The sequence below is a fragment of the Salmo salar genome, chromosome 27 (genome assembly GCF_965601325.2).
Source record: "Salmo salar chromosome 27, fSalSal1, whole genome shotgun sequence".
Classification (NCBI taxonomy): domain Eukaryota; kingdom Metazoa; phylum Chordata; class Actinopteri; order Salmoniformes; family Salmonidae; genus Salmo; species Salmo salar.
This window is the reverse complement of record NC_138317.1, coordinates 33548204-33620292: the sequence shown is the minus strand read 5'-3', so window position 1 is coordinate 33620292 and position 72089 is coordinate 33548204. Positions and strand designations below refer to the sequence as shown.

The following is a 72089-nucleotide window of genomic DNA, read 5'->3' as shown; positions in this document are numbered from 1 at the left end:
TGGTGCGGCTGGCTTCCAGGTTGGATGTGTGTTGTGTCAAGAAGCAGTGCGGCTAGGTTGGGTTGTGTTTCGGAGGACGCATGGCTCTCGACTTTTGCCTCTCCCGAGTCCGTACTGGAGTTGCAGCGATGAGATAAGACTGTAACTACTACAAATTGGATACCACGAAATTGGGGAGAAAAAGGGGTAAAGAATTTACAAAAATAAAAGACATCAGTCAGAAAGTTGAAGCTTGGTCACAAATGGGTCTTCCAAATGGACAATGCATACTTCCAAAAGTTTAGCAAAATGGCTTAAGGACAACAAAGTCAAGGTATTGGAGTGGCCATCTCAATGTCCTGACCTCAATCCTATAGAACATTTGTGGGCAGAACTGAAAAAGCTTGTGCGAGCAAGGAGGTCTACCCACCTGACTCAGTTACACCAGCTCTGTCAGGAGGAATGGGCCAAAATTCACCCAACTTATTGTGAGAAGCTTGTGGAAGGCTACCCGAAACGTTTGACCCAAGATAAACAATTTAAAGGCAGTGCTACCAAATACTAATTGAGTGTATGTAAACTTCTGACCCACTGGGAATGTGATGAAAGAAGTAAAAGCTGAAATAAATCATTCTCTCTACTATTATTCTGACATTTCACATTCTTAAAATGAAGTGGTGATCCCAACTGACCTAAGACAGGGAATTTTTACTAGGATTAAATGTCAGGAATTGTGAAAAACTGAGTTTAACTTGGCTAAGGTGTATGTAAACTTCTGACTTCAACTGTACATATGAGATGAGTAATGGAGGGTATGTAAATATTATATAAAGTGGCATTGTTTAAAGTGACTAGTGATACATTTATTACATCCAATTTTTAATTATTAAAGTGACTAGAGATTTGAGTCAGTGTGTTGGCAGCAGCCACTCAATGTTAGTGATGGCTGTTTAACAGTCTGATGGCCTTGAGATAGAAGCTGTTTTTCAGTCACTCGGTCCCAGCTTTGATGACCTCGCCTTCTGGATGATAGCGGGGTGAACAGGCAGTGGCTTGGGTGGTTGTTGTCCTTGATGATCTTTTTGGCCTTCCTGTGACATCGGGTGGTGTAGGTGTCCTGGAGGGCAGGTAGTTTGCCCCTGGTGAGCCTTACGGTTGTGAGCGGAGCAGTTGCCGTACCAGGCGGTGATACAGCCTGACAGGATGCTCTCGATTGTGCATCTGTAGAAGTTTGTGAGTGTTTTTGGTGACAAGCCAAATTTCTTCAGCCTCCTGAGTGATGTGTACGCCGAGGAACTTAAAACTTTCCACCTTCTCCGCTACTGTCCCATCGATGTGGATAGGGGACTGCTCCCTCTGCTGTTTCCTGAAGTCCACGATCATCTCCTTTGTTTTGTTGATGTTGAGTGTGAGGTTATTTTCCTGACACCACACTCTGAGGGCCCTCACCTCCTCCCTGTAGGCCGTCTCGTCGCTGTTGGTAATCAAGCCTACCACTGTGGTGTCGTCTGCAAACTTGATGATTGAGTTGGAGGCGTGGTTGATGTAGATGAGTCAGGCGCAGGACAGCAGATATGAGTAATGTAAGCAATTTTACTCAACAATAAATAACAAAACATGTCAATAAATCCCAGGCCACAATTACGGACCGCACTACAATAAACAATCACTCACAAACAGACATGGGGGAACAGAGGGTTAAATAATGAACAAGTGATTGGGGAATTGAAACCAGGTGTGTAAGACAAAGACAAAACAAATGGCAAATGAAAAGTGGATCGGCGATGGCTAGAAGGCCGGTGACGTTGATCGCCGAACGCCGCCCGAACAAGGAGAGGGACCAACTTGTATACCTTGTTGTCAAACAAGGAGAAGGACCGAACACTGTTTGTATTCGGTCATGTTTCCGGTCGCCTTGCCATGATTAAAAGCAGTGGTTGGCGCTTTCAGTTTTGCGCGAATGCTACCATCAATCCACGGTTTCTGGTTGGGGAAGGTTTTAATAGTCATCGTGGGTACAACATCACCGATGCATTTGCTAATAAACTCGATCACCGAATCAGCATACAGTATACATCAATGTTGTTGTCTGAGGCTATCCGGAACATATCCCAGTCCACGTGATCGAAGCAATCTTGAAGCGTGGAATCAGATTGGTCGGGCCAGCGTTGAACAGACCTGAGCACGGGCGTTTCCTGCTTTAGTTAGAGTCTCTAGGCTGGGAGCAACAAAAGGGAGTTGTGGTCAGATTTGCCGAAAGGAGGGCGAGGGAGTGCTTTGTATGCATCGCGGATGTTAGAGTAGCATGGGTCCAGAATTTTTCCAGCCCAGGTCGCGCATTCGATATGCTGCTAAAATGTAAGGAGCCTTGTTTTCAGATTAGCTTTATTAAAACCCCCAGCTACAATAAATGCAGCCTCAGGATATGTGGTTTCCAGTTTACATAGAGTCCAATGAAGTTCTTTCAGGGCCATCGAGGTGTCTGCTTGGCGGGGATGTACACGGCTGTGACTATATTTCAAGAGAATTCTCTTGCTAGATAATGCGGTCGGCATTTGATTGTAAGCAATTCTAGGTCAGGTGAACAAAAGGACTTGAGTTCCTGTATGTTGTTATGATCACACCACGACTCGTTAATCATAAGGCAAACAGCCCCGCCCTTCTTCTTACCAGAGAGATGTTTGTTTCTGTCGGCGTGATGCGTGAAGAAACCGGGTGGCTGCACTTACTCTGATAACATATCCCGAGTGAGCCATGTTTCCAAGAAACAGAGAATGTTACAATCACTGATGTCTCTCTGGAAGGCAACCCTTGCTCGAATTTCGTATACCTTGTTGACATGAGACTGGACATTGGCGAGTAGTATACTCGGGAGCGGTGAGCGATGTGCCCATCTACGGAGCCTGACCAGAAGACCGCTCTGTCTGCCCCTTCTGCGGCACCGTTGTTTTGGGTCGCCTACTGGGATCCAATCCTTTGTCCTGGGTGGTGGTTCCAAACAGAGGATCCACTTCGGGAAAGTCGTATTCCTGGTCGTAATGTTGGTAAGTTGACGTTGCTCTTATATCCAATAGTTCTTCCCAGCTGTATGTAATAAGACTTAAGATTTCCAGTGTAAGAAATAATACATAAAAAATACTGCATAGTCTCCTAAGAACGCGAAGCGAGGCGACCATCTCTGTCAGCGCCATCATTGTCCCACACAATGAAATAGGGGACCCCTTCACCTTGACAGGCCTGCTCGGTCGTTGTTTCTCTCAAAAGGCACCAGGTAAATGTATTTCATAGATACCTAGTGTCTCGGGTGACTGTTGGTAGGCTGATGGATGCCACTTTGGTAAAGGTATCATCGTTCTTCTCAATGGCCTGCTTTATTACGGTCAGCACACAGCCACGGCCACCACCATGGGGTCTTCTGTCAATTCTGAGGGTAGAACAGAGTCTACTGTCTATAGATCATACTGGAAGAATACTGGAACATGATTTGTGAATGGACATGCATTACAATATATCATTTACTGTAAATGTAATGGTAAAGCATAGTGCATATCCTGCAAACTTACCAGTTTTCTTGGTGAAATGTTCTCATGATCAAATTGATAGTTGATCTTTTCAGATTGGGGTGAACTAACCTAACTAATCAGCCTCTGCCATGGTAAGGCCTCTGTTTACCACATGGTCAACGAAGATGGCCCTGGCTTCATTAGACACAACAGTTCCCTGCCGTTAAAGGAAAAAAAATGTCAAAATAAAACATAATAAAAGTATATTTGAATGACACTAAGTGGCAGTGTTTTTACAACTAATGCCGGTTTGCCTGAGGCTGATGCCGTGCAGGTGTTTGTACACATGCATATACACACACTCTCATTCAAATAAACACATACAAGAACACACACATACATGTAATAGTGCCAGACATGCGCACAAACATATGAAGTAGGTATTGCTGTTATGATTTCAGTTGTCCTTGATGTCCTTTGTTTTAAATTTCAATGTTTATTTTTTATTTTTTTGGCATTGTTGTTTGCGGTTTTCTTCTGTCTTTTTCTTTTTTCTTCTTTAGTTCGTTCTCTTGGTTGTTGGTGCATTGGGGGGTTCTTGGGGGTGGGGAATGGAATTAATTGTATTTTTTTGATTTTCATGCACACGCACCCTCACATATAAGGGTGCGATGGCTCTGTTGCGGAAAGACTGATACATGTTTGATAGTGTCTTGATGCTGTATTGTTTGTCCTTCATGTTCTAATACTTTAATGTTACCCTTTCCTTGTGTTTTTTGTAATAAATAATTATTGTAAAATTTTTTAAAGTTCCCTGCCGTCTGCCTCCCTATCTCTGATGTCCACCTCTTTGATGGGGCCTATGCCCAACTCTTTGATAGGGCCCTTGCCCACCTCTTTAACCTCTTTGATGGGGCCCATACCTTCCTCTTTGATGGGGCCCATGCTCACCTCTTTGATAGGGCCCATGCCCACCTCTTTGACAGGGCCCTTGCCCACCTCTTTAACCTCTTTGATGGGGCCCATACCTTCATCTTTGATGGGGCCCATGCTCACCTCTTTGATGGGGCCCAAGCCCACCTCTTTGATAGGGCCCATGCCCACCTCTTTGAGGGGGCCCATGCCCAAGTCTTTGATGGGGCCCATGCCCACCTCTTTGATGGGGCCCATGCCCACCTTTTTGATGGGGCCCATGCCCACCTATTTGACATCTTTGATGGGGCCCATGCCCACCTTTTTGACCACTTTGATGGGGCCCATGCCCTCTTCTTTGATGGGGCCCATGCCCACCTTTTTGACCTCTTTGATGGGGCCCATGCCCAACTCTTTGATGGGGCCCATGCCCACCTCTTTGATGGGGCCCATGCCCACCTCTTTGATGGGGCCCATGCCCACCTTTTTGATGGGGCCCATGCCCACCTATTTGACATCTTTGATGGGGCCCATGCCCACCTTTTTGACCTTTTTGATGGGGCCCATGCCCACCTCTTTGACCTCTTTGATGGGGCCCATGCCCACCTCTTTGATTGGGCCCTTTCCCACCTCTTTGACCTCTTTGATGGGGCCCATGCCCACCTCTTTGACCTATTTTATGGGGCCCATGTCCATATCTTTGATGGGGCCCATGCCCACCTCTTTGACCTCTTTGATGGGGCCCATGCTCACCTCTTTGACCTCTTTGATGGGGCCCATGCACACCTCTTTGATGGGGCCCATGTACATCTCTTTGATGGGTTTCTTCTCCACCTCTTTGATGGTGCCCATGACCACCTCTCTGATGGGCCCCTTGTCCAGCTGCTCCATGTTGAAAGAAATTGCAAGTGTTCACACTCCCCCTTTATATATATTTTTTATTTATTTATTTATGTAACCTTTATTTAACCAGGAAAGGCTCATTGAGATTTAAAATCTCTTTTTCAAGAGCGCCCTCGCCAAGATAGGCAGCACCAAGTCATTACAAAAATGACAGACAAACAACATGAAAAACTACAAGTAATCTAGTAAAAACCATAGAATTCCCAAGAGTATAACAAAATCAAAACAGCAAATTTAAAAACATTGACATGTCAGGGAATCAGTCTCAAGATCATTCATCAGTGATTTAAAAATACCAATCGGGACAAGTTCTTCCAGTTTAAAAGTATTTTGTAAGGCGTTCCAAGACGATGGTGCAGAGTACATAAAAGCCCTTTTACCAAATTCAGTTCGGACATTTGGAACAGTTAGGAGGATAAGTCCAGCGAACGAAGATTGTACACATCACATTTCTGAACAATAAAAATGCCCAAATAAAAAGATAGTAAACCCAAAATGGCTTTGTAAATAAAAGTATACCAGTGACTGAGCCTACGAGTGACTAGAGAAGGCCAGCCAACCCTGGTATACAAAGTGCAGTGGTGCGTAAGGGTTTTGCAGTTTAAAATAAATCTCAAAGTGTCATGGTAAAGGGTGTCAATTGATCTCAAACACTCTCCCCATAGTCTAGTAAAGGCATGAATGTAGCTGATACTAGCCTCCTTCTGGCTTCAAAAGAAAAACAGGCCTTATTACTAAAATAAAATCCCAATTTCAGCTTCAATTTTTTTGTAAGTTGTTGAATATGCATTTTAAAAGAGAGGCCATCATCAATCAAAATTCCAAGATATTTATATGAGGTTACAACCTCAATCTCCTTGCCCTGACAGGTAGTAATAGGTGAAAGGTTCACAGGTCTATTTCTTGCTTTAGAAAACACCATTAATTTAGTTTTGTCAGTATTGAGGATAAGCTTCAATTGACACAAGGTATGTCTAACAGTATAAAAAGCAGTTTGCAAGTTCTGGAAAGCTTTTGTAAGAGACGGGGCACAACAGTAAATAACAGTATCATCAGCATAAAAATGAAGTTGCGCATTTTGGACATTTTTGTCAAAATTATTTATATAAATAGTGAATAAGAGGGGACCAAGTACAGAGCCTTGGGGCACACCATTAAAGACAGACAATTTAACAGACATAAGCCCATCAAATTGAGTGCACTGAGTTCTATCAGACAGATAGTTAACAAACCATGCAACTGCATGCTCTGAAAGACCTACACTCAATAATCTCTGCATAATCAACTATATGGTGACCAATTGTAGTTACCACTATGTAAAGTCAATTAGCAATAACCAGTAGTCATTATGTATGGTTATCATGTATCAGACATGTCATTTAGATGTTTAAACTTTACAAACACACATTCTATTTCTGTAGTTCTCAAAATCCATATATAGTAGACAAACCAGTTTAAAATCTATAGGTTAACCAAACGGTTAAGTGGTTAACAATTAAGCACAGTTGGATTAAGTGATGGTCAATTGTATTTAAACAATATATGAAAAGTATTGTGAGTATTGCATTGTGAAAGGCAATTACTTTATATGAAAGGTATTTCTAGATGAAACACTGATTAGGTTTGGTGAAAAGTTACTGTGTGATTTTGTGTGTTGTACTTAGTTAATTGAAAATGTGCTTAAAGTTAAAACAATAATAGCCTTTTTGATGATCTGTTATGAGTTTTGTACTAAGAGTTGTGAGATTTTACCACATACTTGTGAAAATAGTACCAAAGCAATAAAAAACAGAAAGAGGGAGAGATGATGACGGAAAAAGGCACAAACCGTTTCGCTATGGTCTGGTTCATCACTAGTACCGGTAAACCGATTGCTCCTTCAAGCACCATTGAATCTAAACACACAGTCTAAATGGGTAACAACTTTCTACAGTTTTACTGAATGGGGTATCGATGATACGGTGGATCTATTCTAAAGGATACTATTACCAAGACACGTGCTAGTTGATTGGTACTCCTGATGGAACCTGTGTGGACCACTCAGAACTGTGGATCTTGACATGTATGTACATAAAAGACACAGTCTGCATTCATTTCTTCTTTACCCTCTTCATTTTGTTAATAACATTGCTCAAGTTCACAAAGGAATCAATTGTCTTCCTTTGTGAAGTGGATATTGAAGTTATTTTCAGTAAATGACAGGTTATCGTTGGAAATTAGATTGGTCAAATGTAAAAACGTGAAGGCCTTTAGAAGAGGAGCTCCCAGTCTTAATGAGAGAGCTGTGAACACACAGAGTCCACCCCAAATGGCACATTACTCACTATATAGTGCACTACTTTTGACCAGAGCCCTATGTGCCCTGGTCAAAGTAGTGCACTATATAGGGAATAGAGTGCCATTCGGGATGCAAACACAGGCCAATTTCCTCCCTTCTCAGACCAAGACATTTGTCTAGGTCTTAAGTCAGTTTGTTGTCAGTGCTTCAGATCTTGATGATTAGAACGAAGGATATTGAAAAACCAGTCAACTATTATTTTACTTTTCTGTTTTATCTGTTTGTTTGTGCCTTCTTTGTCACATTGACCCTGGAACTACATTATATTCTGTTATTTCCCTATTTTATTCTGTTCTTTAGTAGTTGTATGATAGTCTGTATGCTGATTCCCTACTGAGCTACTGTTGTTTGCAGGCACTTAGTTTGTTATTTGTTCTAAATTATAAATAACAAAAAAACAGATGTATGACGTGTGCTCAAGTTAAATGAATATTCATGCTACGATAAACAAAACCAAAAAATACCCAAATAGATGGTTTTAGATAGATAATTCCATGGTCTCCGGCCTTGCTGTGTTGCATGTCACAAAGCTGCTTAGCAGAGGGATGTATTTTGGGTACTGGGACAACAAAAGTTGGCCCTCTCTTTTGTATTGTGTCTGGGGTGTTTTTTTCTTAATTATTATCACAAATGTGCACTGCACTGTCCTGTAGAAGCAATACCATTGATTCAGAATGTAGACCAATAAGATGTGCTCTCTTAAGATGATCACGTTATTGTCGCAGAGACTTTTCCAGCAGCGCAGGAATTGCAAACTTGTAGTGTATTGGATTTTTAAACAGGCTTCTTCATTTTGTACTTCCCACTTTAAAATGTCATACTTGATTTGCCCTAATGAACAATAAATAAATCCCTACAAAAATGTCTATGAATTAAAATCCACATAATAATTAACTGTTGCTGTAGGATTATATTCCTGTTGTGAGAAACGGGTCAAATTAAAGATAGCAGATCTGTATAATGTAAAATTATAGTTAAAATGTAGAATATATAGAACAGGACAGATATGGTCAAATAGCCATGAAATATTGGACCATTATATATTCTGTCCTAAAACAAAAGCTGTCTCGATGTTTTTGTTCTGGCTGATATCTGCTGGTCTCTGTTAATAATACATTGAGAAACATCACTGTGTTGTTGTAACAATTTGTTAGCTAATGACGGCTGATGAATTCTCCCTTTGGGTCCCATAAAAGTTTTCACTGTCGTCAATGATACATACAGCTACTCTAAGATATCTCTTTGTGTTTTGCAGTAAGCTAGTCTTTTGACTGATTGTAGTCTAGAGCAGAGGAGTCATACCCATTGAAACTGAAAATGGCTCCGTCACCTTTCTCCATTTGCAGGGTAAAAAAAACATTTTAGACAGAATTGCTTCAAAATATATTGAATTTGGCTATCCGTACCCCTGAAAGGAATGGCTGTGTCCTGTGTCCTATATACTGAATACAAGCCAATGTAAAGCCTGTTTTCTCTTTAGTCCATTGTATGACTAATATAGATGCAGTCTGACCTTTTACTGTAACAGACAAATCCAACATGGCAGTTAGATTAGGTTTGTGTCGAATAGACAAAAAAGCATTTTGGGGCTTCAACCAACCTGCCTTACAGGATGTTGCCCTTTGAATGGCACAGATAACATCCCAGGAATATAGATATATATATCCTATCTGTGTGTGTGTGTGTGTGTGTGTGTGTGTGTGTGTGTGTGTGTGTGTGTGTGTGTGTGTGTGTGTGTGTGTGTGTGTGTGTGTGTGTGTGTGTGTGTGTGTGTGTGTGTGTGTGTGTGTGCGTGTGCGTGTGAATGCATAATGCCACATCTGGTAGATGGCACGTCCTATCAGAATGCTGTTGGTTTGTTCAAAGAAAAAGAAACTCAGACGAATACTAAAATCGAATACAATGAACCTTCTTAGTACTTACAGCACAGTTGCCTGGCACTAGCTCTATTCCATCTGTGGATTAAAGGACGACAGCAACACAGTTGCAGTGGGCAACACTATTTGGTTGTAGAGTCCATCATGGACTACTTACTACACCATCTACTGTCTGTCATGGACCACCGAATGTTGTTTAAAGGCTTGATCCAATATTGACTTAATTTCTCTCTTCTATTTTTATGACATTTGTATTCTATCCCATCCATTTCCATCAGTGTGTTGTTTCGTAGTTCAATGTTTCTTTCCTGCTTCCCCCTTTTCCCATTTTCCCCACGGAAAGCCACGGCCTTAAGGTTCACTGAAGTGAGTCAACCTAGTCAGAGTGAAGTCAACAGAAAATTAATGTTTATCTGGACCTGAGAAAATCTGAAACCACGACAGTGTTTCTTAGAATGGCATTTACACAGGGTTCTGCTTTGCTGCTCTGACACTGTGTGTGTGTGTGTGTGTGTGTGTGTGTGTGTGTGTGTGTGTGTGTGTGTGTGTGTGTGTGTGTGTGTGTGTGTGTGTGTGTGTGTGTGTGTGTGTGTGTGTGTGTGTGTGTGTGTGTGTGTGTGTGTGTGTGTGTTTCACACTGGACGTGTTTACTTATACTTGTGTGGACCAGAATTCCCCAGTAAACAAACTAAAATTTGACCAACTGAGGTCATTTTGTTAGTCCCCACAAGGTCAAATGCTATGTCTATGGGGTTTAGGGTTAAGGTTAGAATTAGTGTAGTTTAGGGTTAAGGTTAGAATTAGTGTTAGGGTTAGCCCCCTTCAACTTTTTCAACTGTTTTTCACCTCGTCTGTTATTGATTCCCTGGTGTCTAACACGAATAAGTATGGTGCTAAGAAGCAGGCAGGAAAGAAAGAGCTATGGAAGACCATTTCCATGTCAGACCTTTTCTGCTACCTTTCACTGGTCATTTACATGGGGCTGGTGAAGTTGAAAACTCTGAGGGACTACTGGAAAATGCAGCTCTCTATCAACTGCCTTTCCCCATCACTGTGATGTCTTGTAAAAGATTTCTGGCTATCTCACGGGCGCTTCACATCAGTGACCCAGAAGTTGATGGGGAGAATGACAAGAAAAGAAGCACACCAAGGTTTGATAGGCTCTGCAAAATCAAACCTCTCTACACCAACATCGTTGAGGCCTGTAAGACCTATTTTCAGCCCGCCCAGAACCTGTCCATAGATGAGAGGATGGTAGCCATGCGATGGATTCGTGAAGATGGCCTGCTCTTTGTAAAGTGGATGGATACCAGAGAGGTGGTCATGTGCACAACTATCCACAAGTCCTTCAGTGGCGATCACATCGTCAGGCGTGTGAAGGACGGTACCGGTGCATGGACCACAAAAAATGTCCACATTCCAGCTGGTGTAAAGGACTACAACAAGGGCATGGGTGGTGTTGACCTGTCAGACGCACTGATAGGATACTACAATGTTCTCCACAAGACAATGAAATGGTACAAGACATTTTTCTATCATTTCATCGACATTGCTGTGGTAAATTCCTCCATCCTCCAGAAGGAAATGGCTAAGAGCTGTGGACAGCCCCCCATCTCACAGCTAGCCTTCAGAGAGCTGCTCATCCAGGAGCTTGCTAGCTACAGCAAGTCCACTGCAGCACCTTCTGTCCCCTCTACCTCTGTCCCTTCTGCTCCTTCAACCAGTGGTGTTCACCTGCTCAAATTCATCTCTGCAGGCATGAATGTGCCTCAGGGCAGAAAGGGCACAGTAGGGAGGCGTCGTTGTGCACTTTGTCACAGGAAATGCCCCATCACCTGCACCACTTGTTCAGTAACCCTCTGCTTTACAGCAGAAAGAGACTGCTGTGGGCCGTGGCATCAGCAGCACAATTTTGTGTAGAGGACTGAGGGTCTTCACAATATTGTAAATAGAAAGTGTGTAAATAGTTACCCTTGTTATTTTTTTATTTAAAAAAAAATAATTGTTTTTTTTTTTGGGGGGGGGGGTGTGTTAGAATAGCATTTATGTATTTTGTATACAGATATTTGCTTCAAAATGTATCACTGTACAAATTCGGCCACTTGGGTACATTTGGGTACATTTGCGTGGGACACCTGGGTGACTTCATGCTCAATGTCATGTAGCTCGCTCATTCTTGAAGTTATCTGTCTGACACTTTGCTCAACTATTGTTGCCCTCTTATGTTCTTCATTCAAATTATCCCCAGCATCCTATCTCAATGTTTGGCTGTTCTTGTTCATTTGAAAGATGATGCAACAACAATAAAAAACAGAAAACGTATGTTTTTTCCTTGTATTTTCTTCAACCAGATTTATTGTGTTATATTCTCCTACATTCAATTCACATTTCCACAAAATTCAGAGTCTTTCCTTTCAAATTATACCAAGAATATGCATATCCTTGCTTCTGGGCCTGAGTAGCAGGCAGTTTACTTTGGGCACGCTTTTCATCCGGAGGTGAAAATAGTGTCCCCTACCCTAGTGAGGTTAACATCAGTTTATCTTCTACTCTTTGCTAAATTCTTTGTCTTTGAAAAAATTATGAGCACTTTTTCTCACAGTAGCCTGGTCCCAGATCTGTTTGTGCTGTGTTTCAATGACCATAGGAGTTGGCTGTACAGCAGAACGAGATCTGGAATCAGGCTACACTCACTGATCCTGATCTTGTCATACTGAAATTGATTCATACTTCTGACGCACAATCAATCCTAAGAATTCGGACTTCGTTTTCCTATTTATGCATATGTAATCTCCGGTTCACAGCAGGGTGTCACAGCCACAGCTACCTGACTCAAACTTCACAGTCTATATATTCCTTACACTAGATTCCCTTCTTACTACTACAAACAGGTACACCACAACAGTCCTAAGAATTTATTTAGTTTTCCTATTTATGCAGATCTAATCTTCAGTTCACACTGGTGTCACTGCTGCGTTACAGTACCTGACTGAAGCTTCACATGAAGGAAAGGGAGAGTGTGTATAGTACTGCTAGTGGTGACAGGCATACAGTAGCTTTGATCTACTACAGGAGGGAGAAATGCAAGTCATTTCTCACCAACAAATCCTCAGATTTACCTCTCCGCTGCCCCCTCCCTCTCTTCCCTCCTCTCCTTCCTCCTTCCTCCTCCCACTCTCCTCTGCTGCCTCTCACTCCTGTCATCTCATTCATCATTGGGATTATAATTCGCTTCACCTTCAGGGCCTTCGTGTCTTGGAGCAGATTGGCAGCATATCACACCATCTGAGTGGGATACAATGGAGGGAGGGTCTGAGGAGAAAGAAATGATTTCCAACCTGTCTCCTGAGTCCCGAGATACCTTTAAAAACATCTGTGTGTGTGTAAAAGTAAAATTTCCGCTTGAATTTCCACTCTTCAGTTGAAAAATGTTCTCTTTCATCAGTAGCCTATGCCAGGTAGCCTAGTGGTTAGAGCGTTGGGCCAGTAACTGAAAGATTGCTGGATCGAAATCCCCGAGCTGACAAGGTAAAAATCTGTCGTTCTGCCCCTGAGCAAGGCAGTTAACCCTCTGTTCCCCGGCCACTGAAGACATGGATGTTGATTAAAGCAGCCCTCCGCACCTCTCTGATTCAGAGGGCCTGGGTTAAATGCGGAAGACACATTTCAGTTGAAGGCATTCAGTTGTACAACTGACTAGGTATCCCCCTTTCCCATTGTCTGTGCTGTACCAGCAGAAAACCCACCAAACTCCATCATCCATAATGAGTGATCCTTAGGATATCTGGAGACATTTGGCCTGAAATAGATGATTACAGAGCCTCCACTCAGGCCTGACAGGGATATAGGGATGTCTTAGATATTGGTGCCCGAGGCAGGCCTGAATGGCTTTCAACAACAAGCCCTATCTCTGGGTGCTGTGCAGCTCCAAACTGCCCTGGTCTGTTGCCCTCCTAGGAGAACACTACCTTTAGAGTGTATGATAAGGTAGGAGGCCTTGCCTGCAACCATTAGTACACACACACACACACACACACACACACACACACACACACACACACACACACACACACACACACACACACACACACACACACACACACACACACACACACACACCTACAGTAGCTCTAGTTAATTTCCATCAAAGTTGCCGTCTAGCTGACTAGCCTCCAGACACCTTTCAACCTGGTGTTCATTGAAGATAGCAGATGATGAATTTATACCTGCGGAATATCAAACGGAAACAAGTTATCACTGCTCCCGCTGTGCCTGGGACACCTCGTAAAACTGTTCTAGCACCGTGGAGGATGAGGGATGTGGAACTTGGATTGAAATGTTTCAATCTGTACCCTTCTAGAATGTAACCACTGATGTACAAGGTTCTACGATCCCCTCAGAGCAAGCATCAGCCTTACTTAAACATGTGATCCTATTTCATCATAGGCTACACCCAAATGGCACCCTATTCCCTATATAGTGCACTACTTTACACCCAAATGGCACCCTATTACCTATATAGTGCACTACTTTTGACCAGGACCCATAGTGCTCCCATAGGGCTCCCATAGGGCTCCCATAGGGCTCTGGTCAAAAGTAGTGAGCTATGTAGGGAATAGGGTACTATTTGGGACCTATTTGAAATACGGCCAGCATTGAGTTAAATAAAACCCACCCGTCTCCGATTGAGATGTGTATCCTTGGTTAATAATGGTATGACACTGAATTAATGACAAAACAATTGGCTTTATGAATCTCAGCCATGAGGGCACAGTCAATTCTTTATCCATCTCCTGCTGCCTGTCAATCGAATTCACAGTTGTCCTCTGCTGTGAGCATGGGGCGGAATAGATAAACACCAAACCAGGCAGTCATATCTATTTATACAATATCCTGGAGAGCATTGCTACAGTACAAGGCAAAGGGTTTAGGCCCATATAGCTGTTTGCCATTTTAAACTTCAAACAGACTTGAACTTGAGGTCAACTAAACTCTTCCATTTGATTATCCTTTATATAATATTGTGTGGCCCCTTTAGCCTCACCCCTAACAATTCCAAGCTTATCCGAAATAGTCATCATGACGACATCAGCGCGTGTGAATGCATGAATATCTCAACGGCTGGTTATGCAAACATTCCAAATGACCTCTGCTATTCAGGTCACAGGTCATTGCTTACAGACAGGACTATGCAGACAGGGAAAAACTATGACAGGACTATGCAGACAGGGAAAACTATGACAGGACTATGCAGACAGGGAAAAACTATGACAGGACTATGCAGACAGGGAAAAACTATGACAGGACTATGCAGACAGGGAAAAACTATGACAGGACTATGCAGACAGGGAAAAACTATGACAGGACTATGCAGACAGGGAAAAACTATGACAGGACTATGCAGACAGGGAAGAACTATGACAGGACTATGCAGACAGGGAAAAATTATGACAGGACTATGCAGACAGGGAAAAACTATGACAGGACTATGCAGACAGGGAAAAACTATGACAGGACTATGCAGACAGGGACAAACTATGACAGGACTATGCAGACAGGGAAAAACTATGACAGGACTATGCAGACAGGGAAAAACTATGACAGGACTATGCAGACAGGGACAAACTATGACAGGACTATGCAGACAGGGAAAAACTATGACCGGACTATGCAGATGTCAGAGATAAACATTTACAGTGTGTGTGTGTGCATGCGTGCGTTGTGTGTGTACTAGCTTTGTATCCCCTTTATAACAGAAAAATGATTCTAAACGAATTAACTAATTTGTTAAAACAATAATCAACAACATGTTTAGTAACATGTAGTAATCCCAGCTTGTTTAGTGTTAGGACAATGTAATTATCTGCAAAATGATGTTCCCTCTCCCAGTGGAAGTGGCTTCTTCTAGTAACACTGCAATTAGTGGCACTGTCAAAATGATTTCCTCCACACAAAAACACAGGGATTAAATTGTTCCTGTCATAACAAATTAGCATTAACGAGTCTAATCATCTCATGTCTGGTAGATTGGTGGCTTCACTGTGGGCTGGTAAGAGATACTGTAGGAAAGATCTTTCAAAACTCACTCACACACACACACACACACACACACACACACACACACACACACACACACACACACACACACACACACACACACACACACACACACACACACACACACACACACACACACACACACACACACTCACACACACACACACAAAAGGACCAGAAATGATGTGTTCTGAGAAGCTACAGATGTAGGATCGTAATTTGAGCTAGTTTGCTACAGCAGGAAAATAATCCTGCAGCAACAGGAAATGTGAATTATTATGTAGATTGTAATTAATGGACATATTCTTTAGGGGTTGATACATTTTTCAAAGTGGAAATTACAAACTTTAGAAGCCTTTTTAAGCCTTAAATAGACTACAAGTTTGCATTGCCTGCTTTGCAGGAAAAGTCCTGCATCAACAGGATGATGAAATTATAGTTTTTTCCAACTGCTTACACACAAAATCTTTTCACGTCACACGATTTTTGAAACCTCTCACTCAAAGTGCAAAACTACACACCAAATATCCAAAACCATAAGCTATTTCTCAGCCTTTGACTCAGTTGTCAATTGCATAAAACACTTTTTTCAAAACACTACACACAATTCTCTACCTAAAACACAAAAATCTAACAGGAAGTGACTTGCTTTCCTTTTCCAAACACAACCAATCAAAATGCTACACTTATTCACCAGGTCACACACACACTCCTCACATGTGCAAACACTAATTGCTTAACTGATCACTAACCAATCACTGTTTTACTGTAGTATAGGCCTATAAATAGGTCAAAGGTCAGATGACCTGTTTTGAACAATGGATGCCAACAATGGACAGAGAGCAAGAGGAGTAGGAGGGAGAGGCAGGGGACAACAACGAGGACAAATTCAAAGACGAAGAGTTGGAAGAGGAGGAGGAGTAGGAGGAAGAGGGAGAGGAAGAAGTGGACGAGGGCAAAGAAGAGAAGGAAGGAGAGCCATCTCTGATGAGATTAGGGCAACACTTGTTGATCATGTGATCAACCACGGTTTGACCATGAGAGAGGCTGGACTGAGAGTCCAGCCCAACTTGAGTCGATTTACAGTGGCGTCCATAATTCGAACCTTCAGAAATGAGAACAGGTATGCAACTATCTAATGACTATTTTAGCATTACAGTAATGTACTGTAAAATACGTATAACTGCATAGTATTGCATAAACATTTGTAACTCTAAGCCATCCATTTACTGCACTGCATTGAATGAACGAGGTTGGTTATCATGCTGTACTACCTTTTTTTGTACATTGTTTACAGTTCCTATGCTGAACACATACTGTGTTTGAATTCTGTACAGAGTGGAAAGGCAAAGACATCATGGAGGACGCTTGTTTACAGATGTACAAGAGACTGCAATTATAAATATGGTTTTGGCCAACAATGCAATTAGGATTCGAGAGATAAGAGAGCATATCTTGAATAATGACACCATATTTAACAACATCAATGCTGTAAGCCTGTCGACCATACAACGCATCCTCCAACGGCACTGAGTAACGATGAAACAACTTTACAAGGTGCCATTTGAGAGGAACTCTGACAGAGTCAAGAATATGCGACATTACTTTGTAGAGGTATGTATGCAACACTACTTCCAGTACTTCAGACATACCATATTTACTCATCTGTATGTCCTTTTGTCTGTTACAGAGAGTATTGGAGCTGGATGCCCATGTAATTCGCCATGAATTTATTTATGTGGATGAGGTTGGCTTCAACCTCACCAAAACCAGGTGCTGCGGAAGAAATGTAATAGGACAGAGGGCAATTACCAATGTCCCTGGACAGCGTGGGGGTAATATAACTATGTGTGCTGCCATCACTCAACACCGGCCATATGCTCACTTTTCTAGATGCAATTTACACAAAGCTTGTCCCTGATCCAGATCAGGAGCCTGCTAGATTTGGGGTTTTATGGGACAATGTTAGTTTTCAACGGGCTGTTCTGGTCCAAAACTGGTTTGCCACCCATCCACAATTTAGTTTTGGACCTACCCCCATATTCACCTTTTCTAAATCCCATAGAGGAATTCTTCTCAGCCTGGCGCTGGAAAGTGTATGATCGCCAACCCTATGCCCGCATGCCGTTTCTCCAGGCAATGGAGGAGGTTGCCTCTGTCCAAGGTTGGATACGCCATGCTAGGAGATACTTCCCTCGATGTTTGGCAAGATAAAACGTATCTTGTGATGTGGACGAAGTATTGTGGCCCGGACCCAGCCCGGAGAAGAGATGAAGCGTAGCTTAGCACTGGTGACTGCCCCCCCCCCCCCCCCCCCCCCCCCACCAATTCCTGGACTGCCCCCCCGGGACCCCACACACACAATTGTGTTCTTTACTGTATTCTAAAGAATATACTTTTGGTTTACATATGTTTATGGTTTTGTTGTATGCTACTGTATACAACAGTAATGTTTGGCCTAATAAAGATTTTCTGTTTCTACATTGCATTGGTGTTTACAGTGTACTTGTTACCCCTCTAAGCAGATTACTTTCACTGTAGAACATTGTACTGAAATGTAGATATAAGCCTATGAAAGACCAAAGAGCTTTAGATTTAGAACAACAGTGTTTACACGGTATATCCAAAAATGTACTATTATGAAAGCAGTGTTTGCCATTTGATGCAAATGCTTCATTCTGACATGTGTTTATGGCATTTTGAATGCAGTGTTACATTTGAAGGAGATGTGAGGCATTTTGCATTTTGTGTGTGCAGTTTTGGGAATTGTGTGTAGAGTTTTGAAAAAAGGAGACAGTTTTGAAAACGTGTGTAAGCAGTTGGAAAAAACTGTAAGATACGGCTTCTGTACTCGGCAGAAAATTAGCTATTTATCTGGCAAAACTGGTAATGGAATAATGCGGCCACAAGTACTATTAGGGAGGTAAGAGGATGGCAGTTATCATGTGGAACATAAGTCCACAATGCACTGCCAGATACACATTCTGAGTTTACTCATGGTAGAGCATCAACAGAGTGGTTTGTTTCAACCTATAGTTTACCATCTTATTCGTACTGGAACATTTACCATCTGTAAATATCTCATAGTTTTCTCTGTTCTCTAGTATAGATGAGACTCTAGAGAGACTGTGTTTAGACAGCCGTGACTTGATTTCAGTTCAGAGCCGACTCTACGGTGTGGCAAAGCCGGGCATGGACCCCCACGTTAGAATTTGTGCATGGACCCCCCCCCCCCCCCCCCCCCACACACACACACACAGTTTTGTTTCCCCATAAACATAACAAATGGCATATGAATTAAAATGCCCGGTTTTGCCAATGTAGCGTTGTCAGGCCTGCCAGTAGCATAGACCGGGACAGAGGCTATTTTTTTTATTTAACTTTTATTTAACCAGGCAAAAACACACTGAGACCTAGGTCTCATTTGCAAATGTGCCCTGAGAACAATACAGAAAATAAAATTATACACAATTTAGAACATAAAATTAAATAAATGGCAACTATTATATACACAATGAACAATCAAACAAAACAAACACATTTATCAATATAAAAATCCCTAGCCTTTCTCCTAAACTGACCCAGAGACAACAACAGGGTGATCTGAGGGATGTAATAATGTCATATTTAGTAGTTAAAATCTCAAAATGCATTCTGATTAGGCACCTAGCCATGCAATGTCATAAGGTACAGCCTTCATTACCTTGTTTAGGAAGCTCATTGGATCCCACCCAGGGCGAGGTCAAATTGACCGTTTATTTCTCACAAAGAGACAGCTACAGTTAATAATAGACTAGATAGTAGCTACTGGCTTTGTTAAGTTTTGGTAGTGGCAAGCTGAATAACTATAGCTGGCTAATCAGCATGGATATCCACCATGTTGAGTGCGATGCCGAGCTCATGGAGCAGCCTGCTGCCCCGACCACTGAGGTTGAGGAGCCTAGCAGCAAATGTAGTACCCGCCCATCCCCCACACTGTCTGCTGACCAACAAGATAGAGAAGAGCCATGGCCTAGCACCAACAGCACGAGGGTAAACTTACAACAAGCACCTGCACCTCTGTTACCTCAGCAACTAGGACCTGATGACCTTTTGGATATAAACAAACTGAACCAGTGGAAGCAGAGTTTATTGATTCTTGCAAAGTGAAATCGCAACAACAAACGGACACCCCACCCCTTTGTCAGCAATGCCGACTGTGCTGTTGGCACGGAAACATGGATTTGGATGAACATTTGGGACATCTACAGCAATGTGTGACACTTGTTACATCAACAAGAAGCACAGCTTGTCCAGCTGGCATTTGAGAGGGAACTGACAAGTAAATTTCGCCACGAAGGAGAATGGAATCAGAAACTTCTCATGAGGTTCAACACAGCATGGAGGAGGCTGCAACTCGTCTAAATGGTAAACTGGCATTGCCCTGGTCGCCATGCCAGAATGATTACTTCATTGGTTTTCCCTCATGTAAGCCTGGTTGTTTGGCAGATTTTTTATGTAAGCCTTTGCTTTTTCTTCAATGCATCTTTGAAATTAATTTCATTGCTTGCTTTTGCTGGTCTAATTGCTATTGATAGATATACAGTTTTGTGTTTTTTGACGAGTATAAGGACGATGACCAACGAAGCATATTGTTTGTGCTCTGAGGTGATGCTGAAATTAGCAGTGCATCTAAAGTTATCCTTTCATTGTGCTGATGGGAGGAGGTCAGAGAGCTGGCCGTGTGGTGCAAGGACAACAACCTCTCCCTCAACGTGATCAAGACAAAGGAGAGGATTGTGGACTACAGGAAAAGGAGGAGCGAGCACGCCCACATTCTCATCAACAGGGCTGCAGTGGAGCAGGTTGAGAGCTTCAAGTTCCTTGGTGTCCACTATCATGGTCCAAACTCACTAAGACAGATGTGAAGAGGGCACGACAAAGCCTATTCCCCTTCAGGAGACTGAAAAGATTTGGCATGGGTCCTCAGATCCTCAAAAGGTTCTACAGCTGCACCATCGAGAGCATCCTGACTGGCTGCATCGCTCCCTGGTATGGCAACTGCTCGGCCTCTGACCGCAAGGCACTACAGAGCTCTGTAGTGCGTACGACACAGACATCACTGGGGCCAAGCTTCCTGCCATCCAGGACTTATATACCAGGCGGTGTCAGAGGAAGTGCCATAAAAATTGTCAAAGACTCCACCCACCCTGGTCATGGACTGTTCTCTCTGCTACCGCACGGCAAGCGTTACCGGAGCGCCAAGTCTAGGTCCAAAAGGCTTTTTAACAGCTCCTACCCCCAAGCCATGAGACTCCCGAACAGCCAATCAAAGGGCTACCCAGACCGCTCTTTGATGCTGTTGCTACTCTCTGTTTATTACCATATCACCTCAATTACCTCAACTAACTTGTTTTAAAATGTACCTTTATTTAACACAGATTTTTTTTGTAGATTGTTTTTTACTTGACTAGGTAAGTCAGTTAAGAAGAAATTCTTATTTACAATGATGGCTTACCGGGGAACAGTGGGTTAACTGCCTTATTCAGGGAAAGAATAACAGATCTTTACCTTGTCAGCTCGGGGATTCGATCCAGCAACCTTTCGGTTACTGGCCCAACACATTGACTCTGTACTGGTACCCACCGTATATAGACTTGCTATTGTTATTTTACTGCTGCCGTTTAATTATTTGTTACTTTTATTTTCTATTTTCTACTTATCAATTTTTTACTTACCACTTTTTTTTCTTAACTTCTTAAAGCATTGTTGGTTAAGGGCTTGTAAGTAAGCGTTTGGCTGTAAGGTCTAAACCTGATGTATTCGGAGCGTTTGACAAATTTGATTTGATTTGGCAGTAGCCTTCTGTCCATGGTCCTGAATCGATGGTTACAGTGTATTCTGTTTTAATGAAAACATCTTGTGCTACCAAATAAAAGAAAACACTAAATCAGACTTCACCTCTGAAGTGATCGAGGTACACCAAATATGCTCTACACAGGACCAATAGTTTTTCAACACTGTCTGAGACTCATGTAAAGAGTCTTCAACACCGTGTGCTTTCTTTCAAAAGGACACTTGTTGTGTATATGGCTGTATTTCCAGTTGTGGGAAAAGTACCCACTTGTCATACTTGAGAAAAAGTAAAGATACCTTAATAGAAAATGACTCAAGTAAAAGTAAAAGTCACCCAGTAAAATACTACTTGAGTAAAATTATAAAAGTATTTGTTTTTAAATATATAAATGTAATTGCTAAAATGTACAAGTAAGAATATTTTCTAATTCCTTATATTAAGCAAAGCAGATGGCCACATTTTGTAGTTTATATTTATTTACCGATAGCCAGGGGCACACTCCAACTCTCAGACATAATTTACAAACGGAGCATGTGTTTAGTGAGTCCTCCAGATCAGAGGCAGTAGGGATGACCGGGGATGTTCTCTTGATAAGTGTGTGAATTGGACCATTTTCCTGTCCAGCTAACATTCAAAATGTAACAAGTACTTTTTGGTGTCATGGAACATTTATGGAGTAAAAAGTACAGAATTTTCTTTAGGACTGTAGTGAAGTAAAAGTAAAAGTAGTCAAAAATATTAATAGTAAAGTACAGATTCCCAAAAAAACAACTTAAGTATTACTTTAAAGTATTTTTGCTTAAGTACTTTATATCACTGTGTATTTCAGATGTTGTATGTAGGACCAATAGCATGTGTAACCTACTAAAATCAGTAGGCAAACTTTCACTCTGTTATGATTGATTTGTATTACACAATCGTTGTGTGATAGGCTACTGTAAAGGTAATGTCAATACTATGAAAATTACACAGCCTACTTTTTCGCCCCCTCCCTGTTCTCTTGCTATAGCGTGTGTGTGTGTGTGTTTCTCTCTAACACATCAGCTATGACATTAGAATATACACTTAGTTTGATTTAGTTTGCTCCTCTGAAACTCCCACACATAACATTTTACCCTCGTTGCGTAGTGTCACAAAAATGTAGCCTGTAGTTCTAATGATTAAAGTGTAATCTATGAAGCCTGTAAGAATCTCTGATAAGCTAGTGGCGGTGCTCATCCTGTCAGCTGATCTGTGCATGTTGGTAGGCACAAATGATGTGTAGGCCTTACGCAGCAATGGCTGCATTTCAGATACACATGTCAAAATGAGGTGGTAGGCCTATTTGGGCATTCTTTTTGTTAAACATTTCACAAAGCTATACATGGTGTCACAATGATGGCATTTTTAGACTGCTGGCTGGTGGCAATAATGTGATTACATGTTCACTAATTAAAGTTGGAAACATTGCAGATTGTACCTGAACCCGCATGGCATGAGCCGTCCTTGTGCTCTCTCCCAGCTTGGATAGAAAGTTCTTGTGCGTGAAACCAGTCTATTAATGCCAAATAATACAGTTAGTCTATCCTCAAAACACTAGCTTATTGGGGATTGTTTCATTATTCAGTGTACTATCTATAGCTATATACCGTATTTAGCTGCTGTTTAGCTGCTATTTATACACTTTTTTATAAAAATTGCACTTCAAATAGCCTAACAATGAGGAAAAAGTAGTCTGCTTGAGGATAAATTCAGCCACCACTCAGTGGGTTTTGTCTGGCTAATAGCCTACACAAATGGGCTGCAATATTCAAAGTAAATGTAATTCAATAAAATTAAATCCAATTTGAGAGACTCCCCTAGACAAGACATTTCCAAAATCCTGAAGTATCCTTTTAATAGCAAAGGATTTTCATCATAATACCCAATAAACTTTATCACACTGTGTGTATTGTAGCTATTGTAACACTCCCTAAAAATCAAATGATTTATGCTACTAAACTCAATGTTGATGACTAGACCGTGTGCGTGGTATTGTAATCCTTAAGGAGGGAGTTATTTCATGTGATGATCACCACTGTTCAAGGCTTCAGAAGACATCTGACGGATGCTAATTTGACAGCGAGACACACACCATCAAGTACCATTTAAAATTAAATAACAGTGTTATTGTTGTGTGTTTTGTTAATAATTCGACAAGCTCTTCAAAACGTGGGAGAATGGGATCAGAAGCAAGCCAGGGACAAGATAAAGCTCTGATGTCAGAGAGGAGTGTGCTTCACTTTACCAAATGGCAATGTGTTTTTATGGCCTTTGTACATCTTCTGTTGTCATTGAAATTGTGTAAAATAACACAATAGATGAATTAGACAACAGGAGGCGCCTGTAGTGTCAGATGTCTGTAAGCTAAGTAGGTGGTTGTCCTACTGTGTATGATGACGTCATATCGCTGAGTCTGCCAGCATCCCAAATTGCACTCTATTCCCTACAGAGTGCACTACTTTTTACACATAGTGCACTACTTTTGATGAAAGCCCTACGGGCCCTAGTCAAAAGTAATGCACTATATAGGAAATAGGGTGCCATTTGGTACGCAAAATGTCTTTACGGGTGAAGGTCAAGATTTGTGATTTCTGGTTAGAAAAGCATCATTTCTAGCATCACCAGATAGTGACGACCAGATTGACCACATCTTTGTGGTGTCTTTGGCAGGAGATCCGCTATCTCAGTAGGGAGCTAACAACGCCAGCATATGGAGGAATACCAAAATAAAACTGCTCCATAAACAAATCTGGAAGAAAGTAAATAGTTGCACTCTCACACAAACAGATTGTCAGCTGATACATAAACCCTTGTGAAGGACTTCCATTATTAGACCCATGATTGAAATTACAGATCTTCTTCAATCTGAAAAATCTAATGTTAAAGGGAATCTGGACTCATTCACAGCAGATGAAGCATGTACAGCTTTAACCATTGAAGGGAGAAGGTCTGTAATCCATGGAATGAGCCTTAGGAAAGAAGGAAGGAAGGAAGGAAGGAAGGAAGGAAGGAAGGAAGGAAGGAAGGAAGGAAGGAAGGAAGGAAGGAAGGAAGGAAGGAAGGAAGGAAGGAAGGAAGGAAGGAAGGAAGGAAGGAAGGAAGGAAGGAAGAGGGAACGAGAGGAGACGTGGCGGGGTCTGGCGTCTCAGCGTGGGAGACTAGAGGAGACACGGTGGGGTCTGACGTCTCAGCGTGGGAGACTAGAGGAGACACGGTGGGGTCTGACGTCTCAGCGTGGGAGACTAGAGGAGACACGGTGGGGTCTGGCGTCTCAGCGTGGGAGACTAGAGGAGACACGGTGGGGTCTGGCGTCTCAGCGTGGGAGACTAGAGGAGACACGGTGGGGTCTGGCGTCTCAGCGTGGGAGACTAGAGGAGACACGGTGGGGTCTGGCGTCTCAGCGTGGGAGACTAGAGGAGACACGGTGGGGTTTTTTCATTCAACTTTTTCACCCCAGAGGTTTTATCTGGACATGGTTCGTCAGGACTTCAAACAGCCGAAGCTAAGTAACATTAACATGATGCCTTCTAATTGCAGTCGTTGTACTTATAATATACAGGAGAACGATCGCCTTACGGCAAGGATAGCTGTGCTGCAAGCCCAGCTTCAGACGCAATCGTTAGGCAAGGGTAATTTCAGTGTAGGAAAGGATGAAACAGCGTCTGTGCCACCAGTAAGTACAGATAGTAACGTTAGTATAAACCCCCTCGCACGGTCCCCACAGCCGGACAACTTTCTCATGGCTTCTGGATGGAAACGCTGTAGGAATGCTCAACCGGTGTCGCTTATTCAGCCGACAGAAACTTTCAACCGGTTCTCCCCATTAAGCGAGTCGGAGTCGGAGGCCGAGACTTCTCTGGTCTCTACTCCTCCCGTTGTGGGGTCTGAGACGCCGACGGCTCCCACCATTAGCTCTGACAAATTGAAAACCCTAGTCATTGGCGACTCCATTACCCGCAGTATTAGACTTAAAACTAATCATCCAGCGATCATACACTGTTTACCAGGGGGCAGGGCTACCGACGTTAAGGCTAATCTAAAGACGGTGCTGGCTAATGCTAAAACTGGCGAGTGTAGAGAGTATAGAGATATTGTTATCCACGTCGGCACCAACGATGTTAGGATGAAACAGTCAGAGGTCACCAAGCGCAACATAGCTTCAGCGTGTAAATCAGCTAGAAAGATGTGTCGGCATCGATTAATTGTCTCTGGCCCCCTCCCAGTTAGGGGGAGTGATGAGCTCTACAGCAGAGTCTCACAACTCAATCGCTGGTTGAAAACTGTTTTCTGCCCCTCCCAAAAGATAGAATTTGTAGATAATTGGCCCTCTTTCTGGGACTCACCCACAAACAGGACCAAGCCTGGCCTGTTGAGGAGTGACGGACTCCATCCTAGCTGGAGGGGTGCTCTCATCTTATCTACGAACATAGACAGGGCTCTAACTCCTCTAGCTCCACAATGAAATAGGGTGCAGGCCAGGCAGCAGGCTGTTAGCCAGCCTGCCAGCTTAGTGGAGTCTGCCACTAGCACAGTCAGCGTAGTCAGCTCAGCTTTCCCCATTGAGACCGTGTCTGTGCCTCGATCTAGGTTGGGCAAAATTAAAAATGCCGGTGTTCGCTTTAGCAATCTCACTAGTATAAAGACCTCCTCCATTCCTGCCATTATTGAAAGAGATGGGTGATACCTCACATCTCAAAATTGGGTTACTTAATGTTAGATCCCTCACTTCCAAGGCAGTTATAGTCAATGAACTAATCACTGATCATAATCTTGATGTGATTGGCCTGACTGAAACATGGCTTAAGCCTGATGAATTTACTGTGTTAAATGAGGCCTCACCCCCTGGTTACACTAGTGACCATACCCCCCGTGCATCCGGAAAAGGCAGAGGTGTTGCTAACATTTAGTCATGAAATCTATGCAGCCTACTCACTCACTTTTTATAGCTACTGTTTACAGGCCTCCTGGGCCATATGCAGTGTTCCTCACTGAGTTCCCTGAATTCCTATCGGATCTTGTAGTCATAGCAGATAATATTCTAATTTTTGGTGACTTTAACATTCACATGGAAAAGTCCACAGACCCACTCCAAAAGGCTTTCGGAGCCATCATCGACTCAGTGGGTTTTGTCCAACATGTCTCTGGACCTACTCACTGCCACAGTCATACTCTGGACCTAGTTTTGTCCCATGGAATAAATGTTGTGGATCTTAATGTTTTTCCTCATAATCCTGGACTATCGGACCACCATTTTATTACGTTTGCAATCGCAACAAATAATCTGCTCAGGCCCCAAGCAAGGAGCATTAAAAGTCGTGCTATAAATTCTCAGACAACCCAAAGACTCCTTGATGCCCTTCCAGACTGCCTCTGCCTACCCAAGGACGTCAGAGGACAAAAATCAGTTAACCACCTAACCGAGGAACTCAATTTAACCTTGCGCAATACCCTAGATGCAGTTGCACCCCTAAAAACTAAAAATATCTGTCATAAGAAACTAGCTCCCTGGTATACAGAAAATACACGAGCTCTGAAGCAAGCTTCCAGAAAATTGGAACGGAAATGGCGCCACACCAAACTGGAAGTCTTCCGACTAGCTTGGAAAGACAGTACCGTGCAGTATCGAAGAGCCCTCACTGCTGCTCGATCATCCTATTTTTCCAACTTAATTGAGGAAAATAAGAACAATCCGAAATTTCTTTTTGATACTGTCGCAAAGATAACTATAAAGCAGCCTTCGCAAATGGAGGATGGCTTTCACTTCAGCAGTAATAAATTTATGAACTTCTTTGAGGAAAAGATCATGATCATTAGAAAGCAAATTACGGACTCCTCTTTAAATCTGGGTATTCCTCCAAAGCTCCATTGTCCTGAGTCTACACAACTCTGCCAGGACCTAGGATCAAGGGAGATACTAAAGTGTTTTAGTACTATATCTCTTGACACAATGATGAAAATAATCATGGCCTCCAAACCCTCAAGCTGCATACTGGACCCTATTCCAACTAAACTACTGAAAGAGCTGCTTCCTGTGCTTGGCCCTCCTATGTTGAACATAATAAACGGCTCTCTATCCACCGGATGTGTACCAAGCTCACTAAAAGTGGCAGTAATAAAGCCTCTCTTGAAAAAGCCGAATCTTGATCCAGAAATTATAAAAAACTATCGGCCTATATCGAATCTTCCATTCCTCTCAAAATTTTTAGAAAAAGCTGTTGCACAGCAACTCACTGCCTTCCTGAAGACAAACAATGTATACGAAACGCTTCAGTCTGGTTTTAGACCCCATCATAGCACTGAGACTGCACTTGTGAAGGTGGTAAATGACCTTTTAATGACGTCAGACCGAGGCTCTGCATCTGTCCTCGTGCTCCTAGATCTTAGTGCCGCTTTTGATACCATCGATCACCACATTCTTTTGGAGAGATTGGAAACCCAAATTGGTCTACATGGACAAGTTCTGGCCTGGTTTAGATCTTATCTGTCGGAAAGATATCAGTTTGTCTCTGTGAATGGTTTGTCCTCTGACAAATCAATTGTAAATTTCGGTGTTCCTCAAGGTTCCGTTTTAGGACCACTATTGTTTTCACTATATATTTTACCTCTTGGGGATGTCATTCGAAAACATAATGTTAAATTTCACTGCTATGCGGACGACACACAGCTGTACATTTCAATGAAACATGGTGAAGCCACAAAATTGCCCTCGCTAGAAGCCTGTGTTTCAGACATAAAGAAGTGGATGGCTGCAAACTTTCTACTTTTAAACTCGGACAAAACAGAGATGCTTGTTCTAGGTCCCAAGAAACAAAGAGATCTTCTGTTGAATCTGACAATTAATCTGGATGGTTGTACAGTCGTCTCAAATAAAACTGTGAAGGACCTCGGCGTTACTCTGGACCCTGATCTCTCTTTTGAAGAACATATCAAGACTGTTTCAAGGACAGCTTTTTTCCATCTACGTAACATTGCAAAAATCAGAAACTTTCTGTCCAAAAATGACGCAGAAAAATTAATCCTTGCTTTTGTTACTTCTAGGCTGGACTACTGCAATGCTCTACTTTCCGGCTACCCGGATAAAGCACTAAACAAACTTCAGTTAGTGCTAAATACGGCTGCTAGAATCCTGACTAGAACCAAAAAATTTGATCATATTACTCCAGTGCTAGCCTCCCTACACTGGCTTCCTGTTAAGGCAAGGGCTGATTTCAAGGTTTTACTGCTAACCTACAAAGCATTACATGGGCTTGCTCCTACCTATCTTTCCGATTTGGTCCTGCCGTACATACCTACACGTACGCTACGGTCACAAGACGCAGGCCTCCTAATTGTCCCTAGAATTTCTAAGCAAACGGCTGGAGGTAGGGCTTTCTCCTATAGAGCTCCATTTTTATGGAATGGTCTGCCTACCAATGTGAGAGACGCAGACTCAGTCTCAACCTTTAAGTCTTTACTGAAGACTTATCTCTTCAGTAGGTCCTATGATTAAGTATAGTCTGGCCCAGGAGTGTGAAGGTGAACGGAAAGGCTGGAGCAACGAACCGCCCTTGCTGTCTCTGCCTTGCCGGTTCCCCTCTTTCCACTGGGATTCTCTGCCTCTAACCCTTTTACAGGGGCTGAGTCACTGGCTTACTGGTGTTCTTCCATGCCGTCCATGGGAGGGGTGCGTCACTTGAGGGGGTTGAGTCACTGACGTGGTCTTCCTGTCTGGGTTGGCGCCCCCCCCTTGGGTTGTGCCATGGCGGAGATCGTTGTGGGCTATACTCAGCCTTGTCTTAGGACGGTAAGTTGGTGGTTGGAGACATCCCTCTAGTGGTGTGGGGGCTGTGCTTTGGCAAAGTGGGTGGGGTTATATCCTGCCTGTTTGGCCCTGTCCGGGGGTATCATCGGATGGGGCCACAGTGTCTTCTGATCCCTCCTGTCTCAGCCTCCAGTATTTATGCTGCAGTAGTTTATGTGTCGGGGGGCTAGGGTCAGTCTGTTACATCTGGAGTATTTCTCTTGTCTTATCCGGTGTCCTGTGTGAATTTAAATATGCTCTCACTAATTCTCTCTTTCTCTCTTTCTGTCTTTCTCTCGGAGGACCTGAGCCCTAGGACCATGCCTCAGGACTACCTGGTATGATGACTCCTTGCTGTCCCCAGTCCACCTGGCCGTGCTGCTGCTCCAGTTTCAACTGTTCTGCCTGCGGCTATGGAACCCTGACCTGTTCACCGGACGTGCTTGTTGCACCCTCGACAACTACTATGATTATTATTATTTGACCATGCTGGTCATTTATGAACATTTTAACATCTTGACCATGTTCTGTTATAATATCCACCCTGCACAGCCAGAAGAGGACTGGCCACCCCTCATAGCCTGGTTCCTCTCTAGGTTTCTTCCTAGGTTTTTGGCCTTTCTAGGGAGTTTTTCCTAGGGAGTTTTTCCTAGCCACCGTGCTTCTTTCACATGCATTGCTTGCTGTTTGGGGTTTTAGGCTGGGTTTCTGTACAGCACTTTGAGAATATCAGCTGATGTACGAAGGGCTATATAAAAATAAATTTGATTTGATTTGATTTGATGCTTCACGGTTGGGATGGTGTTCTTCGGGTTGCAAGCCTCCCCTTTTTCCTCTAAACATAACGATGGTCATTATGGCCAAACAGTTCTATTTTTGTTTCATCAGACGAAGACATTTCTCCAAAAAGTACGATCTTTGTCCCCATGTGCAGTTGCAAACTGTAGTCTGGTTTTTTTTTATTTTTGGAGCTGTGGCTTCTTACTTTGAGATATCAGCTGATGTGGGAAGGGCTATATAAATACATTTGATTTGATTTGATTTGGTCTGGCGTCTCAGCGTGGGAGACTAGAGGAGACAGGGTGGGGTCTGGCGTCTCAGCGTGGGAGACTAGAGGAGACAGGGTGGGGTCTGGGGTCTCAGCGTGGGAGACTAGAGGAGACACGGTGGGGTCTGACGTCTCAGCGTGGGAGACTAGAGGAGACACGGTGGGGTCTGACGTCTCAGCGTGGGAGACTAGAGGACACAGAGATACCCAACCGAGACGAAGAGAACAAAATGCTCTCCAACAACAAGGGATTTGGAGTCTCTTTCACGCACCGCTGGGTCTATCTATGTATGTCTATGACTGGGCTCTGAGAGAGGTCTACTGTTACTTAGTTTGAAGGCATGAGAAAATGATACAACATATTCATAAAACTTTACATTCATGGTAAATTCCCCACCTGATTATTCCAAGGTAGGATTCAAAGAGAAAATAATATCTGAATTCATTATGGAAATAGAATGCACCCCAAATGGCACCCTTTTCTCTATACAGTGCACTACTTTTGATCAGGTCCCATAGGGCTCTGGTCAAAGGTAGTGCACTATTTTGGGAATAAGGTGCCATTTAGGGTGCATCCTATTTCCATGTTGGAATTCAGATATTATTTTCTCTTTTTATCCTGCCTTGGAATAATCAGGTGGGGAATTTACCATGACTGGTGATCCCTCAATAAGATCTGCTGTGTGAGGTTATGCCTCAATCCAATCCTTATGACTGAGTAAATGGGTTTCAATAAACAGGTTAAACGGTACGTTCCTGCAACAGTAAAGTTTGATTATTTTCCCCCATTGCCTATTCATAAATACAGAGACAAATGAATATGAACCTACTCCATCTTGAGCAGGAGTCTCTTTGCATACAGCTTCATTTTCCTCTCCACTTTCAAGTCGAACACTATCATTTAATGATTCAGTTTCATGGGTTGGGGTTTGCCTGTATAAGATATTGTAAAACAGCTATTTGAATAGGAGCTATTTGAAATCCAACATCATTGTTACTGACTTACTATGGTATAGCGGTGCTATAAAGAACCAACAGACCTTGAAATTGTCCTTAGTGTAATAGACGCTTCATCGTTGCGGGGGCTCTTAGAAAAGCAAAAGCTTGGCCTATTAGGATGATAACAACCAGATTCTACTGATGGGAAGAAGTGTCCTTTTCAGAGGGGTCTGATGTGCCCAAACTTTATCTGTATCTCCAATGGCACCCTAGTCCCTTCATAGTGCACTACTTGTGGTCAAAAGTAATGCACTATATATGGAATATACAGCCTTTGTGTTGTATGGGTGTCAGAAGCATTACTGTATGACAGTTGATGAATGAGAGAGCAGGAATATGAATGAAGTCAATCTCACGATACATCGTTTCCATCACATACTCACAATGCAAATCCTCTGAAACTTGAAATGTGTTATTTTTCCGGACAGACGACTAGATTTTAAAGTATGCCTAAACCATTTAGGGGGGTAATTTGGGTACAAAATAATACAGTGGGGATTGTGATGAGGTATTTTAAAACTTTTAAATCCAGTTTCTTCTGCTCCCTTTAAAACACACACACACACACACACACACACACCCCCCCGCACACATGCACACACACATGCACACACACACGCACACATGCACGCACACATGCACACACACATGCACACACACATGCACACGCACCCACACAAAGGTTTGTTCCTAAGTCCTACAGGTTGCATAGTATTGTAGGAAAGAAAGAACAGACACAACAGGGAATCTTTTAGGAATATATTTCTGATTGAAATAGCTTTCAAACAAACAGCTGGTCACTTTGTGCATTTTACAAAACACTGTTTTTGTTTTCTTTGAAATAACGCCACACAAAGCACTTAGATGTCGAGAGCCAAACACAAGCCAAACAAAAGAACCAAAAACAGCGCTTGAAACATTTCACATCTATTACACACACAAACTCTGCTGTCATGTTGACATGGGCACAGGACAACATGACCATGAACATACTAAATATACAGAAATATTCATCTTCCTCCAAATTAAAATAAAAACCTTAACATGGTATTCATATCCACAACAAATAAACCTCAAAAGATGGATGGATCAAAACCTTTTTTAAATCCACTTCACAGTGGTTAAAGCCTTCTCTGGTTTCAAACAGACAGAATTAGCTCTTAGAGATCTCATCAAATGGCCTTCTTCTAACTTTTCAAACTGATTGTCACCGTGTCAAATCTTCCATGCTGGCCCGACATCAGCAAAGACACTGGAAGCAGTATTAACATTGGCGTAAGTGTAAAGATTTACTTTATCTTGGCCTAATAGAATTTGAAGATGTAAAATAAATTAGATTGGCACAATTAACAGTATTGTCCCCAAAAGAAAATGTGTCTTCGACATTCAGGTCCAGACTAGTCTGCAATGGGTCTGGGCACCTGGGGCCTCATTTATAAATGGCATTGTATGCACAATTTAGGATTAAATCTGTGCGTACAAATCTTTTTATAAATGACGCCCCTGGTTGTCATCGGTACTGAAGTACCTGTACCTGTCTACAGTAACATACTGCTACACTATTTCCAGATCAGGGCTGCTCCAGAGCCGTTCTTCCTTTCTGAGAGCCCCTGGAGTTAAATCCTAGCAGATGTCTATCTTTAAAGAACATGTGAAGATGGGATTAATCTGGACATCAGAAGGCCCCAAGGCTCATGGATCACTATCTGCATTTTACACACGCACGCACGCGCGCACGCTCGCACACACACACACACACACACACACACACACACACACACACACACACACACACACACACACACACACACACACACACACACACACACACACACACACACACACACACACACACACACACACACACACACACACACACACACACACACACACATCTCCTTTAACTCAATACAAAGCAGTGTGCTGAGCCATTTCATTCAATTTCAATGGTTTTCAGTGTCCATTCTAGAAATCAATTTTGGTTGTGCAATTTACAAAGGAACACATTTGAAGGTTAAAATAAAAATTTCTATGAAACAGAAGGTGCTTGTTGAGGAGACCACCTGCATGCAGTGACGGTAAACAAGAGATTGTGTTTCTATTCCTGACTCCGTAAGACAGCCTTTGTGACACAAAACCAAAATCACACTCCTAAAAATGTGCCTGCGCTACCAGATTAGCTAAGAGCAAAGGATTCCACATTACACTTTCTGAAATGCCTCAATGACTTTAATTCAGAATCCAAGAGCATGATAATTTAAGGGCATGATATATTACAGATGTAGGATCTTAATTTGATTTTAACTTTCCTGGGGTTTAAAATCAAATCACATTATATTTGTCACGAGGCTTCTGAAGTTTGTAATTTCCATTTAGAAATGTCAGACTTGATTTATCCTTACAAAAAATGTATCAACCCCGACAAAAAAATTTCAATTCATTATAATCCATGTAAAAATGTACATTTCCTGTTGCTGCAGGATTATTTTCCTGTTGTAGCAAACTGGCTCAAATTAAAATCCTACATCTGTAGGTGAATGAAAATACACATTCTGTAGTATTCACCACAAGAGAGTTGTTTGAAATAGCCCTCAGTTAGAATGATTTAACAGATTCTGTACAATGGAAGGAAAATGCTTCTTCGAGGTAATCATGTTTTCAATTTAGATAATTGTATTGAAAATTATAATTGTTGAGATAGCAACACTGTGCAGGTAGCCTTAATTATTTACTCATTTTCTCTCCTCATTCCCTGTTATTTCTATTCATAAACGATTTGACAAAGAAAATACATTTGAACATATTCAAATGTCCTTAATTTAAGCACAAAACATAACATAATGATCCTTCGGTAACCATACAAGCTTCACTTTAGACCTTTTGGCAAATGGACACGGCAAACAATAGACAGACTATTTCACTGAAATAGTCTCCCCTCTAGAGCCATGTGGTACTCAAAATGGCTTCTAAATGCGTTACCTATGTCATTCAATATCTTGCTTTTTATTTTAAGTTAATCAATCCTTTTTACTCTCTCTCTTTTGAGCCCATATCAAGGTGTTCTGTATCTTCTGCATTCTTTAAATCCATGCCTTGTGACAGAAACACCACAAGAACAGTCAGCAGCTGTGCTAACAGCAAAGCAGTCTGGCGGAGCTAACTGGCTTCACAGGACAGATAGCAGGTATTTAAAGAACAAGTCGTTGACAAGAACAAAAACATTTAGTCCGAAAAATAGAATCTTCTAAAACACCCTTTGACACTTTTAAAGTGAAACTGGTGAAACAAATATGTACAGGATTCCAGAGCTTAGGTACAGGGAGCCTTTGTCAACCTTTGATCTGACGTGTCATGGACACTGTTGGTCGCTTCAGTGTTGGATTCAGTTCACGCAGAGCATGCCTATGGCAGCCAAACCCACACACCCTTTGGTATAGACGAAGCAACAATACAGTTTCATAATCATCATCAACATCATCATCATCACCATCATCCTCAACGTCCCCATGATGTGTAGGAAGAGCTCCACAAATAGCAGCCACAAATAGCAGCTTTAGGACGTGCCACATTTCAAACTCGGCTCCCATTTCATGTATATCTTATAATGTTTTTAAAATCAGCCACAGCAGCAGCAATGTCATGTAAAGAAGCATCAGCCATCGTTGGCCAAGTCATGGGAGAGATACTGAATCACTGTATCACTGTCCAGCCACACACTGTCTTCTCCTTCACAGTCTGGGGCTTACCCCCTCGTTCTGTCTCTGAGATGTGGAACCGTGGCGGGGACCGCTGGGAAACTTTTTCATGTTAGATAGCAGAGAAACGTCTCCATCTTGATTCCTCTACTAACTCTTCTCTCCTCCCACACTCAGACTGCCTCCCGCTTGTTAGGCGTACGTCTCCCCTGTCTTAAGAGCCACCAGCTCAGAGTCCTCAGAGGTGTGTCTGCCGTTTAAGTGTTCGCTGTTGCAGTCGTGGTGGTACATGAAGGCAGGCACCTCAGTGATGGATGTGGCGGTGTAGGAGGTAGAGCGCATGGAGCAGTGGTCCCTACGTCTCTGACCCCACTGGGCCTTATACTGAATCCACTGTCTCTTCAGAGCCGCCTGCACCTGAGAAAAAGGAATATTCATATTATAAACTGTATTTTCTAATCGGTGAGTACACACACAAACGGATAAACACACACACATGGAGCGAGAGACAGAAAGAGAGAGAGAGGGGGGGAGAGAGAGAGAAAGGGAGAGAGAGAGAGAAAGAGAGAGAGAAGGAGAGAGAGAGAAAGAGAGAGAGAAGGAGAGAGAGAGGGTACAACCATATTAAGCCACTCTTGGAGGACAATGGAAGTACATAAAAACTTCTTCATTATTAAAATCGCTGTGTTTCAGCTGTTGCCTTCATCAGGGTTTTACAGACACACAGAGAGACTCATTAGGCACGGACGGGTGAACAGCAAAAAGACACATGGTCTGTTTGTACCTCACTGTCACCTCACAGCATTTTAGTGCCTCACTGTCTCCTCACAGCAATTTAGTGCCTCACTGTCACCTCACAGCATTTTAGTGCCTCACTGTCACCTCACAGCATTTTAGTGCCTCACTGTCTTCTCACAGCAATTTAGTGCCTCTGTCACCTCACAGCATTTTTGTGCCTCAATGTCACCTCACAGCATTTTAGTACCTCACTGTCACCTCACAGCATTTTTGTGCCTCAATGTCACCTCACAGCATTTTAGTACCTCACTGTCACCTCACAGCATTTTAGTACCTCACTGTCTCCTCACAGCAATTTAGTACCTCACTGTCACCTCACAGCATTTTAGTACCTCACTGTCTCCTCACAGCAATTTAGTACCTCACTGTCTCCTCACAGCAATTTTGTACCTCACTGTCACCTCACAGCATTTTAGAACCTCAATGTCACCTCACAGCATTTTAGTGCACAACCACACATTTTCATCAATATGCATGATCATTAAATCAATGTAATGTGACTAAGCTCAGGAAATGTGGATTCGTATGATAAATGTTAATGACAGTTTTTAAACATGAATTTGGCAAGAAACAGAATTGAATCACAATTTAGGCTCCCATTTCCTGTGATGAATTGAAGGATAATACCTTCTTCCTTACTGAGTTTAGTGCAGGTAGAGTAGATTGATGAATTTACGCTCACTTATCTGCTGTTCCTCTTTTGAAAATCACCAAGTTAGTAAATTATACATTATGAGCGTATGAAATTATTCAGCACAGCACGAATCTGATTAAGAAAAAAATGAAAACCGGAGAATTATCTTGTGTGATAACTTTATTCTGCATGAATGAGCGTGCAGTCTAAAAATGGAAAGCAAAGCAGTGTTTGTGTCACGTCCTGACCATAGTAAGATGTTATTTTCTATGGTAGAGTTGGTCAGGGCGTGACAGGGGGTGTTTTGTGTTTTTCTATGTTTTCTATATGTATGTTTAGTTCTATTTTTCTATTTCTATGTTGTTTTTTTTTAGGATGATCTCCAATTAGAGGCAGCTGGTCCTCGTTGTCTCTAATTGGAGATCATACTTAAGTAGGGTTTTTTTCCACCTGTGTTTGTGGGTAGTTGTATTCTGTTTAGTCTATGTACCTGACAGAACTGTGAGCTGATCGTTTTCGCTTTTGTTCTTTTCTTTAGTGATCTGAGTTTAAATACATTTCATCATGAGCACTCAATACGCTGCGCTTTGGTCCCCTCTCTACGACAGTCGTTACAGAACTACCCACCACCAAAGGACCAAGCAGCGTGGTCATCAGCAATGGACCTGGGAAGACATTCTGGACGGGAAAGGACCCGGGAGTCGGGTTGGGGAGTATTGCCGTCCGAGGGAGGAGATTGAGGCAGCAAAAGCAGAGCGGCGTTATTATGAGGCGCTATACCAACCACGAGGCAAGTGCGAGAGACAGCCCCCCCCCCCCCCCCCCCCCCCCCCACCACGGGGAGATTGGCAGAGTCAGGTTGGAGACCTGAGCCAACTCCCCGTGCTCACCGTGGGGGGCGAGTGATCGAGCAAGCACTGTGTTATGCGGGGATGCGCACTGTGTCGCCAGTGGGCAGCTACAGCCCGGTGCGCTCGACGCAAGCTTCCCACAGTTGCCGTGCTAGAGTTAGCATTCATCCAGGAAGGATTGTGCCTGCTCAGTGTTCCTGGTCTCCGGTGCGTCTCTTCGGCCCAGGTTATCCTGCGCCAGCTCTACGCACGGTACCCCCAGTTCGCCAACACAAACCTGTGCGACCTGTTACAACGCCCCGCGCTTGCTGGGCTACGGGTCTTATCCAACCAGGACGGGCTGTGCCAGCCATAAGCTCCAGACCTCCAGTGCGCCTCCACGGCCCAGTATACACCCGGCCTCCAGTGACGTTCCCTAGTCCAGAACTCCCAGCGACGTTCCCTAGTCCGGTGAGACCTATTCCAGCTCCACGAAAGAAGCCTCCAGTGATGATCCATGGCACGAAGCCTCCAGTGATGATCCATGGCCCGAAGCCTCCAGTGACGATCCATGGCCTGAAGCCTCCAGTGATGATCCATGGCCCGGAGCCTGTAGGGATGATCCATGGCATGAAGCCTCCAGAGATAATCCATGGCCCGGAGCCTGTAGGGATAATCCATGGCAAGAAGCCTGTTGGGATGATCCATGGCCCGGAGCCTATAGAGATGATCCATGGCAAGAAGCCTGTAGGGATGATCCATGGCCCGGAGCCTATAGAGATGATCCATGGCCCGGAACCTCCAGTGATAATCCATGGCCCGGAGCCTCCAGTGATGATCCATGGCCGGAGCCTCCAGTGATGATCCATGGCACAAAGTCTCCAGTGACGATCCATGGCGCGGAACCTGTAGTGATGATCCATGGCACGGAGCCTGTAGTGAAGATCCATGGCACGGAGCCTGTAGTGAAGATCCATGGCACGGAGCCTGCAGCGACGGTCCCCGGTCTGGAGCCGGCAGCGACGCTCCCCGGCCCGGAACCTCCAGCGACGGCCTGCAGCCCGGAGCCTCCAGCGACGGTCCGGAGCCTCCAGCGACGGTCCCCAGCCCGGAACCTCCAGCGACGGCCTGCAGCCCGGAACCTCCAGCGATGATTTACAGTCTGGTTCCTTCGACGACGATCCACGGTCCGGTGGTACTAAAGCAGAGGGATCAGCGGGTGGAGCGGGGGTTACGCACCGGAGCCGCCTCCTCTGCTGGAGGATAAGGTTTTGTGGACTGCACTAGAGCCGCCATAGATAGGAGTTACCCACCCTACCCTCCCTTTTGTTTTTGTTTGTTTTGTTTAGTGGAATTCGGAGTCTGCACCTTTGGGGGGGGGGGGGGGGGGGGGGGGGGGTACTGTCACGTCAGACCATAGTAAGATGTTATTTTCTATGATAGAGTAGGTCAGGGCGTGACAGGGGGTGTTTTGTGTTTTTCTATATTTTCTATGTTTAGTTTTAGTTTTCTATTTCTATGTTGTTGTTTTTGGGATGATCTCCAATTAGAGGCAGCTGGTCCTCGTTGTCTTTAATTGGAGATCATACTTAAGTAGGGTTTTTTTCCACCTGTGTTTGTGGGTAGTTGTATTCTGTTTAGTCTATGTACCTGACAGAACTGTGAGCTGATCGTTTTCGCTTTTGTTATTTTCTTTAGTGTTCTGAGTTTAAATACATTTCATCATGAGCACTCAATACGCTGCGCTTTGGTCCCCTCTCTACGACAGTCGTTACAGTTTGACATAGTTCTCTCAGAAGAACAGCCTGAGCCAGCACAGGGAACATCTAATTCCTGAACAATGCCACACTAATTACTCAGTGAAAATGAGGACAGGACACACTGCACTCTCCCATGATCTAATGATGCAGAGCATATCAACAACTAGCATTGAAAAACGAGTAAAAATGACATTCGCCTGTCTTCTTTTCAGTCTGCCGTTTTTTCTCATGCTTTTGAATACTAGTTGTTCCTGCCAAAACCAGCACCAGGACCTAGAGACACACTGCTGTGCACAGGATTTCACTTTTCTTTTTATAAACTACTTGTACTCTGGTCCAATGTAGTGCACTATATAGGGAATAGGGTGCAATTTCAGACGCAACCTAGAAAACATAGCAATAAGTACTACCTTTTTCCTCATTGGCGTAACTTGACAAAGAGTTATTCAACAGACTGTGTAGCTAGTGCTGAGTCCCAAATGACACCCCTATTCCCTTTATATTGCACTACTTTTGACCACGGCCCTTAGGGAAAAAGGTGCCCATAGAGAATGTATGGAATAGGGTGTCAATTGGGACACAAGCTAGATCTAGGCAGTTTGGCCCCAGAATCAAATTGTGCAATGAACTCATCTCCAAAAATGAATGTCCCAAATTAGGAGACAGTAAAAGCCATTATGCTGCAAAGCAAACAAACATTCCCTTACTGTGTCAATGCGTCTTTTATCCCCCCCGACACTGAATCGGTTCTTCGGACACGTCAAACTTGGTTTACGAGGGCCGATGGAGATGCTGATGGGGCCTGGTTGCTCACGCATGAGCTAATAATTGACCTGTTTTCCCGGCCCAGAAATCATTTCCTACGTATAAAATATTACTAAACACTGCGCCTGATGATGAACGAACTCTGTGTTCATTTTGTCAGTGCCAGATTCGACATCATGCTGTGTATTCAAATAAGGTCTCTGTTTTTCTGGGTGTGTGCATTGTTTTTCTTTCTACTTTCTCAAGCGAAGAAAATGCTCAGTCGCTCTTTCTCCTGGTCTGGCCTCAGACTGGCCAAGCAGTACCTGATGCAACTGCTGACCTATCAGATGTATTCCCTCAATGTATTTTATTAACTGACTGGGTGGGTGGGCCTATGCTAAAACCTCTGGCCGTTCTGGATCACAGCATCTACAATATGACCTAAAAACAAGTCTGAATGGTCTCTTAAAAAAACAGCAATGTCCTTAAAAATTCAAAAGTTCAAGTTTGTGTCGGTGACTCTAGATTATGGACATCCCCTGTCAGACAGCAAACAACTGCAGGCTGAGGTGAGTGAGCGACAGACAGACAGGGTGGATGATTCGCCCCAGAGATGTTCAAGTGTCTGAGGCATTTCTAAGGCTTGTCTTCCTTCCTCTTCATCTGAGATGGTCCTAGTGCTGTTGCCTCTGCTACTGTACAGGAGTCAGCTGACTCCATAGATTCAGCGCTAAACAGTAATGCTCTCTCCCACTAATTGGTGACAACTCTATCACCACGGGCCACTCGTCAATGTATGAGCCCCCGGGTTCAATCCCCGGCATCTCCACAATTGTTTGGGGCGGCAGGTAGCCTAGTGGTTAGAGTGTTGGGCCAGTAACCGAAAGGTTGCTGGATCAAATCCCTGAGCTGACAATGTAAAAATCTGTTGTTCTGAACAAGGCAGTTGACCCACTGTTCCCTGGCAGGCCGTCATTGTAAATAAGAATTTGTTCTTAACTGACTTGACTAGTCAAATAAAAAAATAAATAAAAAAAATCTATGTGTTATCAGGTACACAAGATGGCTGTCTGTTGACTTGGAAATGGTGTGCATGGTGGGACAGAAATGCCACCAGGCAGTGATGAGCTGTTTCATTGGGGTCTGACGCAACATGGCCAATTAAAAGGTTCAATTAAAGCTGTACTTCAGAGGTTCAATTAAAGCTGTACTTTACGTAAGGGTTCTTTAGAGGTTCTATTAAAATGGTACTTTACCAAAGGGTAAGGGTTCTATTAAAACGGTACTTTACCAAAGGGTTCTTCAGAGGTTCAATTAAAACGGTACTATACCAACAACAACAAAAATGTACCTAAGGGTTCTTCAGAGGTTCAGTTAAAACGGTACCATACGAAAGGGTAAGGGCTCTTCAGAGGTTCAAGCTTAAACTGTTACTGTATACTGTCTACTGTACCTCAACAAACAAATTATATAAGAGTACAACTGAATGGGAAGTTGCTGGTTTCCACAGAATGAAGAAAGATATCCTGTGTGTTGTGTGTTGTGTTAGTACAGTAGTGCTTACCTCGCCATTGAAAAAGCAGAATATCGTTGCCACTAGTAATCCCTGGAGGGAAAACAAGACAATCACACACTCTTAGAAAAAAAGTTGCTATCTAGAGCCTAAAATGGTTCTTTGGCTGTCCCCATAAAATAAAATGTTTTGGTTCCATGTAGAACCCTGTAAAGAGAGTTCTACCTGGAACCAAAAATGATTCGACCTGGAACCAAAAATGATTATTTTATGGGGACAGCCGAAGAACCCTTTTGGAACCCTTTTTTCTAAGAGTATACCTTATGTCAGATCAGAGCTGTTCAGGACTGTTCTGCTAGCATACAATCAATTGCCTTACATACCTGGTAATGCATTAATATACACATGACGTAGTCATTACCTGGTAATGCATTAATAAAGTCATTACCTGGTAATGCATTAATAAAGTCATTACCTGGTAATGCATTAATATATGCATGATGTAGTCATTACCTGGTAATGCATTAATAAAGTCATTTTCTGATAATACATTAATATAGATATGAGCTAGTAAAGCATTAATATATGCATGATGTAGTTATTATCTGGTAATACATTAATATAGATATTACCTGGTAATGCATTAATATAAGCATGATGTAGTCATAAATATTACCTGGTAATGCATTAATATAAGCATGATGTAGTCATAAAGATTACATGTAATGCATTAATATAAGCATGATGTAGTCATTATCTGGTAATACATTAATATAGATATTACCTGGAAATGCATTAATATAAGCATGATGTAGTCATAAAGATTACATGTAATGCATTAATATAAGCATGATGTAGTCATTATCTGGTAATACATTAATATAGATATTACCTGGAAATGCATTAATATAAGCATGATGTAGTCGTAGCCATCAGTTTCATTACCTGGTAATGCATTAATATAAGCATGATGTAGTTATAGTGATTACCTGGTAATGCATTCATATAAGCATGATGTAGTCATAGTGATTACCTGGTAATGCATTAATATATGCATGATATAGTCATAGCGATCAGTTTCATTACCTGATAATGCATTAATATATGCATGATGTAGTCGTAGACCTCCCCCGCCAGACGGTTCTCTGGCCTCCAGGGGAAGATGACAAACTGGATGCCCAGGAGAGGGACCAGGATCAGGGTAGCTCTCACTGCCTTCATGTACATGTTAGACTCTGCCCGGTGGGTGTCCCTCAGCTTGGTAACCAGCACCCGCACGATGTTCAGCAAGAAGAACAGATTCACCTGGGAAAGAGGAGAAAGAAAGGATTTTATAAACGGCTGAAAATGGTTGCTGCATCTGAAAGGGCTGCAACCTAATCTGATTATAATGATTTTGTCTAAACAATGGAAGTCTAAACACCAGCATAGGACACCATTTGCTTTGATTGATGTGTTGCACATTCAACAGTATAACAATACATGATTTTTGGTCCAATGATGGCTACCTACGTATTAAGTTTTGATCTAGAAGAACATCCATGTACCATTATGTTCTACCTGGAACCAAATGGGTTCTACCTGCCACCTATAATAGTTCTTCAAGGATTCTGCTATGGGGACAGCCAAATAACTTTCTACGGTTCTAGAGTGTAGGATGTAGCTTACGAGCAGCGCTGCCATGATGGGCCCGTGGACCACATAGAGCAGGTGGGTCTCAACACTCATCCAGCAGCTACAGGAAGGAGAAACATTCTCCGTCACACAAGGCTACAAACGGACAATGAATTCTTCTTCTTCTCTTTCTATATCTGTTTACTGCAGCTTACCACACAGCTGCTCTGTTTATTTACAATACTAGTGCAGAGGACCATCACTCACTTGTCATCAAAATACTTCTTCCTCGCTACGGCATGGATGGATGCAGGCACTAAGGGAAACCCTGGAAACCAGAAGACAGACTGTAAGGACATCTGCAAAATGTCAATTCATCAATTCATGAATCAATCAATGAATGATGTTGTGTGTATTATGACGTAAACAGCTATAATGTGGTTATTACAGTAATTAGTATGTAATTCCTCAGTTATAAGAGTAACTTCTTGTATATCTTCTGTATTTTCTATAGAAGAGGTTAAAGGGGAAGTTCACTGAAAATACAAATGAACATGAACACAGCTAAGGTAAGTGGAGAAATCATGTTTATTTGTATTTTGAGTCAACTATCGCTTTACGGCTGTTAAGCAGCATTTAAATATCCTTTAAGGTAAAGATACCTGGCAGAGCAGACAGCCAATGGAAGCCCTTCCTAATTCAAAACAAGCTTATACTATCCTACAGGTGGAGGATCTTAATTTGACCTATATTGTCACAGCAAAATAATCCTGGAGCAACAGGATTTGAACGTTTAGTCCATAATGTTGCTTGATCGGTGGTTAGGCTATTAGCTGGCCAACAGTAGGAAACATGAAAAATACAATACTGTTACAGTAATATAACCGTGTGTTAGTGTGGGTTTTCAGTGGATTTATGTAAATCACGAAGCTGTGGTGTAGGAAATTTGTTGGCAATAAAAGTGATCAAATTAAGATCATCCTCATCATGTTGTCCACTACAAGCTGAACAAGAACAAACCCACACTGAGCAATTTCCTCTAATAATCCAGTCTTGTTAAATCCTTCTCCATTAACAACACAACCATACCAGTGTTTATTGGGGGTTTCATCTTAGCTGGGCCATAATCAGATTAAACAGATGAATCCGAGCAGCGGGTCCGTTTAGAAGTGATTTATCAAGGCCCTACGGCCATATTGGCTACAGATGGACTAGCTGGATGTCCTCCATCCATTCCTCGGGGTGGCTGTGTGAAAGACACTGTAGCTTCTGCCCCAAGGTTATATCACGGCATCTTTAATAATGGCCGACCATTCACAGTTATCGTATCACTTATCGGACAGGCAGGGCTCATATTATAACACATCGCTCCTCCTTTAAACAGGGGGGAGAACAGAACAGACAGTTAACAGCGGCTATCCAATAGGAAGAGCTACTAAAGCTGTCAATCTGATACAGGGTTTGGTGGGGTTGACACACAGGGAGTGTCGCAGTTAACAGTGACCTCAGGGTTGTCTCTGATCCTGTGTCCCGACACAGATTGTGTCCCATTGTGTTGTGTGACACACAAGCTGATCTACGTGTGATTCAGCGACGGTGGGAGCTGTTTACAATGTTATTTTATTTCTACAGTGAGTACAGGGTGATGAAATATGAAGATAGGCTATGAATCATGATATAAGAGCGCAGAGGCCTCCAAGGCTAGGTGAGTTTATGGTTTTGAACACACTACAACATGCAACAGGCTGCTATAAAGACTTATTGCTGTATCATGTTACCTCAGACGTCATTAGAATAGATAGATTAGATGGTGAAATACATGACCCAAAAACAGATGGGCAAGTTGACAAGGTTATGAGTTCAATTCCAGCGAGGACAACATAACGGTGAAAAACCTACATCTGGTTTGTCTGTTGAATAGCTAAACAACTGCAGAATACATATAATGTAACATGTTCAAACGTAAAATAAAGCGTTAACAAAGGGAATAATTATCACTGACTATCATGACTAGCCATCAAGTGAATCATTTAATTACTGTCTGAGAATGCTGTTTTGGGAGAAGAGGAAGTATGTACACTACCGGTCAAAAGTCCAGGTGACTAACTCATGAAGCTTTTTGAGAGAATACCAAGAGAGTGCAAAGCTGTCATCAAGTGGCTATTTGAAGAATCTCAAATATAAAATAGATTTTAGTAGAAAGAAGAGGAAGGGAAGCGCAACTAAGATACACAATAGTACATTTTGGTAGACAGAAGGTGCTCTTTGGTAAAAGGGGTGAACTGGTCATCAGAAAGAAAAAAGAAAGGAGGACCAAAGCACTCTTCATATAATTAATTAAAATGCCTTTATTTGTATGGCATGTTCAATAGAAACAAAATCTGACGCGTTTCGGCTGCATGGCCTTCGTCAGGGAGTACAAAGAAATAATACAATGTCCTCTTTTGAACAGCTTTTCCAATTAGCCCTAATTTGAAGAGGGAATGGTTACAAAATTGACCATGATAGTTTGTTGGTGATGTGGACACCAAGGAACATAAAGGTCTCAACCTGCTCCACTGCAGCCCTGTCGATGAGAATGGGGACGTGCTCGGCACTCCTTTTCCTTTTCCTGTAGTCCACGATCATCTCCTTTGTCTCCTAATTTGGGTAAATAAAAACCCCTATTACGCATTCCTGCGCATGTCTCCCTATTCCTTTATACCAACGTGACATATGGGCTTTGAGCACACTATTATATTGAACGCTGAGCTGTAGTCAATGAACAGCATTCTCACGTAGGTGTTCCTTTTGTCCAGGTGGGAAAGGGCAGTGTTGAGTGCAATAGAGATTGCGTCATCTGTGGGTCTGTTGGGGTGGTATGCAAATTGGAATGGGTCTAGGGTTTCCATGACGATAGTGTTGATGTGAGCCATGACCAGCCTTTCAAAGCACTTCGTGGCTACAGACGTAGTCATTTAGGTAGGTTACCTTGGTGTTCTTCGGCACAGGGCCTATGGTGGTCTGCTTGAAAAATGTTGGTATTACAGACTCGGACAGGGACAGGTTGAAGATGTCAGTGAAGACACTTGCCAGTTGGTCATCGCATGCTCGGAGTACACGTCCTGGTAATCCGTCTGGCCCTGCGGCCTTATGAATGTTGACCTGTTTAAAGGTCTTGCTCACATCGGCTATGGCGAGATTGATCACACAGTTGTCCGGAACAGCTCTCATGCATGCTTCAGTGATGCTTGCCTTGAAGTGCACATAGAAGTCGTTTAGCTCGTCTGGTAGGCTTGTGTCACTGGGCAGCTTGAGGCTGGGCTTCCCTTTGTTGTCCGTAATAGTTTGCAAGCCCTGCCACATCCGACGAGCGTCGGAGCCGATGTATAGTCCTGTATTTTATGCTTTGCCTGTTTGATGGTTCATCTGAGGGCATAGCGGGATATCTTATTAGCGTCTGGGTTAGAGTCCCGCTCCTTGAAAGCGGCAGCTCTTACCTTTAGCTCAGTGTGGATATTGCCTGTAATCCATGGCTTCTGGTTGGGGTATGTATGCACGGTTACTGTGGGGACAACCTCATCGATGCACTTATTGATGAAGCCAGTGACTGATGTGGTGTACTCCTCAATGTCATCGGATAAATCCCGGAACATATTCCAGTCTGTGCTAGCAAAACAGTCCTGTAGCTTAGCATCTGACCACTTCCGTATTGAGCGAGTCACTGGTACTTCCTGCTTCAGTTGTTGCTTGTGTGCAGGAATCAGGAGGGTAGAATTATGGTCAGATTTGCCAAACGGAGGGCGAGAGAGAGTTTTGTACCTGCCTCTGTGTGTGGAGTAAAGGTGGTATAGAGTTTTTCTTTTCTCTCTCTGGTTGCACATGTAATTTGCTGATAGAAATGAGGTAAAATGGATTTAACTTTCTCTGCACTAAAGTCCCTGGCCACTAAGAGCTCTGCCTCTGGATGATTTTGATGGGAGTGGACCCTCTCGCTTCGACTATTACTCTCTGCAATTAACCTTTTGCATTGCTTCAATTGCTGGCTATAACTAATGCAGAATTGCATACAATTTAGAGTTTGGTTTTTGGTTTAAAGGGAGTCAGATGAACTTGCGGATACCATTTTTATGTCTCTGCGTCCAGTATGTAGGGAGTTAGAGGTAGTTTTGTGAGCCAATGCTAACTAGCGTTAGCGCAATGATTGGAAGTCTACCGGAACTGCTAGCATAAGTAGAAAAATGCCTTAATTGGCCAAATCTCACACTATCTCTTTAAGCTAATGGGATCCCTGATCTGTGGTTAAGGCGGGTAGTAAGACTCACCCCAGCCTAGGAGGTAGTACCAGTGTAGGTGCTGCTCCTCGGCGAACACAGCCACCACAATGAGCGTGTGCAGATAGATCCCCTCACACAGCATCCAGAAGTAGTTACAGCCCAGCATGTACATGTGGAAGAAGTGCAACACCTTACAGCCAACCTGCAGGGGATTAGGATCACAGAGATTCACACAGAGACGACAACAACAACACCAAATAACAATAACAACAACACAAAGCCCAACGCCCAACCAGCTCTGACACGCTTCAATGGGGCAGATGTCTGTGTGTTGTTGTGAGTCTGGATGACCAGATAGTTACCAACAATGACAAGAAACTGCCATGTGGGGAATCGTAAGTGACTCGTTTAATTTTGTTCTTGATAAGATGTCTTGTTTTGAGGTGTTTTGACTGATCAATGCTAATATGGCTGAAATTCGTTAGCTAGCTAACCCAACAACTGTAACGATATATTTGAGACAACAAGTGCTCATTGTGCACATTTATTTATGTTTTCAATAAACATTGGAAAAAAGATATAGTTTACATGTTGTCAACAATCTAGGCCAACCAGAATGTTTTGCCCCATAGTTGCACACGCATCGGTTTTGTTGCTAAATAATCAACCCGTCTATAGGGAATATGGTTCCACTTGGGACGGGCCCATGTAGATTCATTGACTCCTCTAGGTGTTGAGATTTGTGGATCTCAGCACTCTGTCTCGGAACATGTGTGCTGATCTGATTAGACAATTCTGGCATTGGTAGCAGCTACATTTACATTGACATACAAGTACAGCAGCAGTTAAAAGTTTGGACACACCCAGTCATTCAAGGGTTTTTCTTGATTTGTACTATTTTCTACATTGTATAATAATAGTAAAGACATCAAAACCTGGAAATAACACATATGGAATCATGTAGTAACCAAAAAAGTGTTAAACAAATCAAAATATATTTTAGATTCTTCAAACTAGCCACCCTTTGCCTTGATGACAGCTTTGCACACTCTTGGCATTCTCTCAACCAGGTTCACCTGGAATGTTTTTCCAACAGTCTTGAAAGAGTTCCCAGATATGCTGAGCACTTGTTGGCTGCTTTTCCTTCACTCTGCGGCCAACTCATCCCAAACCATCTCAATTGGGTTGTGGTCGGGTGATTGTGGAGGCCAGGTTATCTGATGCAGCACTCCATCACACTCCTTCTTGGTCAAATAGCCCTTAAACAACCTGGAGGTGTGTTGGGTCATTGTCCTGTTGAAAAACAAATGATAGTCCCACCAGGTGGGATGGCGTATCGCTACAGAATGTTGTGGTAGCCATGCTGGTTAAGTGTGCCTTCAATTCAAAATAAATTACTGACAGTGTCACCAGCAAAGCACCTCCACACCATCACACCTCCTCCATGCTTCATGGTGGGAACTACACATGCAGAGATCATCCGTTCACCTACTCTGCATCTCACAATGACATGGCGGTTGGAACCAAAGATCTCAAACTTGGACTCATCAGACCAAAGGACAGATTTCCACCAGTCTAATGTCTAATGTCCATTGCTTGTGTTTCTTGGCCCAAGCAAGTCTCTTATTCTTATTATAAAGGCCTGATTGACACAGTCTCCTCTGAACAGTTGATGTTGAGATGTGTCTGTTACTTGGACTCTTTGAAACATTTATTTGGGCTGCAATTTCTGAGTCTGGCAACTCTGCAGCAGAGGTAACTTTGGATCTTCCTTTCCTGTGGCGGTCCTCATGAGAGACAGTTTCATCATAGCTTAACCCATGGTTTTCGCGACTGCACTTGAAGAAACGTTCAATGTTCTTGAAATGTTCCGGATTGACTGACCTTCATTTCTTAAAGTAATAATGGACTGTTGTTTCTCTTTGCTTATTTGAGCTGTTCTTGCCATAATATGGACTTGGTCTTTTACCAAATAGGGCTATCTTCTGTATACCACCCCTACCTTGTTACAACACAACTGATTGGCTCAAACACATTAAAAAGGAAAGAAATTCCACAAATGAACACCTGTTAATTGGAATGCATTCCAGGTGACTACCTCATGAAGCTGGTTGAGAGAATGCCAAGAGTGTGCAAAGCTGTCATCAAGGCAAAGGGTGGCTACTCCGAAAAATCTAATATAAAATATATTTTGATTTGTTTAACACTTTTTTGGTTACTACAGGATTCCATATGTGTTATTTCATAGTTTTGATGTCTTCACTATTATTCTACAATGTAGAAAATAATAAAAATAAAGAAAAACCCTGGAATGAGTAGGTGTGTCCAAACTTTTGACTGGTACTGTATGTCTTCTAGACGCTTGTCCCTGAGGCCCGTATACGCAGAATATGCAGCATACGCAGCCTTCAGAACCTGTCAATCGCTCACAAACTCTTAGCCATACAGTGGCCACTGTTTTCTTGTGGGCCTTCAATGTTGCAGAAATTCTTTGCTCCAGAGCACTCAGGACATCAGACTGGGGTGAAGGTTCATCTTCCAACATGACAACGACCCTTAGCAGATAGCCAAGACAAGGCATGAGTGGCTTCGGGACAAGTCTCTGAATGTCCTTGAGTGTCCCAGCCAGAGCCCGGACTTGAACCCAATCAAACATCTCTGGAGAGATCTGAAAATTGCTGTGCAGTGACGCTCCCCATCCAACCTGACAGCGCTTGAGAGGATCTGCAGAGAAGAATGGGAGAAACTCCCCAAAGGTGTGCCAAGCTTGTAGTGTCATACCCAAGAAGCCTCAAGGTTGTAATCGCTGCCAATGGTGCTTCAACAAAGTACTGAGTAAAAGCTCTGAGTACTTAAGTAAATAAAATACTTTTCTAAACCTGTTTTCACTTTGCCATTATGTGGTTTTGTGTGTAGATTGATGAGGACACATTTTAATTTAATACATTTTAGAATAAGGCTGTAACGTAACAATGTAGAAAAAGTGAAGGGGTCTGAATATTTCCCAATGCACTGTATGTCTCCTCCTCCTCTATGTCTTTTACCCTCCTCCTCCTCTACCCTCATCTACCCTCCTCCTTCTTTACCCTCCTCCTCTAACCTCATTTACCCTCCTCCTTCTTTACCCTCCTCCTCCTCTTCCTTCACTTCTACCCTCCTCCTCCTCTACCCTCATCTACCCTCCTCCTCCTCTACCCTCATCTACCCTCCTCCTCCTCTACCCTCATCTACCCTCCTCCTTCTTTACCCTCCTCCTCCTCTTCCTTCTCTTCTACCCTCCTCCTCCTCTACCCTCATCTACCCTCCTCCTCCTCTACCCTCATCTACCCTCCTCCTTCTTTACCCTCCTCCTCCTCTTCCTTCTCTTCTACCCTCCTCCTCCTCTACCCTCATCTACCCTCCTCCTCCTCTACCCTCATCTACCCTCCTCCTTCTTTACCCTCCTCCTCCTCTTCCTTCTCTTCTACCCTCCTCCTCCTCTACCCTCATCTACCCTCCTCCTCCTCTACCCTCATCTACCCTCCTCCTTCTTTACCCTCCTCCTTCTTTACCCTCCTCCTCCTCTACCCTCCTCCTTCTTTACCCTCCTCCTCCTCTTCCTTCTCTTCTACCCTCCTCCTCCTCTAACCTCATCTACCCTCCTCCTCCTCCTCTACCCTCCTCCTTCTTTACCCTCCTCCTCCTCTTCCTTCTCTTCTACCCTCCTCCTCCTCTACCCTCATCTACCCTCCTCCTCCTCTACCCTCCTCCTCCTCTTCCTTCTCTTCTACCCTCCTCCTCCTCTACCCTCATCTACCCTCCTCCTTCTTTACCCTCCTCCTCCTCTTCCTTCTCTTCTACCCTCCTCCTCCTCTACCCTCATCTACCCTCCTCCTCCTCTACCCTCATCTACCCTCCTCCTCCTTTACCCTCCTCCTCCTCTTCCTTCTCTTCTACCCTCCTCCTCCTCTTCCTTCTCTTCTACCCTCCTCCTCCTCTACCCTCATCTACCCTCCTCCTCCTCTACCCTCCTCCTTCTTTACCCTCCTCCTCCTCTTCCTTCTCTTCTACCCTCCTCCTCCTCTACCCTCATCTACCCTCCTCCTCCTCTACCCTCCTCCTTCTTTACCCTCCTCCTCCTCTTCCTTCTCTTCTACCCTCCTCCTCCTCTACCCTCATCTACCCTCCTCCTCCTCTACCCTCCTCCTTCTTTACCCTCCTCCTCCTCTTCCTTCTCTTCTACCCTCCTCCTCCTCTACCCTCATCTACCCTCCTCCTCCTCTACCCTCATCTACCCTCCTCCTTCTTTACCCTCCTCCTCCTCTTCCTTCTCTTCTACCCTCCTCCTCCTCTACCCTCATCTACCCTCCTCCTCCTCTACCCTCATCTACCCTCCTCCTCCACTACCCTCATCTACCCTCCTCCTCCTTTACCCTCCTCCTCCTCTTCCTTCTCTTCTACCCTCCTCCTTCCTCGTCTTTCTCTTCCGTCCTCTTCCACCTCCTGCTATTCCTCGGCTTCTCCCTCCCTCCCTCCCTCCCTCCCTCCCTCCCTCCCTCCCTCCCTCCCTCCCTCCATGACTCCTGGCCCTTACATGGAGTCCAGATGTGCCATTACAAGTATACTGAAATACAGTTCACTCATCACTAAGGTCTGTTGGTGTGATCTAAACACTTCATTTTTCTCACCACATCATAACCACATTTAACCTCAACTTGAATGCCCAACTGAGGTGTCCAGGCTAATGTAACGGGACAGTCTGTGTGGTTAAGGTACTAATGTCTGACAAAGTGTGTGTCTCATGTCTTTGGCCTAGTCCTTCGTTTGACCTGAGCACTAGGGACCCACTCCTCTCGCTACTGGCAGACTAGGAGTCTCTACTGTGATCTGCCAGAGAGAAAGAACGCTTGTTCCTTTTTGTTCAGAGAGCGCATAGTCTATTCTCCCAACAGAGTACCACATCCCTAAATCACACATGCAGAACACAGACCGATCCAGTCTAAATTTGGCGCTCCAGAATTTCAACATGTGCAGTATGTGCAACCAACTGTGATGGGATTTTTTTTTGTTCCACCCCTCAAAATCAAGACCATGTTGTCTGAGGTGTGAAAGACAAATTTAGTTCTCCCGCTTCTCAAAGCAAGCAGATTATAATACATTTAAGACAGATTGGGAAAGATGGTTCCGAGCCAATGCTGCTAGAACATAGCTATTCATATTGTAAGGTCGGGTTAAATAATGATAATCCATGGACACTGCGACTTCAGAAATGACTCAAGGTTTAATCAGAGCAACGAAACATCTTCAGTGGACAAATAAAATGAGAAATCATATGAACAGAGAGCTGGCACCTGCTATGGCACCAGAACCTAAACGGAGGAGATATCCCAGCAATCCCTGCTCTATAAACCAGAGCCCTAGCATTCGGTATCAAATTAAACGTTTTCCAATTACATTCCCACAATATTTATTGTGAAAGCTGTCATTCCTTCCTCCCTGTCTGTTGGATCACCAGGGTCAGCTGGTATATCTGAGGAAACAAAAAACCTTCCACTGTGAATATGCCAGATGGATTAGGCTTGAAGTCTGTTTTTCCAGTGAGAACATGATGGTACGGGGAGAAGAGAAGAAGAGAGACTAGAAATCAAACCCAGACGGTAGTTATTTTCTTTGACTGGATAAACTGAAGGACATCTCTAAAGTGATGTACCAATCGAGAGCATGATAACAGGACCTTACTGTGAACATTCAACCAGGAGTTTTTACTAACCATGTGACCTAACCAGGAAAAAACGAACGTATCTACTCAAAGGTTACCCAACTGTAGCCATTTCTCTGGATCAAGAAGATCTCTGACATTTTCTAGCTTGTTTTTAATTATTATTGATACTTTTTGGGGGAACAGAAGCCGGTCGACTCAGTAACTCTGTCTTGCACAATACCATAATCAAATCATTTCCTCAAAAGGTGGACAATAAAAATGTCAAATAAAATACAATACTTAAAGCACCAGAAAGGGATGATCCCAGATACAGCAACGCTACATTCCATAGAGGCAGATTTACCATGTTCACCTTAACAGGCCTCAGGATTCAAAGAATTCAGGTTCGACTTAAACTCAACAAGTGGCAACTGTTCAAAAGTCTGACAGAGGACAGAGTCTTTGAGTGCTAAGAGAAGGATAACTCTGGGCTGTCTGTGCACACCACATCAAAGATATGCAAAAAATACTCATATCCTAACGAACACTCTTAAAAAAAACATCTGCACTCCAGTTGATTGAAACTGATTGTAAACTCATGAAGTAAAACCGAGCTCGAGGGCTGTGTTACGTTTTAAGAATGAAAAAAAAGATTATTTTGAAAATATCATGCAGTGAAACCCTGAGACTTATCTATCGTCTTCCCCTTAAATTGTTTTCATTTTATAGATGAAATGTGTAAGACTTACTGGATTTTATAGATGAAATGTGTAAGACACTGGATTTTATAGATGAAATGTGTGAGACTTACTGGATTTATAGATGAAATGTGTGAGACTTACTGGATTTTATAGATGAAATGTGTAAGATTTACTGGATTTTTTTTAGATGAAATGTGTGAGACTTACTGGATTTATAGATGAAATGTGTAAGATTTACTGGATTTTATAGATGAAATGTGTGAGACTTACTGGATTTTATAGATGAAATGTGTGAGACTTACTGGATTTATAGATGAAATGTGTGAGACTTACTGGATTTATAGATGAAATGTGTGAGACTTACTGGATTTTATAGATGAAATGTGTAAGATTTACTGGATTTTATAGATGAAATGTGTGAGACTTACTGGATTTATAGATGAAATGTGTGAGACTTACTGGATTTATAGATGAAATGTGTAAGATTTACTGGATTTTATAGATGAAATGTGTGAGACTTACTGGATTTATAGATGAAATGTGTAAGATTTACTGGATTTTATAGATGAAATGTGTGAGACTTACTGGATTTATAGATGAAATGTGTGAGACTTACTGGATTTATAGATGAAATGTGTGAGACTTACTGGATTTTATAGATGAAATGTGTAAGATTTACTGGATTTATAGATGAAATGTGTGAGACTTACTGGATTTATAGATGAAATGTGTGAGACTTACTGGATTTATAGATGAAATGTGTGAGACTTACTGGATTTTATAGATGAAATGTGTGAGACTTACTGGATTTTCTAAATGAAATGTGTGAGACTTACTGGATTTATAGATGAAATGTGTGAGACTTACTGGATTTTCTAAATGAAATGTGTGAGACTTACTGGATTTATAGATGAAATGTGTAAGATTTACTGGATTATCTAAATGAAATGTGTAAAACTTACTGGATTTATAGATGAAATGTGTGAGACTTACTGGATTTTCTAAATGAAATGTGTAAGACTTACTGGATTTTATAGATGAAATGTGTGAGACTTACTGGATTTCTCTCCACTACATCTGTGTTGTTGACCACTGCTATGAGGTAGATGAGGGTAAGGGCGGAGTTGAGGACATAGGAAACGAAGAGGTTCTTATGAAGCGTGATCCTTTGGCAGCTCAGGTTCCTGAGTGAAGACAAACATACAGCATAAATAATAATGTTAACATTTGATATGTGTCTGGCTGCGGTTACCCAAGCAGACATTCACAGAGAGAACTACAATAAACATTGACAAAATTATTGTTATTTATTTTATTAGGATACCTATTAGCTTTTGCAAAAGCAGCAGCTACTCTTCCTGAGGGTCCACACAAAACATAACATAATACAGAACAATAATAGACAAGAAAAGCTCAAGAACAGAACTACAGTTGAAGTCGGAAGTTTACATAAACTTAGGTTGGAGTCATTAAAACTTGTTTTTCAACCACTCCCCAAATTTCTTGTTAACAAACTATAGTTCTGGCAAGTCGGTTAGGACATCTACTTTGTGCATGACACAAGTAATTCTTCCAACAATTCTTTACAGACAGATTATTTCACTTCTAATTCACTGTATCACAATTCCAGTGGGTTTACATACACTAAGTTGACTGAGCCTTTAAACAGCTTGGAAAATTCCAGAAAAGTATGTCATGGCTTTAGAAGCTTCTGATAGGCTAATTGACATAATTTGTGTCAATTCGAGGTGTACCTGTCGATGTATTTCAAGGCCTACCTTCAAACTCAGTGCCTCTTTGCTTGACATCATGGGAAAATTATAAGAAATCAGCCAAGACCTCAGAAAATAATTGTAGACCTCAACAAGTCTCGTTCATCCTTGGGAGCAATTTCCAAACGCCTGAAGGTACCACGTTCATCTGTACAAACAATAGTACGCAAGTATAAACACCATGGGACCACGCAGCCGTCACACCGCTCAGGAAGGGGACCACTTTCTGTCTCCTAGAGATGAACGTGCTTTGGTGCGAAAAGTGTAAATCAATCCCAGAACAACAGCAAAGGACCTGGTGAAGATGCTGGAGGAAACAGGTACAAAAGTATCTATATCTTCAGTAAAACAAGTCCTATATTGACATAACCTGAAAGGCTGCGCAGCAAGGAAGAAGCCACTGCTCCAAAACGGCCATAAAAAAAAGCCAGACTACGGTTTGCAATTGCACATGGGGACAAAGATTGTACTTTTTGGAGAAATGTCCTCTGGTCTGATGAAACAAAAATAGAACTGTTTGGCCATAATGACCATCGTTATGTTTGGAGGAAAAAGGGGGAGGCTTGCAAGCCGAAGAACACCATCCCAACTGTGAAGCACAGGGGTAGCAGCATCCTGTTGTGGGGGTGCTTTGCTGCAGGAGGGACTGGTGCACTTCTCAAAATAGATGGCATCATGAGGTAGGAAAATTATGTGGATATATTAAAGCAACATCTCAAGACATCAGCCAGGATGTTAAAGCTTGGTCGCAAATGGGTCTTCCAAATGGACAATAACCCCAAGCATACTTCCAAAGTTGTGGGCAAAATGGCTTAAGGACAACAAAGTCAAGGTATTGGAGTGGCCATCACAAAGCCTTGACCTAAATCCTATAGAAAATTTGTGGGCAGAACTGAAAAAGCATGTGCAAGCAAGGAGGCCTACCCACTTGACTCAGTTACACCAGCTCTGTCAGGAGGAATGGGCCAAAATTCACCCAACTTATTGTGGGAAGCTTGTGGAAGGCTACCCAAAACGTTTGACCAGAGTTAAAGAATTTAAAGGCAATGCTATCAAATACTAATTGAGTGTATGTAAACTTCTGACCCAATGGGAAAGTGATGAAAGAAATAAAAGCTGAAATAAATCGTTCTCTCTACTATTATTCTGACATTTCACATTCTTAAAATAAAGTGGTGATCCTAACTGACCAAAGGCAGGGACTTTTTATTAGGATTAAATGTCAGGAATTGTGAAAAACTGAGATTAAATGTATTTGGCTAAGGTGTATGTAAACTTCCGACTTCAACTGTATCTACACTTACAATAAGAGCATCGAAATAAAAAAGGTCCTGTGGTGAAACAATACTGAGAAAACATACAGAACCATAATATAGCCAAAAGCCAAAAGATAAAGCTGGTAATCATATTTTCTAGTGTGAAAATATTCATGGAATACTGGGGAGTACATAGGCTATATAATTTTGACAGTGTACAAAACATGAAGAATACTTTACTAATATTGATTTGCACCCCCTTTTGCCCTCAGAACAGCCTCAATTCGTTGGGGCATGGACTCCACAACTGTCAAGCGTTTCACAGGGATGCTGGCCCATGTTGACTCTAATCCTTCCCACAGTTGTCTGGATGTCCTTTGGGTGGTGGACCATTCTTGATACACACGGGAAACTGTTAAGCATGGAAAAACCCAGCAGCAGTTCTTAACACAAACTGGTGTGCCTGGCACCTACAACCATACTTTTTTCAAAGGCACTATTTTGTATTGCCCATTCATTCATTCATGTCTCAATTGTCTCAAGGCTTGCAAATCTTTCTTTAACCAGTCTCCTCCCCTTCAGCTACACAGGGATTATAGCTTTCACCTGGTCAGTCTATGTCAAGGAAAGAGCAGGTGTTCCTAATGTTTTGTACACTCAGTGTAAATCGTTAGTATATGAAATATTAAAAATCCATTCACAGTTGATATTTACAGATTACAGTATCTTCTACAAAGCTGGAGGTCTATTATTATTACAATTAGCCATAATAAAACTTGTTTTCATCCTTTCTGCATGTTGCCATAAAAACTGTAAAATTAACATATTTAATCCTAACAAAAATGTTCTGACCTTTGATGTAGTAAACAGGACAATAAATAACATAAACCATTGGAACGACTGGCCCATAATGACTTAGTCAGATGTTTCAGTCGTCTGTGAAATAGGTTAAAACAGAGAGTCATTAGAATGAAATGTCTGAACCAAGGAACCTCATATACTAAATCAAGATTGCCATTGTAGTCAGAGCACGCTGTAAACTGGTATAACAATGGACAATAATTCATAACATTCTCTCAAGCAACACCAAAGGGGCTGAAATAATTTGCTTTGGTTCACCCATGTTAAATACTAGCACACACGACACCCTATATAGAATCACAGCCTAAACAGATTATTAACAACTGTATTTGAGGCCCCATGTGGAGCTTCCTGATTATCACGGATCAGCAGTCATCAAAGCCTCAAAAACATCAAATTATTCTCTTTTCTATCAAAAGTTAGGAAAGTAATGTTTCCAATTTTTCATCAACCAGGCTTCCTAAAACAAGCAATTGATAACCTTTTACTGCAGTGGGCTAAATCAGGGTCACACAGTCTTTCTTGGTAGTCTTAAACAATCTACATCTACAATCTACATCAACATCTACTTGAAACAAAGTATCCACCTCACACACATGGTTATGGGCTTAAACAAGAAGACACCTACACCATGTCAGATATAGAGATGAAAAGTATTCCATTTTGAGTCTGCATCCCAATATTACACTTTATATACATCACAGAAGACTGAAATATAACAAAACTGTTTGACATAGAAACACTGGACTTTTGGCTGTTTTTTTGTAATTATGTTTATTAATGATGAAATTATAAAAAATATGAACATTCCACCCATGAGACCACTAAAAGGCGTTTTGGTCATTTGACTGCAGGAAATGGTGTTTACTGGAGTGAAATAGTGAAAACACTTTGTGTCCAATGTGTGTACACTTCAGCAATCAATGTCCTGTTATCTGTCTCCAGTCATAAGCTAATGTTGCAGTCTTAATGTAAATGTGTTGTTTATAGAAGAAGGAGATCTCAGAATGGCAGCATTAGTAAGGGTTGTGGGTCGGTAGTGTGTTGGAGAACAAGGCTACCATTAAATGGCCCAACACAAGTAAAAAGACAAAGGAAGTGTCTTAACAGAATATCTTCAAACTAGGATGAGTAGAAAATAGGACAGAATCACTTTCTTTATCCCAAGGTGTTATATTGGGGTATGGATGTTCTCTGGCCACACCTAAACAAGCAACCACATTTAACTTCCTGCCATTTAACTTCCTGGCAGAGGAAACCAGGTTTTTAGGCTAAAATGTCCTGGTACTCTGTAAAGTTCATGATGGTCAGATGACATGAAAATAGAGGTCTTTGACCATGCACACCAGTGGCAGGTTTGGCCTTCACAAGAGCAATGCATATGCAGAAAATACCTCAGCCCTACTGTACAATATTGTGGTGCATCTTAGATGTTATGTGGCTATTTTGCTTTCACTGGGACTGGGGCTCTTGATATGGTCAACGCAACGACATCATGAACTCTATCAAGTACCAGGCCATTTTTGCAAAAAACCTGGTTGCCTCTGCCAGGAGACTAAAACTTGTCCGCAAGTGAATGTTTCAGAAAGACAATAACCCCAAGCACACATGAAATTCCACAAAGAAATGGTTAATTGACCACAAAATCAACATTTTCAGTATCTGTGGTTTGAATTGAAGAGGGGGTCCATAAGCACAGATGAAGGATATCAAGGATCTGGAAGGATTCTGTATAGAGGAATGGTCTAAGATCCCTCCCAATGTGTTCTCCAACTCATAAAACATTTCAGAAAAAGGCTCAGTGCCATTATCCTCACAAGGGAAGGGTGCTGGAGTATTGAAAACAGGGGATCCAATCAATTTGACCCTTATCTTTGTTTTTTATTACTTGTTAAACAAAATCTCTTTCTCTGAGTAAAATCATGATTAGTATTAGTATAAAATAATATTATTTGTTTAATAGTAGCTCAGTATTTGAATGATTTATTTTATACAGGCTTTTTTATTATTCTTTATCTAGGGATCGAATAATTCCGGACAAAACACAACCATTTTTGACAACTGCATCATGTAGGACAGGCTCAGATAACCAAGTGATGCAGTATTTTTTAAGCTAACCCAACTGTATTTTTCCACGGCTAGTCAGAGTATTTTTATTGGCGAGTCCTGGCAGTGCTAAAGTGGAGACCATAAATAAGAAGACAGTGCAGCTGTACCGCATCAAATACCACTGTAAACTGCACATCTGGAAAGTCTAATACAACATTAAGACTTTAACGTTGAAAGAGATCAGCCTTAAATACATTGCCATGCTTATAAAAGTGATGCTCCCTTAAAATCAATGCTTTGCTTGCTACCTATAAAACTTCATGGAGATAATAATTAGCTGATCGTGTTGGTCTTCCGTTAAAGCTTTACAATGCCAAGAAAGGATGTATTCTATTCTCTTCTTGTCAAGACACAGATACAGAGTAGTTTGAGCGTTTTACTTTTTGCTATTACGATGTGCACCTGCACTCTGTCTTACAGGGTTGGTGTCAATTCTGAACTTCTAAACTTAGCCTAGTTCAATTCAACCCATGAATGGAAATTTGAATTTGAATTGGCCATACCCCACAGGAAGCAGAATTTCAATTGAATTAAAGGAAGCAGAATTTAATTTATACCAATTCAAAGAAATTCAACTGAGACATTAAACATATTCTGTCTCCTTCCTTTGACAAATATTTTGCTAAAAGCTTCTGCATCTTCTTACTAAAGAACACAGATACCATTTCAAATATTATTTTAATTATAACTCAGAGATGTACAGTATTTTGTTTGTAATTTTGTTATTAGATGTTAGGTTGTACATTCCATTCTGGAGTGAAAGTGGATTATGAATTGTTAACATACAAAATGATCCTAGAATATTTCCAGACCACTGTAACTTTTTCAAACAATTTTTTCTGAGGATGAGTTTTAGAAATGCAAAGTGTCAAGGACATGTTAAACATAATGTTGGCAACCATACATGATGTCAAAATAAACATGTGCATTTGAATTTTAATGAATTTTCATTGAAATTCAAATTCTGCTTTTTCTGGGGGGTGGCCAATTCATGAATTGAATTGGATTCAATTCGCAATAGTACTCGTTACATTTGGAATGCTCAGACAGGACAGCAATATGGTCCAATTCACACACCTATCAATATAACGTGTTGACACCACTACTGCCTCTGATCTGACGAACCCACTGAACACAAATACTGTGCTTGTAAATGATATCTGAGTGTTGGAGAGTGCCCCTAGCTGTCTGTATTTTATTTGTTTTTAAGAACATTGTGCCATCTGGTTGGCTTAATATCAGGAATTTGATGTATAGCTTTTACTTTTACTCAAGTATGACAATTAAGCACCTTTTCCACCACTGACTGAGCCAAATAACAACTTTTCCAAGTCAGTAGTAGCCAATGTAATGCATAAATGTTGTTTTGGTTCCTGCAGTTATATCCCCCATAAGGTGTCTTCAAGGATAATGGCCCCTAAGCAACCCTATGACTACAGCTGCATCTTGGTTGTTTTTTTCTTGTTTCCTGTTTCCGGTCACAACTTGCAGACTTGTTTACGCTGCTGTGCGTTTTTGTTGCCGATCTTACTTTGATACCTGACGGTTTTTTACTTTTTCATTACCGTATATTTTTACTTTTTCCCTCACTCAACTTTTTTCATTCAACTTTTTCACCCCGGAGGTTTTATCTGGACATGGTTCGTCAGGACTTCAAACAGCCGAAGCTAAGTAACATTAACATGATGCCTTCTAATTGCAGTCGTTGTACTTATAATATACAGGAGAACGATCGCCTTACGGCAAGGATAGCTGTGCTGCAAGCCCAGCTTCAGACGCGATCGTTAGGCAAGGGTAATTTCAGTGTAGGAAAGGATGAAACAGCGTCTGTGCCACCAGTAAGTACAGATAGTAACGTTAGTATAAACCCCCTCGCACGGTCCCCGCAGCCGGACATCTTTCTCATGGCTTCTGGAGGGAAACGCTGTAGGAATGCTCAACCGGTGTCGCTTATTCAGCCGACAGAAACTTTCAACCGGTTCTCCCCATTAAGCGAGTCGGAGTCGGAGGCCGAGACTTCTCTGGTCTCTACTCCTCCCGTTGTGGGGTCTGAGACGCCGACGGCTCCCACCATTAGCTCGCAAATGGAGGATGGCTTTCACTTCAGCAGTAATAAATTTATGAACTTCTTTGAGGAAAAGATCATGATCATTAGAAAGCAAATTACAGACTCCTCTTTAAATCTGGGTATTCCTCCAAAGCTCCATTGTCCTGAGTCTGCACAACTCTGCCAGGACCTAGGATCAAGGGAGATACTAAAGTGTTTTAGTACTATATCTCTTGACGCAATGATGAAAATAATCATGGCCTCCAAACCCTCAAGCTGCATACTGGACCCTATTCCAACTAAACTACTGAAAGAGCTGCTTCCTGTGCTTGGCCCTCCTATGTTGAACATAATAAACGGCTCTCTATCCACCGGATGTGTACCAAGCTCACTAAAAGTGGCAGTAATAAAGCCTCTCTTGAAAAAGCCGAATCTTGATCCAGAAATTATAAAAAACTATCGGCCTATATCGAATCTTCCATTCCTCTCCAAAATTTTAGAAAAAGCTGTTGCACAGCAACTCACTGCCTTCCTGAAGACAAACAATGTATACGAAACGCTTCAGTCTGGTTTTAGACCCCATCATAGCACTGAGACTGCACTTGTGAAGGTGGTAAATGACCTTTTAATGACGTCAGACCGAGGCTCTGCATCTGTCCTCGTGCTCCTAGATCTTAGTGCCGCTTTTGATACCATCGATCACCACATTCTTTTGGAGAGATTGGAAACCCAAATTGGTCTACATGGACAAGTTCTGGCCTGGTTTAGATCTTATCTGTCGGAAAGATATCAGTTTGTCTCTGTGAATGGTTTGTCCTCTGACAAATCAATTGTAAATTTCGGTGTTCCTCAAGGTTCCGTTTTAGGACCACTATTGTTTTCACTATATATTTTACCTCTTGGGGATGTCATTCGAAAACATAATGTTAAATTTCACTGCTATGCAGACGACACACAGCTGTACATTTCAATGAAACATGGTGAAGCCCCAAAATTGCCCTCGCTAGAAGCCTGTGTTTCAGACATAAAGAAGTGGATGGCTGCAAACTTTCTACTTTTAAACTCGGACAAAACAGAGATGCTTGTTCTAGGTCCCAAGAAACAAAGAGATCTTCTGTTGAATCTGACAATTAATCTGGATGGTTGTACAGTCGTCTCAAATAAAACTGTGAAGGACCTCGGCGTTACTCTGGACCCTGATCTCTCTTTTGAAGAACATATCAAGACTGTTTCAAGGACAGCTTTTTTCCATCTACGTAACATTGCAAAAATCAGAAATTTTCTGTCCAAAAATGACGCAGAAAAATTTATCCATGCTTTTGTTACTTCTAGGCTGGACTACTGCAATGCTCTACTTTCCGGCTACCCGGATAAAGCACTAAATAAACTTCAGTTAGTGCTAAATACGGCTGCTAGAATCCTGACTAGAACCAAAAAATTTGATCATATTACTCCAGTGTTAGCCTCCCTACACTGGCTTCCTGTTAAGGCAAGGGCTGATTTCAAGGTTTTACTGCTAACCTACAAAGCATTACATGGGCTTGCTCCTACCTATCTTTCCGATTTGGTCCTGCCGTACATACCTACACGTACGCTACGGTCACAAGACGCAGGCCTCCTAATTGTCCCTAGAATTTCTAAGCAAACGGCTGGAGGTAGGGCTTTCTCCTATAGAGCTCCATTTTTATGGAATGGTCTGCCTACCAATGTGAGAGACGCAGACTCAGTCTCAACCTTTAAGTCTTTACTGAAGACTTATCTCTTCAGTAGGTCCTATGATTAAGTATAGTCTGGCCCAGGAGTGTGAAGGTGAACGGAAAGGCTGGAGCAACGAACCGCCCTTGCTGTCTCTGCCTTGCCGGTTCCCCTCTTTCCACTGGGATTCTCTGCCTCTAACCCTTTTACAGAGGCTGAGTCACTGGCCTACTGGTGTTCTTCCATGCCGTCCATGGGGGGGGTGCGTCACTTGAGTGGGTTGAGTCACTGACGTGGTCTTCCTGTCTGGGTTGGCGCCCCCCCCCCCCCCTTGGGTTGTGCCATGGCGGAGATCGTTGTGGGCTATACTCGGCCTTGTCTTAGGACGGTAAGTTGGTGGTTGGAGACATCCCTCTAGTGGTGTGGGGGCTGTGCTTTGGCAAAGTGGGTGGGGTTATATCCTGCCTGTTTGGCCCTGTCCGGGGGTATCATCGGATGGGGCCACAGTGTCTTCTGATCCCTCCTGTCTCAGCCTCCAGTATGTATGCTGCAGTAGTTTATGTGTCGGGGGGCTAGGGTCAGTCTGTTACATCTGGAGTATTTCTCTTGTCTTATCCGGTGTCCTGTGTGTATTTAAATATGCTCTCTCTAATTCTCTCTTTCTCTCTTTCTGTCTTTCTCTCGGAGGACCTGAGCCCTAGGACCATGCCTCAGGACTACCTGGTATGATGACTCCTTGCTGTCCCCAGTCCACCTGGCCGTGCTGCTGCTCCAGTTTCAACTGTTCTGCCTGCGGCTATGGAACCCTGACCTGTTCACCGGACGTGCTTGTTGCACCCTCGACAACTACTATGATTATTATTATTTGACCATGCTGGTCATTTATGAACATTTTAACATTTTAACATTTTGACCATGTTCTGTTATAATATCCACCCTGCACAGCCAGAAGAGGACTGGCCACCCCTCATAGCCTGGTTCCTCTCTAGGTTTCTTCCTAGGTTTTTGGCCTTTCTAGGGAGTTTTTCCTAGGGAGTTTTTCCTAGCCACCGTGCTTCTTTCACATGCTTTGCTTGCTGTTTGGGGTTTTAGGCTGGGTTTCTGTACAGCACTTTGAGAATATCAGCTGATGTACGAAGGGCTATATAAAAATAAATTTGATTTGATTTGAATTAAAAAAGCATGTCAAATAAATGTGATGGTGATACTGCAGGATCATTGCGACTGTAAAAGATAGGGCTATAGGGACATATTCATACATATCAAACTTTCCTTCACAGTCTGCTTTGGATTATTTGATTGTCATACAGCATTATTTATTTTTTGCTTATTTTTTTGGGAGATGGAGAATATAAAGTTATTGACATACTCTTAACTTTTCAAACTTTTCTTTACAATCTGTTTTTGAAGAACTGATTTTTTTGTAATGACTAATCAGTAGTTGACATTATCATGGTAGAGTCAATTGCTTGCACATACGTATTGCTCTGAGGTGATTTCAGAACTTTTCAGTCATCATAACTCTCTCATTTGCTTTGATTTAACCACCTTTGCTGACCCCTACTCCATTGAAATTCACCAGCAGTTTTCCTTGATATGCAGTTCCTCCTTAAGTGTGTACTCTCAACCTATATTTAGTAAGATAAATCAGTAGGGATTATCATTAAGGTTGCCCTGCACTTAAATAAGAGCACAGCCAACTCTGCTGAATTCATGTTTCTTTGGTCATGAACTCTTAAATGTACAGGAAATGAATCTGCTTTTAAAGTAGTTACACAGAAATAAACCAGCATGAAATTAAAAGGACATGAGTATCAGAATGAGTAAAACATTCAGTGACACTGTTACTGCTCCTAAATATGAGTTTCACTAGGGCAGTGTGGAGGTCAAGGTCCATAATCCAATGCAGCTACAGTAACAAACCAAGCTTATTTGCGGACGTTCAGCTTCTAAAAATCTTAACTAGAAATGGTGTATGATAATCAAAATGTCAAATATTCTAAGGCAGAAAACTCATTATAAAATTTAAATAATTGAATCGTTATAAAACAGTCACTCTGAAATGTAATTTTTGTAACATTTTCCGTCACTATTGAAGAATATGTGATCTATCCATTTACAATATATTAGGAAAAAACTATATTATCCAATCAAAATGTCTTCCCTTCAAATGCTACCCACCTCAATCACAGAAAATGACAAATTGGAAACCAGAGTGTTGTGTGGAAATGACAAACACAATCTGTTGAATAGATTTCCCTAAATGTGTGGAAAACGCATTTAGGCTTAATGTGAAGATGACATTTTCACAGGTCTGCACTGCCAGTGTTATCTCAGAGGAAACACACGGCCATCTTTACAATTCAGTTATCTCAGAGGAAACACACGGCCATCTTTACAATTCAGTTATCTCAGAGGAAACACACGGCCATCTTTACAATTCAGTTATCTCAGAGGAAACACACGGCCATCTTTACAATTCAGTTATCTCAGAGGAAACACACGGCCATCTTTACAATTCAGTTATCTCAGAGGAAACACACGGCCATCTTTACAATTCAGTTATCTCAGAGGAAACACACGGCCATCTTTACAATTCCGTTATCTCAGAGGAAACACACGGCCATCTTTACAATTCAGTTATCTCAGAGGAAACACACAGCCATCTTTACAATTCCGTTATCTCAGAGGAAACACACAGCCATCTTTACAATTCAGTTATCTCAGAGGAAACACACAGCCATCTTTACAATTCCGTTATCTCAGAGGAAACACACAGCCATCTTTACAATTCCGTTATCTCAGAGGAAACACACAGCCATCTTTACAATTCAGTTATCTCAGAGGAAACACACAGCCATCTTTAGAATTCCGTTATCTCAGAGGAAACACACAGCCATCTTTACAATTCAGTTATCTCAGAGGAAACACACTGCCATCGTTACAATTCAGTTATCTCAGAGGAAACACACGGCCATCTTTACAATTCAGTTATCTCAGAGGAAACACACAGCCATCTTTACAATTCAGTTATCTCAGAGGAAACACACAGCCATCTTTACAATTCAGTTATCTCAGAGGAAACACACAGCCAAGGAGAAATATATAATGCCGTCTGAACTGTAGCAACCACAGTCATCACCGCCATCGTTTTCATCATATTTATCACCACAGTCATCATCCTAATTTTCCTCAGGATTAGGTGCGTCATCATCTTCTTCATCTTCATCATCATCATCGTCGTCACCATTATCATCTTCATCATTTGTTCAAGTGGAAAAAAAGTGTTAAGAGTCCCAAGATAGACTACTCTCCCTGATCAAACCAATAGTTTGTTTCATAAAGAAAGCAACCCAAGACAGATTACTCTCCCTGATCAAACCAGTAGTTTGTTTCATAAAGGAAGCAACCCAAGACAGATTACTCTCCCTGATCAAACCAGTAGTTTGTTTCATAAAGGAAGCAACCCAAGACAGATTACTCTCCCTGATCAAACCAGTAGTTTGTTTCATAAAGAAAGCAACCCAAGACAGATTACTCTCCCTGATCAAACCAGTAGTTTGTTTCATAAAGAAAGCAACCCAAGACAGATTACTCTCCTTGATCAAACCAGTAGTTTGTTTCATAAAGAAAGCAACCCAAGACAGATTACTCTCCTTGATCAAACCAGTAGTTTGTTTCATAAAGAAAGCAACCCAAGACAGATTACTCTCTCTGATCAAACCAGTAGTTTGTTTCATAAAGAAAGCAACCCAAGACAGATTACTCTCTCTGATCAAACCAGTAGTTTGTTTCATAAAGAAAGCAACCCAAGACAGATTATTCTCTCTGATCAAACCAGTAGTTTGTTTCATAAAGAAAGCAACCCAAGACAGATTACTCTCCCTGATCAAACCAATAGTTTGTTTCATAAAGAAAGCAACCCAAGACAGATTACTCTCTCTGATCAAACCAGTAGTTTGTTACATAAAGAAAGCAACAGCAGCATCTATATTTACCTGAAGTAGAAGAATATAGCCAGAGAGATCAGGAGGGAGGCTATGGATAAGGCATGACCCACAATCGCCATGTAGTACAGGATATAGGCCATCTGGAAAATACAGATACACCATATATTCAAACAAACAACACTATACAGTAGTGCATCAAGGACATTCATGACGTTCATTAACCCTGACTTCCATTTGCTACCTTGATGTAAACAAAATATGAAAGAGGGGAGACTAGGACATGGCCTTAACGTCTGCAGCACAGATGGTTTTAATCCATCCTCTAATCAGGTGTCTGAGCCACGCTTGAATAACGAATAGTCATAGCATTCTTTGTGTCCTCACAAAGGCCTTTCTAAGAAACCTGCGCTAGATGAGTCACAGGCGTCGTATTGAAGAGACCAAGGCACAGCGTGTTGAGTGCTCATCTTTTACTTTTAATGGAAGCACTTCACAAAGAAAAAACAAACGACAGCCAAACAGTTCTGTCAGGTATACAAACACACTAAACAGAAAGCAACCACCCACAAAACCCAAAGGAAAACAGGCTGCCTAAGTATGGCTTCCAATCAGAGACAATGAAAGACACCTGCCTCTGATTGGAAACCATACTTGGCCAAACATGGAAAACGAAACATAGAAATAGAAAACTAGAACAAATTCCCCTAGAAACAAACAAACCCCAAAACACACAAAGCAACCCCCCTGCCACGCCCTGACCATTCTACTATGGCAAATGACCCTTTTCACTGGTCAGGACGTGACAAGATGCAACAATCAGTGTTCTTTATTGGTCTGTTCCAATACAGAGGAACACATATTTGTCTGTCTGTGTCGCATTGCTAGGGTCAGACATTTTACTATGCATTGCTAGGGTCAGACATTTTACTATACATTGCTAGGGTCAGACGCTTTACTATGCATTGCTAGGGTCAGACGTTTTACTACTAGGGTCAGACGTTTTACTATGCATTGCTAGGGTCAGACGTTTTACTACTAGGGTCAGACGCTTTACTATGCATTGCTAGGGTCAGACGTTTTACTACTAGGGTCAGACGTTTTACTATGCATTGCTAGGGTCAGACGTTTTACTACTAGGGTCAGACGTTTTACTATGCATTGCTAGGGTCAGACGTTTTACTACTAGGGTCAGACGTTTTACTATGCATTGCTAGGGTCAGACGTTTTACTATGCATTGCTAGGGTCAGACATTTTACTATGCATTGCTAGGGTCAGACGTTTTACTATACATTGCTAGGGTCAGACGTTTTACTATGCATTGCTAGGGTCAGACATTTTACTACTAGGGTCAGACGTTTTACTATGCATTGCTAAGGTCAGACGTTTTACTATGCATTGCTAGGGTCAGATATTTTACTACTAGGGTCAGACGCTTTACTATGCATTGCTAGGGTCAGACGTTTTACTACTAGGGTCAGACGCTTTACTATGCATTGCTAGGGTCAGACGTTTTACTATGCATTGCTAGGGTCAGACATTTTACTATGCATTGCTAGGGTCAGACATTTTACTATGCATTGCTAGGGTCAGACATTTTACTACTAGGGTCAGACGCTTTACTATGCATTGCTAGGGTCAGACGCTTTACTATGCATTGCTAGGGTCAGACGTTTTACTATACATTGCTAGGGTCAGACGCTTTACTATGCATTGCTAGGGTCAGACGTTTTACTATGCATTGCTAGAGTCAGACGTTTTACTATGCATTGCTAGGGTCAGACGTTTTACTATGCATTGCTAGGGTCAGACATTTTACTATGCATTGCTAGGGTCAGACATTTTACTATGCATTGCTAGGGTCAGACATTTTACTACTAGGGTCAGACGCTTTACTATGCATTGCTAGGGTCAGACGCTTTACTATGCATTGCTAGGGTCAGACGTTTTACTATACATTGCTATCGTCAGACGCTTTACTATGCATTGCTAGGGTCAGACGTTTTACTATGCATTGCTAGAGTCAGACGTTTTACTATGCATTGCTAGGGTCAGACGTTTTACTATGCATTGCTAGGGTCAGATATTTTACTATGCACTGCTAGGGTCAGACGTTTTACTATGCATTGCTAGGGTCAGACGTTTTACTATGCATTGCTAGGGTCAGACGTTTTACTATGCATTGCTAGGGTCAGACGTTTTACTATGCACTGCTAGGGTCAGACGTTTTACTATGCATTGCTAGGGTCAGACGTTTTACTATGCATTGCTAGGGTCAGACGTTTTACTATGCATTGCTCAGAAATAGAAACCTGTTTCCTCTATGACCTCCTCCATATCATGATTGTAAAATGTAATTGTGTGTAAGCATAGGTACATTTTACTGTACCATATTTACCATATCCAGCTCAATTTGACCAATTGTTCCCCCCTTGGTCTCCTCTGCATTGAAAATAACTGTATTATCGCCTTGTGAAAATGTCCCCTTATTGTGATTTGTAAAATAGGATCAAGTGTATGCTATAAATAGCACATGTATGGGATTGATGGATCACTCAGTGACAAACCTTACCTTCAGCTTGCCAGTAGTGTGGAAGTTACACAGCGTGTAGTTGGACCAAGTCCTATTGGAATCTGGGTGGCGGAACCACTGTCCTGATTCGCCACAGGTCTTTGTAGCTTTTTCTGATGAAACAATCAAGTAGGATTAATAATACACACTTTGAATATGTTTAACACTTAGCCACTTAAACAGAAACACAAACTGTACATGTCCATAAAGCTTTGCATCCACTTGACACCTCTTATAGCGCCTCTTATAGCCAGGCCTTACCTGTGGAGTCGAAGTCACGGAAATAGTTTGGGCAGTTCTGCCAGGTGACTGTCCCAGCAGGTGTATCATCCCAGCACAGCCAGCCATCCCAGGTCCGGTTACAGTACAGCCCTGTGCCGCCAACAGTGCACAACCAGACACAACACACTAATGAAGAACGTTGCTGGGTGAAAACAACTGTACATGAACTATTTGGCCACACTGTCGTCTGTCTACTGGCATAGTATGTTTATCTGAATTCTGAACAGTGTCATTGTTTGTCTCTGTGACTTGTGATCGTACCTGTCTTTATGGGTTCTTCTGATTGTGTGCTGTAACCCTGAAATTACTGAAAGTATTCTATTGTATTCCAATTATATTTAAGCAATAAGGCTAGAGGATGTGTGGTATATGGCCAATATACCATGGCTAAGGGCTGTTCTTATCTCCACAAAATAACTCTGGAGCTCTGTCAGAGTGACCATTGGGTTCTTTGTCACCTCCCTGACCAAGGCCCTTCTCCCCCGATTGCTCAGTTTGGCCGGGCGGCCAGCTCTAGGAAGAGTCTTGGTGGTTCTAAACTTTTTTTATTTAATAATGCTGGATGCCACTGTGTTCTTGGGGAACTTCAATTCTGCAGAAATCTTTTGGTACCCTTCCCCAGATCTGTGCCTCAACACAATCCTGTCTTTGAGCTCTACAGACAATTCCTTTGACCTCATGGCTTGGTGTTTGCTCTGACATGCACTGTCAACTGTGAAACCTTATATAGACAGATGTTTGCCTTTTCATATCATGTCCAATCAATTGAATTTACCACAGGTGGACTCCAATCAAGTTGTAGAAATATCTCAAGGATAATCAATGAAAGCAGGGTGTACCTGAGCTCAATTTCGAGGTATTTCTGTTTTTTATTTTTTATAAATTTGCAAAAAATTCTAAAAACCTGTTTTTGCTTTGCCATTATGGGTTGTTGTGTGTAAATTGATGAAAAAAAAATGATTGAATCCATTTTAGAATAAGGCTGTTTCGTAACAAAATGTTGAAAAAGTCAAGTGGTCTGAATACTTTCCAAATGCACTGTATCACAAACCCCCGAGGAGCCTTATTGCTATTATAAACTGGTTAACAACATAATTAGAGCAGTAAAAATAAATGTTTTGTCATATCCGTGGTATACGGCCTGATATACCATGGCTTTCAGCCAATCAGCATTCAGGGCCCATCCACCCAGTTTATAATCTGGAATAATTCCACATACTGAGTATTAAAGTAGTGCACATCATCACTACCTGATTTGTTATACGGCTGATCTCTGTTCATCTTCTCAAAGCATTTGTATTGACCGTCGATGATCTTCTTCCTCTCCTCCTCCTCCTGACTGACCCTGGGGCTGACTGGAGTCTCCACAGTGGGCTCCACAGACCCTGGCTCTAGCAGACCATGGGGAGTCACATTCTGGCTGACTGGAGTCTCCACAGTGGGCTCCACAGACCCTGGCTCTAGCAGACCATGGGGAGTCACATTCTGGCTGACTGGAGTCTCCACAGTGGGCTCCACAGACCCTGGCTCTAGCAGACCATGGGGAGTCATCTTCTGGGGAAGAACAACATGTAACGGGACAGACACCATAAAGAAACACACAGAATACAGAATACAGGATTTCTATTTGTCAGTATCAGTGACTATATAAACAAAGATGTGTAGAATACAGTGTGAGGATCAGTGACTATATACACAAAGATGGGTAGAATACAGCGTGAGGATCAGTGACTATATAAACAAAGATGTGTAGAATACAGTGTGAGGATCAGTGACTATATACACAAAGATGGGTAGAATACAGTGTGAGGATCAGTGACTATATTAACAAAGATGGGTAGAATACAGTGTGAGGATCAGTGACTATATTAACAAAGATGGGTAGAATACAGTGTGAGGATCAGTGACTATATTAACAAAGATGGGTAGAATACAGTGTGAGGATCAGTGACTATATACACAAAGATGGGTAGAATACAGTGTGAGGATCAGTGACTATATTAACAAAGATGGGTAGAATACAGTGTGAGGATCAGTGACTATATACACAAAGATGGGTAGAATAC

At 42.3% G+C, this 72089-nt stretch overlaps 1 protein-coding gene across 1 annotated transcript; it reads right to left on the bottom strand.

Moving 5' to 3' along the window:
- Nucleotides 1-32974: 32974 nt before the first annotated feature.
- calcr (calcitonin receptor) lies at nucleotides 32975-71810 on the bottom strand. Its single transcript, XM_045709736.2, has 11 exons — nucleotides 71274-71810; nucleotides 70003-70113; nucleotides 69742-69854; nucleotides 67220-67311; nucleotides 54539-54665; nucleotides 47149-47302; nucleotides 43112-43172; nucleotides 42899-42965; nucleotides 42317-42535; nucleotides 41282-41323; nucleotides 32975-35365 (listed from the first exon to the last, which is right to left on the bottom strand). Exons 1-11 carry the CDS (start codon nucleotides 71611-71613, stop codon nucleotides 35141-35143), a joined length of 1551 nt encoding a protein of 516 aa, XP_045565692.2. The 5' UTR covers nucleotides 71614-71810; the 3' UTR covers nucleotides 32975-35140.
- Between the last annotated feature and the right edge of the window lie 279 nt (nucleotides 71811-72089).

What these genes read in the sequence shown, in the direction of transcription:
- calcr (XM_045709736.2), bottom strand. Translation starts at nt 71,613, where the DNA reads ATGGTGTCTGTCCCGTTACATGTTGTTCTTCCCCAGAAGATGACTCCC. An exon ending in GCTATATTCTTCTACTTCAG is followed by an intron (nt 54,666 to 67,219) that starts GTAAATATAGAT and finishes GTCTTCACTCAG; the next exon opens with GAACCTGAGCTGCCAAAGGA. An exon ending in ATATATTAATGCATTATCAG is followed by an intron (nt 41,324 to 42,316) that starts GTAATGAAACTG and finishes TTTTCCCTCCAG; the next exon opens with GGATTACTAGTGGCAACGAT.